At 44.9% G+C, this 58200-nt stretch overlaps 2 protein-coding genes and 2 non-coding genes across 5 annotated transcripts; 3 read left to right on the top strand and 1 right to left on the bottom strand.

Moving 5' to 3' along the window:
* Nucleotides 1-6870: 6870 nt before the first annotated feature.
* LOC121450236 lies at nucleotides 6871-7084 on the bottom strand. Its single transcript, XR_005974568.1, has one exon. It is a non-coding gene; the product is annotated as a small nucleolar RNA U3 (small nucleolar RNA).
* Nucleotides 7085-7878: 794 nt separating this feature from the next.
* Gtf3c6 (general transcription factor IIIC subunit 6) lies at nucleotides 7879-17324 on the top strand. 2 transcript variants are annotated; one of them, XM_041654387.1, is made up of 6 exons: nucleotides 7922-8078; nucleotides 8422-8502; nucleotides 11404-11467; nucleotides 11560-11604; nucleotides 13614-13727; nucleotides 15546-17324. In XM_041654387.1, the coding sequence occupies exons 1-6, from the start codon at nucleotides 7986-7988 to the stop codon at nucleotides 15833-15835; spliced, it is 687 nt and encodes a 228-aa protein (XP_041510321.1). In that variant the 5' UTR covers nucleotides 7922-7985; the 3' UTR covers nucleotides 15836-17324. The 2 variants fall into 2 exon arrangements, with proteins under 2 accessions (XP_041510322.1, XP_041510321.1); XM_041654388.1 differs by lacking the exon at nucleotides 13614-13727 and having other exon boundaries at nucleotides 7879-8078.
* A 2728-nt stretch (nucleotides 17325-20052) lies between these two features.
* On the top strand, nucleotides 20053-41882 carry Rpf2 (ribosome production factor 2 homolog). The gene is made up of 10 exons (XM_041653953.1): nucleotides 20053-20134; nucleotides 22848-22980; nucleotides 23920-23957; nucleotides 26996-27035; nucleotides 29748-29829; nucleotides 31345-31421; nucleotides 33172-33271; nucleotides 37655-37757; nucleotides 40451-40595; nucleotides 41447-41882. Exons 1-10 carry the CDS (start codon nucleotides 20112-20114, stop codon nucleotides 41627-41629), a joined length of 924 nt encoding a protein of 307 aa, XP_041509887.1. The 5' UTR covers nucleotides 20053-20111; the 3' UTR covers nucleotides 41630-41882.
* LOC121450252 lies at nucleotides 21442-21571 on the top strand. Its single transcript, XR_005974578.1, has one exon. It is a non-coding gene; the product is annotated as a small nucleolar RNA SNORA3/SNORA45 family (small nucleolar RNA).
* Nucleotides 41883-58200: the final 16318 nt, after the last annotated feature.

Raw genomic sequence — 58200 nt, 5'->3', positions numbered from 1 at the left:
AATAAAAAAATAAAAAAAAGCTAGGCGCCGGGCGGTGGTGGCACACACCTTTAATCCCAGCACTTGGGAGGCAGAAGCAGGCAGATCTCTGTGTGTTTGGGGCCAGTCTGGTCTACAAGAGCTAGTTCCAGGACAGGCTCCAAAGCCACGGAGAAACCCTGTCTCGAAAAACAAAAACAAAAACAACAAAAAAGCTAGGCACGACAGATCTCTGAGTTCCAGGCCAGTCAGGTGATAGCCCCCTTCTTCCCACACACAGAAAAAAAGAAAGAATAAAAGTTGGGCATGAGCCAGATGGGAGCACAAACCCTTGGTCCCAGAACTCTGGAGGCAGAGAAGGTGGATTTCTGTCAGGCTACAGAGAATGTTCCAGGCCAGCCTAGAGAGACCCTATTTCAAAGATAAAAACAAACCAACAAAGCAAAAAGCCGCACATAGGAGTGTGTTCTTGTAACCTCAGGCGGGGAGGCAGACGCAGAATTCCTGGGGCTCAGTGGCAAAGCACTTTACTGTAATTGATGAGCCCCGGGTACTAGTGAGAGATTCTGTCTCAAAACCACAAAGTGTGCCGAGCTAGCAAGATGCCCCAGTGGGGAGAGGCACCCGCTGCCAAGCTGCCAGCCTGAGTTTGATTTCTGTGTGGCACGGCCCCCAAACGGAGTGCTGACTCCCGCAAGCTGACCTCTGACCTCCACACCTATGCTGTGGTATCCGCCCCCTGCCCAAAGAAATAATAAAATGTAATGAAAATTGAGAAAACAGGCTTCCTGAGAAACACTTAGGGCTGACTGTTGGCCTTTGCATGGAGTGTAGACACAAGCGCACACGCAGCTGGGGGTGTGGCTCAGCTGGATGGCAGAATGCTTGCCTAGTAAACAGGAGCCCTAAATTCAGTCCCCAGCACTGCGTAAACCTGGAGCGCTGGCACACAGCGGCAACCCCAGAACTCTTGGAAAGAGGAGGATCAGAAGTTCAAGGTCAACCTCAACGACACAGCTATGTGAAACCGTTTCAAAAGAATAAATAAATGGTAAAATAAAACAAAAATGTTATACTTAAAAATTAGTCATCCCTTTAATTTACACTTCTGCTTAGTTGGCTTCGGCACTATATCATCTTTTTATATTTTAAGAACGTGGATTCAGGGGCTGGAGAGAGAGCAGTAGTTAAGAGAGTGTTCTCTCGGAGAGGACCCAAACTCAGTTCCCAGCACCCATGCCAGGCCCTTCATGGTTCCTATAACCCTAGTTCCGGGGGCTGTGACGCCCCCTGCTGGCCTCCTCAGGCACCAGCCCCCTCCACTGTACATACACATGTAGTTCAAATTCTGGAACTACGTAGATGAACTTAGGCTACCTCCAATAACGGAAAGTGTGTTTTCAGGCTACACACAGGTAAGATTATCAGAGGAAAAGAACGGCAGCAATATGGCTTGGCTGGGAATGAATGAAAATGAGCAAGTCCCATGCACTTTTACACACTGGGGTTCTGGTTTCTCTTGACGGCCACAGGCATGCAATCCTCCCCACCGCGAGGGCGTGTGCTGCCATCCCTCGCGGTTGCTATGGCGACGGGCCAACCGCCCCATTTACTCATACCTCTGCTTACTCATGCCTTCAGCTTACTCAGAACCTCCCTTTCGCCAAGGTTTAGCTCTCATCCCCACAGTCAGCCGACTGACTCTTATATGACCAGGTCCAAATTCCTGTCAGAGGAAAAAAAAATGAATCCGACTAGGCCTGACTCGGTTTTCAAATTGAACTGGGCATCAAAATGTCCTGGAGATTTCAAGCCACCAACTCGGGCCCTCCCAGGATTTGTTATTTTAGCATTCTTGGGTAGGGCCTGAAAATTTGCATTTTTGACATAATCCCAGCTAATGTTGAATACAATGCCCTGGGAACCACCCTTGAAAACCACTGGCCTGCTTAATCATCTTTTTATCTGTTTAGACAGACAACTGGGGCAAGCTACCTCATGTTCCCAGCGCCATCCGGCTGCACAGACTCTCGGGCTGTAGCTGGAGATTTGCAATTCCTTCTTCCCCTTTAAAATCTGTTCTGCATGTTTATCGCTAAACACCAAGACAAGATCGCCTTTATTACAGATTTCTTGGGAACTAGAAAATCCAAAGATCTACTCCAGTCATCATCTTCTAACCAGACAACCCCAGATTCTATTTACATTTTTTCAAGTTATTGCATGCAATCTCAGACTTGAGGCTTCTAAAGCTCACAGAACGAACCCTTGAGGCTCACCCTTGCGTCTTTGAGTCAAACAATGCTCTAATGAAGTCATTCGCAGGCATTCAAACTTCGCACATTCCATGTAGACAAGTTTGGATGTGTTCCCCCAGCATCGTAAAAAACGAGAGCACTTTTGTGGAAGACTAGCCAGTTTGGATGTTCACCTTCCTAGATATGGACGGAGGGGGGAGGACCTAGGACTTACCACAGGGCAGGGAACCTGGACTGCTCTGTGGACTGGAGAGGGAGGGGGAGAGGAGTGGGGGGAGGGGTAGAAGGGTGGGAGGAGGGGGAGGGAAATGGGAGGCTGGGAGGAGGTGGAAACTTGTTTTTTGTTTATGTTTTTTTTCTTCTTTTCTTAATTAAAAAAAATTATTAAAAAAAAAACAAACAAAAAAAAAAAACGAGAGCACTGTGCCATCCTGGACTCCTGCGGAGGTTGTTCACAATGACTGCAGGACAGCTGACTCTCAGGGGTAGCTCTCACGTCTGCTGGATGGCATTATCGGCAGTCAGAACAGTGTACAATTTAGGTCGAAATCGACTGTCCTATTTCTCCCCTGTTCTCGCGAGCTCAGAAGGATGCCCATGATACAGGCAGAAATGGCCCATTGTTTCCCTCACAGGCATTTCCACTAAGACTTCTTGGTTTCTTTCCTCAGTGTGCACACATCTTGGCATCTTTACTAAGGACTGTTCTGCTCTAACAGTGATGTCTGGACCCTCGTCTTGGCGAAGGCGTGTTGAACCTCCCTCAAGATTTTTTTTCACTTCTGTTCTCAACCTTCTGCTGCCAGCCCTGTGGCGACATCCTGGTTGAGTCCAAACTCCAACTGACAGAGGTAAAATGAGTCCTTCCTTTTTTTTATTGGCCTCATCATTTGGCAGTCCCCAAGCCTTACTCTGAGCAGGAGAAGGTTGTAGGTGAGAGGTGATGACAGGTCTGCCACAAGCTGGGTTTGTGCCCAAGTATGGTCAAAAGCTGACCACTTCAGGCGGGAACTTGGGCAGCTGGCACCTTCAGTGGAGGAGCTGGAGAAGTCGCTAAGAACTCGGAACGGAACTTTTTGGCACCTTTGTTCGGAGACTCCGAGTGGGCGGGGTTTGGTGAGAGAGGCGGGAATGGGGTTTTCCAGGTTATCCAGGGTGAGCTGGAGGCTCCAACCCAACAGTCAGTTTCAACCGTCATCTTAAGACAATCTAGAATCACCTAGACAGAGGGATTGTGGAGACTGGTTGCCCGGTGGACATGCCCGTGGAGGATTGTCCTGAATATTTGATTGATGTGGAAACCCATTCTTGGCAGCATGATTCCCTAGGCAGTGGAGTTGAGCACACCTGCCTGCATTCATCATGAAGGGAGCAGGCAAAAGCACCTTGGCCTAAGTACTGCCATTTTGATTTCAGACTCCATCTTACCTGTAGGGTGAAACAAAGTTCAGGTTCTCAAGCCGGAGGGGAGCTGAGAACTCTCCAATGGCTGACCAACCTCCTCTGATAGAAATAGTTTGTTATGAATCTTAAGTTCTCTAAGACATTATGGCTGTCCTAACAACATAAAAAAGCAAATGAATCTCATTGGTTGGACTGAAAGGCTTACATTCTGTGTCCCTAGTCTTTGATTCCCGATTGGTGAAGATTGTAACTGTATCTTGGCAACCAAAGTTTATGGTTTTTGTGCTTATAATCCCTGCTTCTGCCGCTGCTCGCGACTGACAGGGGAAACAAGGCTCCAGAGTCCTTGTCCTGCGGCTCTTATTGAGAGTGAGTGACCCGATTATGTGGTGATTATTAAAGTCTTTGGAACAGTGTTGTCTGTCTCCTTCTTTGTAGCACGCAGTGGGCCTCCACCTCCTTCCTGAGTACTAGGTGCCATATCGGTCACTTTATAAAATGCTGAAAACCAAACTCAGGATTTTGTGCAAGCAAACCACTCTCCCAAAAGAACTGCCTTCCCGGCCCCCGTAAGCAGCCTGAAGTCTTTGTCTTCACATATCGAAGAATATTTTTTTAAAGGGAGGGTCTTAAGTAGCCCATTCTACACAGTCAAAGATGATCCTCTTGGGGGGCTGAAGAGATGGCTCAGCGGTTAAGAGCATTGCCTACTCTTTCAAAGGTCCTGAGTTCATTTCCCAGCAACCACATGGTGGCTCACAACCATCTGTAATGAGGTCTGGTGCCCTCTTCTGGCCTGCAAGCATACACACAGAAAGAATATTGTATACATAATAAATAATAAATAAATATTTAAAAAAAAAGATGATCCTCTTGAAACAGGGTTTCTCCGCGTAGCCTTGGTTGTTCAGGAACTCTCTCTGTAGACCAAACTGGCCTTGAACTCACAGAGATCTGTCTGTCTACGCCTCCAAGTGCTGGGATTAAAGGCGCGTGCCACCACCACCTGGTTCATAGATGACCTTGAGCTCCTGCAGAGATCACAGGCAGGCAGCACCACGCCCTATTTAGGTACCACTAGGGATAAACCCAGGGTGTCCTGCATGTTAGGCAAGCACTCTGCTAACTGAGCCACATCCCTTGACTGGAGTCCGAGAAATTTCGTGACTATTACTCTGGCATCTTAAACAGTGTCACAAATTTTATGAACTTCTCCACCACCACCAGCCCTTCTTTCTTTGGAACAGAATCTCACTGTGAAGCCTTGACTGGTCTGGAATTCATCCTGTAAACCAGTGTGGCCTCAGATGCACAGAGACCCATTCACCTGCCCCTTCGTCACAAATTAAAGGCCGATGCCACCATATCCAGCTATTTTTGTTTTAATGTGTGTTTGACAGACACATATACACATAAAAATAGTAAGGCGAAAATAAATTAAAAAATTAGATTTTAAACTGGGCGGTGGTGGTGCACACCTTTAATCCCAGCATTTGGGAGGCAGAAACGGGCAGGTCTCTGTGAGCTTGAGGCCACAGAGTAAGTTCCTCCCGCCCCAAAACTTACTTTCACAACTATTAATGCTCTCTAGTAAGCTGGAACACTTAACATGGTCTCAGTATTTAGTCGTACATGGCTGCTGACAAAGGACTCTTTGCTACTGTGATCTGGTAGAGAAGTATTCCAACTTGGTTTCTGAGGCCAGAGCATCAGTACCGCGGAATTTACTGGGGTGAAAATGGTCACTTGCTATCTGGAGAAGCCTCCACTCACTGTGATGCTGTTGATTTATTTATTTATTTATTTTGTGGTTTTTTTCGAGACAGGGTTTCTCTGTGGTTTTGGAGCCTGTCCTGGAACTAGCTCTTGTAGACCAGGCTGGTCTCGAACTCACAGAGATCCGCCTGCCTCTGCCTCCCGAGTGCTGGGATTAAAGGCGTGCGCCACCACCGCCCGGCTGTGATGCTGTTGAAATTTGAAGAAGTTTTACTTACCCAACACTTAGTAACTGCCCCGCCCCATAGGCGGTTGGACCAAGGGTTTCAAAGGTGCCAGGCGAATGCTCTACCATTGAGCTCCATTCTCAGCCTTGCACACTTTTAAAACAAACAAAAACGTACAACTGAAAATAATACTGAAACAGGGCTTTAACCCTAAAGGCACTTTTTACTAGAATTCCGCTAAGAAATGTGCTTTTCCTTCAGGCTTTTAAGAGCAAGCAGGGGCAGGCTGTTAGTTAAGTCACTTGTCGCCCCCGCGTGGCAGATTCTGAATATCGCGCCCAATATCGTTTTTTTAATATTTATTTATTTATTTATTATGTATACAGTATTCTTTCTGCATGTATGCCTGAAGGCCAGAAGAGGGCACCAGATCTCATTTCAGATGGTTGTGAGCCACCATGTGGTTGCTGGGAATTGAACTCAGGACCTTTGGAAGAGCAGGCAATGCTCTTAACCACTGAGCCATCTCTCCAGCCCCCCCAATATCATTTAAAAACACAGAAAGGCACTCTGTGCTCCTCTCCTAATTGCCCCTATTTACCCCTCGCAGAATGTTTTTCTCCAAGTAACTTCAATTACGGTTTCAAAAGACCTAGTTTGGCACATGACTCTTTAATAGAAGATTCTCTAAAAATTCTCTTTTTTAAAGATTCTTCGAGAGCCGGGCGGTGGTGGCACACGCCTTTAATCCCAGCACTTGGGAGGCAGAGACAGGCGGATCTCTGAGTTCGAGGCCAGCCTGGTCTACAGGAGCTAGTTCCAGTACAGGCTCCAAAACCACAGAGAAACCCTGTCTCGAAGAACCAAAAAAAAAAAAAAAAAAAAAAAAAATTCTTTGAAGGGCATTGCTCTCATTAAAAACAACAAAAACAAAACAAAAAGCCAGGCGGTGGTGGCGCAAGCCTTTAAACCCTTCCCAGCACTCAAGCCTTTAAACCCTTCCCAGCACTCAAGCCTTTAAACCCTTCCCAGCACTCGGGAGGCAAAGGCGAAGGGATCTCTACGAGTTCGAGGACAGACTGGTCTCAGAGTACCAGGAGGGATCCAAAGCTCCAGAGAGAGCCTCGAAACACACCCTCAACCCCAAAAAATAAAAAGGAGGAAAATAGTTATCTTACCAACACCCAGGCCACAAATACCTATACGTGAAATTCTCTTAAGCACTAGAGTCAGCATAAACTGCAAAGGAAAGCATAAATCTAACTTTAAACTAGTAATAAAAAGAAACCACTCAGACTGCATTCTCCCCCTCCACTCTCCCAAAGAGAGAGCAGAACGATCATCAATGGCAAATAGCAGTTGCAGGAAGCAACACTAAGAGCCGGCTTCACGCTCAGGGGAGAATGCTCCGTCTCCTCCTCGTGGTTTCGGGTGCTCTACACAGTCAGAGAAACTTCTCTAGTAACGAACTATAGAAATGATCCCTGAAAGTATAGTCTTAAAGTTGTGCTCTCAACCGCTGCCGAGTCACACCTGGCAGTACATTTTTCACTAATGGTGACATTGGATCGTCCATTTCCCCCGCTCCGTCGCCACCGTGGGTGATATTCTCTCCGAAGAAATAGCACACACATGTATTTTCAAACTGATATACGTACTTTCCTTTGAAAAAATAAATTATTCTAAATATTATGAATTGTACAGTAACTCAGATTTAAAGTTCTAATTAGCATATTACAGACAACAGCCAATCACGCTAGTGTATTCAGGCAAACAAAACCGCTTCCGGTCCAGTTTAAAGATAAAGGGTGTGTGCGGGTTCTCAGATTACATTCTGTTGAGACTGGTTTTGCTTTGTAACCTTTGCTGTTCGATTTCCATCCCGCCCCAGTCTTCCCAGTGCAACATTCGGTAGCATTCGTGCTGGACGTGCAAGCCTATACTTGGTGCTAGCCAGCCTGGCCTTGAGTTTGCATTAGTAATCCTGCTTTAGCCCCTTTAGCAGCCGCTGGGGTGACAGCGTAGGCAAGCACTTCAGTTGACTCGAATTGGTTCTCCAGGTTTCAGTGCGACACACGAAGTACGTGAGGTTTAGTTTCTAAGATTCAGAGCTTAATCCAGCAGGGAGGTAGAGGCAGATGCTTGCGTGCATGCTCAGCTACTCAGAGTTCTGGGCAGCCTGAGCTCTACGAACCATGTTGTTCCAAGGGGCTAAAAAATCGAAATTCCCCAAGCTCGAAAGCTCGTAGTGTGCAGAGCCTTCACGTGGTTCTCTTGCGGACTCCTGGCGTGGCCATCTTGCTTTCTGGCGAGGCGTTCGTGCGTCGTGAGCGGCAGTAGCCGGATACGGGGCGCCGCTACCCGTATCCAAGATGGCGGCCCACGGTGGGCGTGGCCAGTGATGGCGTCTCCGAGCGTGCGAGCTGTGGCGGCTGCGATGGATCCGAGTTGGGAGGACGAAGATGAGGAGGAGGAAGAGGACATAGAGGAGGCTGTAAGCGTGGGTCGAAGGCCTTCAGCATTGGCGGTCATAGCTGTGCCAAGCCCGTTGGGGAAGAGAGTTCCGGATGCGGACGGCGGGAGGGAGGCCCGGAGACTGCTCGCTCTCTTTCAGACCCTGGGACACGAGAAGCGGGGAGCTCTAACCCCAGTACTAGTCTACCCATTCTAGAAAGAATAGAGATGGTCTTGGGGGTTCCGCGGGTAATCTGCTTCCACCAGAGACTACATCCAGTTTTCACAAAGGTGGCATCGTTAAATTGGGATTTGGGGCATTTCTGTTTATTGTCCCTTGCTCGCTGGCCGTGTACCATACTAACTTTTCTTTCTTCCGCCAGGAGCAATTTGTTCTGGTAGAGTTGTCAGGAATTATTGATTCAGACTTTCTCTCCAAATGTGAAAATAAATGCAAGATTTTGGTGAGTCTTAGAATTTGGGGAATATTGTAGATTTTTATTCTTTCGAGTTCACCAAAAGTTGTAGATTTTCTTTTTCTTTCTCCACTCCCACCCCCCCACACCCCCGTCTGTCTCTGTCTCTCTCTCTCTCTGTCTCGTTTTTCGAGACAGAGTTTCTCTGTGTAACCCCAAGGCTGGTATGGAACTCTGAAATCTGCTACTGCCTCCTGAGTGCTGGGATTGAAGGAATGTGCCACCACCACCTGGCATTTTTTTCTCAAAGTTAAAACAGGAATGAAGCGGATACACTTGTCCACGAAGATAAATATGCTCATTCCACCTTACAAAGCTTAAGGGACTGTTCCAGAGGAACGGGGTAAGGGGTGATTCTATGGAGTAAGGAAATGCCTGCTGCCTGAATGTATGGCCGGAGAGAATGTGAAGAACAAAAGATAACATTTTGTTTGCAACTTTGGACAAAAGCCTCATCCAGTGCTGTACCTAATCAGAGCCTGTCTTTCTAGTAGGCCTAGAAAGTTCCATCCTCCAGTGGTACCAGTCAAGAGTACTAGTCTGGTCCCAGACTCTGGTCTCAGTGTGGACATGTATACTGCGTGGCCAGGCCAGTTGCTCAGCGTCCACATTACCTGCTCCTCTCAAGTGTCTGCACATGACAACAGGCAGAGTCTTTGGTGTATCTCCGTGGCTCACACCCGAGCCTCAGCCATCAGACTATAAGAAACAGCATGAAAGTAGGCCGTCCTGGTACACCCTGTAATGTCAGCATTGGAGAGTCTAAGGCAGGCATCCTTAATGACAAAGTAAATTCTAGGCCAGCTTGAGCTACAGGGAGCCTTGTCTTTAAAAATCCTAAAGAAGCTAGGTAGTGGTGACACACACCTTTAATTTCAGCACTTGAGAGGCAGAGGCAGGTGGATCTCTATGGGTTTGAGGCTGCCTACTCTACAAATTGGGTTCCTGGAGAGCCAGGACTGTTATACACAGAAGGAAACCCTGTCTTAAAAAAAACAACAAGCCAGCCAGGCGGTGGTGGCTCATGTATTTAATCCCAGCACTTGGGAGGCAGAGGCAGGCGGATCTTTGGGAATTCGAGACCAGCCTGGTCTACAAGAGCTAGTTCCAGTATAGGCTCCAAAACCACAGAGAAACCCTGTCTTTAAAAAACAAACAAACAAACAAACAAACAAACAAAAAAACCAACAAGCCAGGCGGTGGTGGTGAACGCCTTTAATCCCAGCCCTAGGGAGGCAGAAGCAGGCTGATCTCTGTGAGTTCAGCCTCCTATACAGAATGAGAGCCAGGACTCCAGAGAAGCCTTGTAAAAACAGGGGCTGGGGAGATGGCTCAGAGGTTAAGGACACTGCCTGTTCCTCCAGAGGATCTGGGTTCAATTTCTAGCACCCACATGCAGTTTACAACTGTCTGTAACTCGAGTTCCAGAGGATTTGACAACTTCACACCAATTCACATGAAATAAAGTTTAAAAAAATTAAAAAAACAAAAACCAGATTTGACACATGTCTTTAGTACCAGCACTTTAGAGGCAGAGGCAGGTGGACAAAGAAACCCTGTCTCAAAAAACAAAACAAAAAAATAAGCAAGTTATAAAGTCTGTGATAATTGTCTGTACATAACAGGTTTCATCCTAATAATCTTATACATGCACATAATATACTTGATTATAGTCACCTGTCTCCCCTCAGCCTTCCTTCTCCCCAGTAGTTCCCGGCAAGGGCTGATGGAATAGAGGATGGCCGTGAACTTAGTTTGTAGCTAAGGCTGTTTTTGAGCTTGATTCTCTCTACTTCTACCTCTTGAGTGCTAGGATTGCCGGTATGTGCCACCATACCTGGCATTGCTTTTCTTTCTTTTCTTTTTTCTTTTTTTTGTGATTACATTTATTTATTTTTGTGTGTGGCTGTATGCGTACCACGGTATTCCTGTGGAGGAGGTCAGAGGACAGCTTGTAGGAGTCCTCTGACTCCGCCACAGGAATGTAGGTTCTGGGGACTGAACTCAGGGCATCAGGTTTGACAGCAAGCACCTACCTGCTGAGTGATCTTGGTGGCCCTTGAGATTTGTTTTGTCATGGTTTTTGCTTTTTTTGTTTTGTTTTGTTTTTTTGGTTTTTCGAGACAGGGTTTCTCTGTGGCTTTGGAGCCTGTCCTGGAACTAGCGCTGTAGACCAGGCTGGTCTCGAACTCACAGAGATCCGCCTGCCTCTGCCTCCCAAGTGCTGGGATTAAAGGCGTGCGCCACCACCGCCCGGCCTGCTTTTTTTGAAGACATGGTCGCATATGTGGCCTGAGCTGACCCACGATCTTGCCATCCTGGAACTCACTCTATAGACTAGACTGGTGTCAAGCTCAGATGGCCTGTCTCTTTGCTTTCCAAGTGCTGGGATTAAAGGCATGCCCCACCACACCTGATCCAAAGAGCCCTGGCTATCCTGGAACTTGCTTTGTAGATCAGGCTAGCCTCTGCCTCATGAGTGCTTCAACACACCCAGCTCCGAGGGCATTTTTTTGGTGGTGGGGGACGTTTTTAAGATGGTTTCTCTGAGAAACAGTCCTGGCTTGTCCTCACTTTGTAGACCAGGCTAGTCAGCGTGTCCACCTCTGCCTCTTGACTGCTGGGATTAAAGGTGTGCACCACTACTACCTTGCTTCAAGGGAAGTTTCTTTTTAAAGGTTTATTTATTTAATATATAGTGTTCTGTCTGCTCGTATGCCTGCAGGCCAGAAGAGGGCGCCAGATGGTTGTGAGCCACCATGTGGTTGCTGGGAATTGAACTCAGGACTTCTGGAAGAACAGCCAGTGCTCTTAACATCTGAGCCATTTCTCCAGCCCTCAAGGGAAATTTTCTAATGATGGTATTTTATGCCCTTTAATCTGTTGTAGGGAATTGACACTGAGAGGCCCATCCTGCAAGTAGACAGCTATGTGTTTGCTGGAGAGTACGAAGGTAGGAGAGTGCCGGATGTTCAAGCTCCTTTGTCATGTGGCTTTCAGAGTATTTCTGCCATCTTTCCTAATTTACCTTATATTTTCCTGCAGATACTCTTGGGACCTGTGTTATATTTGAAGAAGGTGTTGAACGTGGTAAGTCATTGCTATGCTAGACTAACTTTCTACAGATTATTTCAAATTTACTGTGTGTTTTGCTTTTTGTTTTTTATTTTATTTTATTGTTGCTTAATATCAGGTCAGCTGTAGCTCAGGCTGGCTTTGAACTCACAATCCTCCTGCGTCCTTAGTGCTGGGATTATAGCCTCGATACATTGTGCACGAATTCTAATGGTTCTTAATAAAAACCCTGAGCCAGATATTAGGGAGTGAAAGCTGAGAGATTAGAGAAGCAGTGCAGCCAACCACTAGAGAGATCTTCTACTTCTACAGAATCCTCAGACCAAAAGGACAGTCCTGTCTTCTAACTGTGTCCTCAGACTGCTGCCTCAGACGGATTGCTTCAGACTGCACTGAGCTGCTTCCGCCTTTTTTTTTACATTTTATTTTTTTTTATTTTGTTGATATTTATTGAGCTCAACATTTTTCTCTGCTCCCCTCCTTGTCTCTCCCCTCCCTGCTAATAGCTACTCTTTGTCATCTTCTCTATGTTAGTTCTAAAAGATTTGTATCTTATTTATATGTTCATTTGATCATTTGATCTTTACCACAGTTCAGTGAACAAGATATTTTCTGTATGTTTGGAAGCAGCCTCAGTACAGGGTGGCTTGGAAGTCTCTGTGTTTCCCAGGCTGGACTTAAGTTCTGCTATTTCCTGAGCCTCCCAAGTGCCAGCGTCGGTGCCATCTTCATGCTCCTTCATAGCTGGAGAAAGCATGGGTGTCAGCAACAGTCTCAGATTCTCACAGGAGTGAGTGGCAGGGCCAGGGTTTGAATGTTTCAAGGCTCACTTTCATTTTTTCTTAATGATGTTGGAGACTGAACTATAGATTTGCATATCCTCTCTCTGGCTGACTTCAGACTTGTGATCCTCCTGTCTCAGCCTTCTGAGTGCTTCGCTGTACAGCCATGCATTTCTTAATGTTCTTAACCATACTGAATACCTCACTGTGAACGTATGCTGCCATACATTCTTATGTGTGTCTTTGTGTGTACAGGTAAACAACTTTCTCCAAACCTTATATCTAGAGCTAGATTGAGCAAAGGCTGGGGTTGTAGCTCTCCTCTAGAACATTTGCTTAGCACGTGGGAGGCCTTAGCCACAATTACCCAGCACCAAAAAATGAATGTAAAAAGAGGGGTGGAGGAGAATAAAAATGGAATGTATGCTATCTTCAACTAAATGAGCAGCTGGAACTACATGAAATTCTAAGTTTGAATATTAGCAATAGCCGGGCAGTGGTGGCACACGCCTTTAATCCCAGCACTCAGGAGGCAGAGGCAGGCTGATCTCTGAATATGAGGCCAGCCTGGTCTACAGAGTGAGTTCCAGGACATCCAGGGCTACACAGAGAAACCCTGTCTTGAAAAACCAAAAAAAGAAAGAAAAGAAGAAAAGAATATTAGCAATAGCTGGAGTTCATATGGTTCAGATGTCTAGACGCCATTATGTTCTCTCCTGACGTGTAGCAGGAGCTCACTCTTGGCAGAGCAGTATGTGGAAGCCTCTGGTGTCTCCTGTCTTTGGTCCAGTGTCTCATTCTCTCACCTGTCTAGGTTTACAGTCTTTAAAAGTTGTAGTTCTAGGCAGCAATATCACAGCAGTTTCCCCCAGGCTTTTCTAACTGGGAACATCCCCACTCAATCCTCTTGCTTCAAGTAGGGCATTTGGTTCTGGTCCTTCATTTGGGTTATGGGATTGTTGACAAACTGTCCTGCAGGCCAACTCCTGACCTTTATTTCCCATGTTAGAGCTTGAGTCTATCCTGCCTGTTCCCTTCATCTCTGTTTTCATGTTTCTGGCCTCATGGCTGTTTGGGTCTGAGTCTGTTGTGCCTTTGAGTGGCAGTGTTTTCTGTCGTTTCTTTGCCTGTGGGACAGGAGTGGTGAATCACAGCGTGACTTCCCGTGCTGTCTCCGTAGGAAGTAGTTGAGTACTTGATGTGATGCGTGAAGCAGCATAATAAGATCATTTTATGTCCTAGTGGAGCCGGAAGGGACTGACAAAACAGTGCTCAAGTACAAATGCCACACAATGAAGAAGCTCAGCATGACGAGGACGCTGCTGACAGAAAAGAAGGAAGGAGAAGAAAACATAGGTTCGTTGACTTCATTCTTTGAAGATGGGTGTCCTTGGGCTGGGAACATAGCTAAGTGGTCAAGAACCCTTGCCCAGCGTTTGTGAGGCCCTTGGATCAATGCCTAGTACTAGCCGGATGTGGTGGCATATGCTTGTAATCCCAGTGCTTTTCAGGGTGGGGGAAGGCAGCTGAAGATCAGGGGTTCAAGGCCAGACTCAGCTACTCGGCAAGTGGAAGGAAGATGTGAGCTCAAACCCTGAGTCCCATACATTAATAGACAAAAGCAAGTGTGGGCTTTGGCAGTTGGTGATATGTTGCTGTCAGGATATTCCTTGGACTTACAGAGATAGCTATATTAATAAACTATATTAAAATTTAGCACTGCATTGGGTGTGTGGCTGTTAGGTACAATCCCAGTACTTGGGAGGCCAGGCCAGGCTCAGAGTTCTTCCTTTTGCTTTCGTACCACAGACTCCCATTGCCTTCCGATGTCCTCCTGCCCTTGCTCATGCCTCCCCGCCATCCCCTTTCTACTTTCATGTCCTAGAAAGTTTCCCTAGGAGGAAAGCATGCAATGTGTGTCTTTCTTATCAAGCTTATTTTGTTTAATAATGAGTTTTAGAGTTCTAGTTGTATCTATTTTCCTACATATGTCAACTTAATTCTTATTTATAGCGAAATAAATAAACTTACATTCTGTATTGTGTATGTACCACTTTTTAGCCAGGAACTCTTGCAGCCCAGGTTAGGTAACTTCTGCTCCTCCTCCTGTCACCACCTCCCTAGCACTGGGATTATGGATGCGCTTCCTCTCCCTTTCTGAGTGCTGGGCAATGCAGGCAAAGCTCAGTCCTCAGCAGCCTTGCAGGGGACTGGGGAGGCGGACACAGGAGGACAGGCTCACTGGTCAGTCGGTCTACCTGGATCAGTGAGTTCCAGGTTCAGGGAGAGACCTCTTCTCCAAAGTCAGGTGCAGACATTAAGGAAGATGTCCCATGTCTACTTTTGGCCTTTATACACACATGCACATGTATATTTGCACACATGCACATATACCACACACAAAGACATTAAAGTTTAGGATGTTATAAATTGTTATTGGCAGCAGTGGCTTGTACAGATATGGACATCAGAGGACAGCTCTGGGTCCGTTCTGTCATCCCCCTATAGGATCTGTGGATCAGACTTATATAAATCTCTCATGGCAAGTGCTTTTACCTGCTGAACTGTCTTCAAAACCCCATAAATATTAAATAAATAAGTAGACAAATAAATAAATAAACAAACAAGCCAGGCATAGTGGCTTTCCTTTAATCCCAATACTTGGGAGATAGAGGCAGACAGATCTTTATGAGTTCAGGGCCAGTCTGATCTACACAACTAGGGCTCCATAGTGAGATTCTGTCTCAGGAAAAGATGATGACATAAAATAAAATCATTTTAGAGGTGCTTGACCTGAAGTGAAGAGACTTGGGAATGAACTTGAGGCATGCAGGGCTGTATCCTCCCTATATGTGTTTATCCCAATGATGGATCTTTAGTATGGTTCTGTATCTTGGCTGTTGTGAATACTGCAGCCATAAACATAGATGTGCAAGTATCTCTGTGCTGGACCAGCTCAGCATCCTCCCACTGTGTATCTAGGAGTGATACTACTAGACCGTTTACTGGTCCTCTTTTTTATAAGGCATTGTCATATTGATTTCTGTAGTGGTTGTACAAATTTACATCCCCAGCAGCCCCAGTAACAGCTCTTCATCTGTGCCACATTTGTTTTGATTAACTGAAATTTTCTGCTTCGTTCTTATTTGCCCTGCTTATCTCCTGCCCTATTAGATGGCGTAGAGTGGCTGCAGATGAAGGATAACGATTTCTCCTATAGACCCAACATGATCTGCAGCTTTCTGCATGAAAATGAAGATGAGGCTGTAGTGCCGGCCCCTGACAAACCTGTGGAGTTGGAAGACGAAGAGATTCAGATGGAAAGCAACGCAGAGCAGACCCAGGAGCAGGAGACAGGGCAGCACTCGGAAGCAGAGGACCCTGGCTCTCCTGGAGACACCCCTGCCGAGACGGAAAGCTCTGTCTTCATGGGAATTCAAGATGGAAATGTTTCTCAGTCATGAACTTTTTAAAAAGAGGTCTTATATACAATAATTGCCGTGTAGCTTGCAAATGGCTTACCATTTTGTTGTTACTGTTGACAGTATATATATTTCTAGTTACAGTACATTTTAATATACTAGAATCATGCAGGACCAGACAGGAATTCTGTTTTTAAAAATATAACTTATGGGGCTAGAGAGATGGCTCCATAAGTTAAGGGCACTGGCTGCTGCTCATCCCAAGGACCTGGCTTTGATTCCCACAAGGCAACTTAAAACCATCTGTGGCTTCAGTTCCAGGAGATCTGATGCCTGCCCTGGCTTCGGTCGGCATCAGGTTCTCTCTTACCTGTCTGTGGGTTCTGGAAATCAAAGCCAGGTCATCAGGCTAGCGCAGCAGATGCTTTTCCTGTGGACCATGCCACAGCCATCTGTCTACATACAACCCCTTTAAAATATTGATGTGTATGTGTGAGTGTGTTTGTGTGTTCACCACAATCTTTCTGACCTGGTGCCCGAAGACTCCAGAAGAGCAATTTGGGTTTCTTGGAACTGGAGTCGGAGATGGTCATGAGCCATGCGGGTGCTGGGAACTGAAGCCCACTGCTCTCCAGGAGCAGTAAGTCCTCTTAACTGTGGAACCATCACTTGTCATTCTCCCTTATCACCACCCTCCTTTTGGTTTCCTGAGACAAAGTTTTGCTATGTAACCCGGGCTAGACCTAAATTTTCCAGCTTTTGTTTTTTTTTTCTTTTTTTTGAGACAGTTTCTCTGTAGTGTTTGGAGCCTGTCCTGGAACTAGCTCTTGTAGACCAGGCTGGTCTCGAACTCAGAGATCCACCTATCTCTGCCTCCCAAGTGCTGGGATTAAAGGCCTGCGCCACCATTACCCGGCCCAGCTTTTTGACGATAGCGAGTGTCCTTGTGTTTTAAAGTCATCTTGCACATAGACACTATGAAGGGCAGAAGCAACAAGACAGTAGGTTGGATTTGGAAAGCCGATGCTGCCCTAGACCACTATGAGTTAGAGGGTCAACAAAACCTCTTCCTGGAAAAAAGACCTTGAGGTGGTTTTGGGTTTCGTTTGAGTTTGGGTCTCACGATGTAATCCTGACGGACCAACAGGGAGTTGCCTGCTTCTGTCTCCTGAGTGCTGGAATTCAAGAATTCCCACCATGCCCTGCTGATCTTGAGTTTCCCTTTCAATACTTGAAGATGATAATGGAATGTCAAGTATGATACTATCAATATTATGATTAAAAAATGGCCCCTGGACTGGAGGTATAGCTCAGTGGTAGAGTTATTACCTAACATGCGTGACTCTTTGGGTTTGACGCTCAACACCACCCAAACCAAAAAATATCTGAACAAGGAAATAGACTGTTTGTTCCTATTAAGATGAGGAAGGCCTAGGCCATCTGCTTCAGGGCTTGTCGAGCATCTGCCTAGCTTCTCCAGCTTCTCCTCCACTGCATCTGTGCAAACATTAAAAAAATGCATATTAAACAACACAGTCTGGCTGGTGCGTGTGAACCACCCGATGTCAGTGCCAGGAACCAAACTCAGGTTCTGTGGGAGAGCAACAAGCACTCTTAACTGCTGACCTCAGATTGCTAGGATTGGCAAAAAGCACCTATACCCACTGAGCCGTCTCTCCAACCCAACCATGGTTATTTTTAAATTTTGTGTTAACACTCATTTCTAGTTTATTATATATATCATATAATAGGCAGCCAATAAATATGAAGGGATAAGAAAACCTTCTTGAGCCTTCTTGGTCAGTGATGGTGCATGCCTTTAATCCCAGGACTTGGAAGGCAGAGGCAGGCGGATCTCTCCAGGCCATTCTGGTCTGAGATTGAGTTCCAGAACAGCACCAGACAGAGAAACCCTGTCTCCAAAAAACAACAAGAAAGCAAAACCACCAAATGCTTTGAAGGTTGAAGTCAGCTTAGACTGAAGAGAGCTAAAAGGCCTTGTGATGTCTATTAATTAGAATGGAAGTAGAGACACAGATAAAGCAGGGCCAGAGTGAGCAGAACAACACCAACCCCTGCTTGGCTCCCGCGCTTTATCCTGGCAGTTGGGAGGCTGCAAGCTTGAGGCCAAGCCAGATTATAGTGTGAGATCCTGTCCCCTAAAAAGAGGGACAAAAAAACAAAACAAACAAACAAAAACAAAAAAACACCAAAAAAAAACAACACTTATTATTTCTTCAAAGACTAGAAGCTGTGAAATACTACAGACTCTCTTTTCGTTTTGCCTTTTGAAAAAGCCAATTATGCGCCTGGAGGACAGCTGAACTGATTCTCCCGGTCTTCCTGTCCTCAGCACTTCATTTTTACATCAGATATACGGAGTTTCTACCACAGACCGGTGCCCTGGAGGATGCCTACTCAATAGCCTCCAAGTTAGTCCAGTTCTGATACTGCCCAGGTCTCACAGGTTAAGGGCTCAGTTCCATAGGCTTGCCCATCTCTACATGTTAATCTCAAGTAGTGAGTTCCCCAAATTACCCACAATTTATGACTTGGTCACAAGCGGGATGTTCCCACAATCCTTTTCTTACTTTCAACTGCTTGCTAAAACAGCTCCTAGAATTTAGGGAAAGGACCTGGGAAAGTTCTGTTTTGTCTTGTGTGTGTGTGTTTCTGATTTTTCAAGATAGGATTTTTCTGTGTAACAGTCCTGGTTGTCCTGGAACTCGCTTTGTAGACCAGGCTGGCCTCCAACTCACAGAGATCTGTGCTGCTGCGATTAAAGGCATGCGCTACCACTGCCTCTTCCAGGAAAGTTTGTTTACTAGAATTTCTTGCTTATTTATTTTGAGATAGTATCCAGTCTCACCTTGAACTTGTTGTGTACTGAGACTGACTTAACTGATCCTCTTTGGAAACATCCAGATGGAGAAGCCACATTCACTCTAAGAGCCAAAGTCACCCTCCCAGAACTCCACATACCCAAGACAGAAACCACCTAAAGCAGGCAGAAAGTCCTGTCCTCGGGAGCTTTTATGGAGGCATCATTATTAAGCATGGTTGGTTAAGTCATTGGCCACATTATAACTCCAGTCCCTTTACACATGATGGTAAATCAAAGTGAGGTTGAACACGCCAATATTTTTTTCTACATTTAATCCCGATTGTCTTTGGTGACAGGCAGCATCACAAGTTCCACATCAGCACGGGCAACAGCTCTGTGCCAGCTATGGCTGCATTTCAAGATCTTCCCCACAAAACAACACACAAACGCACAGACAGACCTTAATACAGTAAACTAGGTGCCTGGCAGTGGTGGTGCATGCCTTTAATCCCAGCAGATTAAACTGTATTGAGGTCTTTTTTTTTTTTTTAATATATACAATGTTCTGCTTGCATGTGTCCCTGCAGGCCAGAAGTTGGCACCAGATTTTATTACAGGTGGTTGTGGGCCACCATGTGGTTGCTGGGAATTGAACTCAGGACCTTTGGAAGAACAATCAGTGCTCTTAACCGCTGAGCCATCTCTCCAGCCCCCTGTATTGAGGTCTTGAGGTATACAGGTCTCCTGTAGCCCAGGCTGGCATCCCGAGCTCTACATAGCCCGATCCTTTTGCCTTCATTTCCAAAGTACTGAAATGCCAGGCCTGCACCCCAATGCTGACCTCTTTGGTGTGTGTGTGTGTGTCCGCTTGAGACAGCATCTCACTGTGGAGCCTAGACTGGATTTCAACTTTCAGTCCTGCCTTGCTCTTCCTGAATTCCAGAATTAGTTTTACAAGGCTGTGCGGGTTCACTCGCTTTGTGAATGCACCCTAAACCACTAAACTGTACACATCACATTAAAGGGTGTATTTTATATAACTGTATGCAAATTATGACTAAAATTTGAGGGGAAATCACAATCAGCAGTATTCTCCGTATATCTTTTTCGTAGAAAGCGACCGGGTAATTAACCGGCCTCAACTGATCTCGCAGTTAAGCCAATGATGCCATTTCCATGCCAGTACTTTTTGTAATTATCTGAGTCCCATGCCTCCAACCTTTTAGAATTCTGGTTATTTCTCTGAAGGCGAACACTTGGTTCCCCCAAACACGGCTCCACACCAAGTCACTTAAAGCGTTTGCTTTTCAGAAAACAGCCAAAACATTCCGTAACCAAGGGAACAGAACGCTATGCCCTCCCACCATGGCCGCCACCGAGGACGGCGGAGCTAAGGAAGTCGTGTTTCGTGTTTCCGGTACCGCCTCTTCCGGCGCTAGCGGCGGCTTCGCGGAAGTGCGCGGTACACGTGTGTTTGCTCGGGTTCCGGTAGCGATGGACGCTTTGGATAAAGTCCTGTAAGTGTGTGTGGTGCGCCATGGCGTGGGGAGGAGCGGTGGGGTATCTCCCGCGGCTGGGCTGTTGGCTCTGCCGTGGTCTCTCCCCGTTATTGCGCTTTCCTGACCGGAGGGAAGGAGCTGGCTGATCCTCCCGCCCGGGTCTGCTGGAGAAGCCCTGCAGGCTGACTGCGAGCTGTGGGGTGGAGCTAGGACCACAGCCGTGGCCGGAGCCCAGGGCTCACGGCGCCGCCACGGATGGATTGTGAAGTGTGGACCGAGTTAAGAGTACAGGCCCGGAATCTGACAGAACCAGGCGGCAAGCCGGCCTCAAAGTTCTGTAACTGAACCTTTAAAACTCTTGAATTCAGCGCACCCTGTAAAATAGCTGCCGTGGTAGTCTTGGCAGTGTTTGCCATAACAAGTACAGAGCTTTTATTTTATTTTTTTCCGTCTAAATTTGTATGCTTCTGCTTGTCACTGAGGAATAACCGGTTACGTTTGCTCAAAACTAATTATTGTTACAGCACTGGACGTTGGAGTTTTCCGCCGCCCCCCTCCCCGGTTTTCAATAAAGGGTTTCTCTGTAGTCCTGGTTATCCTGGCATTCGCTTTGTAGATCACGCCGGCCTCTTCCTCCTGAGTGCTGGGATAAGTAAAAGTCGTGCGCTGCCTCCGCCCGGCTCAGTTTTCTGCTTTGTGAGTAAATGTGCCGTGTACACGACAGTTTCTGTTTGGTCAGTAGAATTTTTTTTGCACCCGCTATGCCTCGCTAATAGAGTAAGGTGCAGTTTACTGGTTGATTACTGGTTAGCGAGATTGAAAAAAAATCAAAACAAAACATGAGCCGTTATTGCTGTATAAACACAGTGTGTTTGATTCAATAAAAATCCATTTTGAGCGACCAGTAAATGACTGACTACTTGGTTTAACCCGTGGCGTTTCATTGAAGGAGAATTTCTTAGTTCTTTGTGGGAAACTAAAGTATGTATATTGTTTTTCTTTCTGGTTTTTTTTGAGACAGGGTTTCTATGTAGCTTTGGAGCCTGTCCAGGAACTAGCTCTTGTAGACCAGGCTGGCCTCGAACTCACAGAGATCTGCCTGCCTCTGCCTCCTGAGTGCTGGGATTAAAGGTGTGCGCCACTACCGCCCGGCTATATATTGTTTTTCTTTTCCCTCTGTCCCTGTCCCAAGACTGGAAGATGAGGGTTATATTTAAGAGAGGAGACATTTTGTTAGCAGATGACAGAAAACTGTTTGAAAAGTACCATGTTTACCATAGAGGAGGCAAAGTTGAGTGCTTTCTTCTAAACAGAAATGTATAATCTCCGAGGCTAGAGTCACGCTCAGGTATTGATCCTTGCCTTAGTGTGCTAGAGTCCTCGAAGAATAACTGCTGACCTTATTCACTGGCTGTGGACTTTCTGGCACGGTCAGTCACCAGGTTAGTGACATGCATAAGAAGAGAACCTCAAAGATGTGCTTACGGGGAGGGAGGCTCTGAAGGTGCTTGCCTCTCCTTCCCAGTCATCCTGGTCACTTAAAGAGGAACCAGAGCTTCTGCCCAACTGTCACCCTGGATAAACTGGACGAGCAGATCCGGGTCAACGCTGCCAAGAACAAGACTGGAGTTGCTCCCAATATTGATGTCCTGCGATCAGGCTACTGCAAAGTTCTGGGGAAGGGAAAGCCAAATCTTTCAGCAGAAGCGGTGCCTATGTTCTGGTGGCTTGAAGCCACTCAGGGAGGCCAATTAAATGCTAACATTTCAAAAAAGAAAGAAATAAAGAAATGTATAATAACAACTTATTACTGCCCCGCCATAAAAATGCAATAACAAATTAGGGTTTTTTTTTTTTTTTCTTTTGAGACAGGGTTTCTCTGTGTAACAGTCCTGTTTTTCACAACTTGCTTTGTAGACCAGGCTGGCCTGAACTCACTGAGATCCACCTGCCTCTGTCTCTCAAGTGCTGGGATTAAAGGCATGGGCCACCACTGCCTGGCTAGGTTTTTTGTTTTTGTTTTTTTTTTCTGGTAATGGGGGTTGTAGATGGGTTCTTAATATTTAGTTCATTTTAACATTGGCCCGCACACACACACCGGACCTTGGGCATGTTGCTTTTCTAGTCCTAGCTGCCTGATTAGTTAAGAGCTGTAATGACAGGCATAAGCCACCATGAAGAAACATAGTAAGTTAAAAATAACTGTTCACTTGAGACATTTTAGCTTTTAAAATTTATTTTTATGTATGCATATGTAAGTGTTAGCTTTATGTGTGCCATGTGCACAGAAGCCAGAAGAGAACATCAGCTCCTCTGGAATAGGCGTTGCAGTCAGTTGTGAGCCTCCATGCTGGTGCTGAGAACCAAGCCTGATCCTCAATAGGAGTAGCAGGTGCTCTTAACTTAATCTCTCAGCCCCAGAAGCCTTCGGTGTTTAGTAATAAGAGGTTTAGAAAAAAAGCAGTACTAAAACAATGTGGAAATATCAGTAAGTTTTCGTAAGGAACCAAAAACTAACACAACGCCTGTATTTATCAGTAATGGTAACGTACCTTTGCTAATAGCTCCCTGGAAAGGTGAGAGTTTTTCTGCTGTTATTTAATGATGGAACCCTACTTAATAGACGTGAGTATGATGCCTGTCGATTCTTTCTTTAGGGTATCAGTCAAGTTGTAGCTGTGTCATATGAGGGAAATGTATACATTGTGATGAATTTTGCTTTTTTGAACAGAAAACCTAAAACCAAAAGGGCTAAGAGATTTCTTGAGAAGAGAGAACCAAAGCTCAATGAAAACATTAAGAATGCCATGCTGATTAAAGGGGGAAATGCAAACGCAACTGTGACGCAAGTTCTCAGAGACGTGGTAGGTAGAAGCTTAGCCTCTCCAGTGTGAGTATCTGTGTGGGTGCCCACGGAGGCCGGAGGCCTTGGAGCGCCTGTAGCTGGGGCGACGATGGCTGTGAGCCTCCTGATATGCTGGGAACTCTCTGGAAGAGGAATCCTCTTTCTAGCCCTGTTATCTTGCTTTTTAAAAAAAGAAGCTCTGCTCGGTGGCACACATCTTTAATCCCAGCTGTGTTTGCAGTGTGAGTTCCAGGATAGCCAGGGATACACAGAGAAACTCTGTCTCCAAAAACCCAAAACCCAAACAACAAAACACAAGGTCTCACTATGTAGTGCAGCCTGGCTTTAAATATTCTTTTAAAGTAAGGTTGGACTTTTTAGAAACTTTTGAGCATCCTGAGTTGGGCCAAATGTGGTAGAATTGTGATGTCTTAAGATCCAGCCTTAAAGAAGAGCTGAGTTGGGAGGGGTAAATAGCGACGCTGAAATTGGAAACTTTATCTTGTGAGTGTACTTGAAAGGGTACTTAAAGACTAGTCTCTGAGCGGATTTTTATTTATTTGAGCCTTGCCACTTCCCAGTGACCCTGCACAATGAATAAGGTCTAAGAACAGTGCTATATTACAGAGTATTACCTGATGGTCATTCTTGGTTGTCAGAAAAAGGTGACGATGTTCATTACACTGGGACAGGGAAACACTTGGCTGAGGATCATCAAATGTTTTATTAAACATGGCGGCACATGCCTGTAAACCCAGAACTCGGGAGGCAGAGGCAGATTGGCAGTCAGGGCAGCCGAGGCTACATGGTGAAGTCCTGCCCTCACCACTGAATCGGAAACAGCTGATGCAATGGCCCCCGAGTATAATTCCAATGTTTGAGTGACTGAAGCAGGAAGATCGCCATGACTCTGCTTTTTGAATGTTTTTTTGAGAGAGTTTAAAATTATGTTTTACAGTATGCACTGAAGAAACCATACGGAGTTCTCTATAAAAAGTAAGTTGGTTTATTATTATTACCCACTTTTTAGCTGTAAAAGTAAGAATTGTTTACACGAGATTTAGAAGAAAAAAATGTTAGTATTTGTACTGAATGCTTCTTCTTCTTGTTCTTGTTCTTCTTCCTGTTCTTGTTCTTCTTCTTCTTCTTCTTCTTCTTGTTCTTGTGTTTTTCGAGACAGGGTTTCCCTGTGTAACAGCCTGGCCTGGAACTCAACCAGGCTGGCCTCCAGAGTTCTCCTGCCCCTGCCTCCCAAGTGCTGGAATTAAAAGCGTGCACCACCATGCCTGGCTCAGCATATTCTTGCATAACTGTAATATGTACACACCTTATTTTGAAATAATTACATATGCATAGGAAAGTTGTAAGCATTACTAGAATTCTTGTATGTCCTTTATCTAGGTCCTCCAGTGTTACATCTTGAATTATTATAGTGCAGTTATTCTAAGTGGGGAACTGACATTACTGTGTTAATATGAAGTGCAGTATTCTAAGTGGGGAACTGACATTACTGTGTTAATATGAAGTGCAGTATTCTAAGTGGGGAACTGACATTACTGTGTTAATATGAAGTGCAGTATTCTAAGTGGGGAACTGACATTACTGTGTTAATATGAAGTGCAGTATTGATTTATTTACTTGACTCAGTTTTTAGCTTCCACGTTGCTTTTAGTTGTTTTCCTAGTCTTGATTTTCTTTTTCCTCCTTGGCAATATTAGGGATTGAACCCATGCTAGGCAAGTGCTCTGCCACTCAGGGCTAAATATCCTCGGTCCCCAGTCATCTTCTGTTGTGTGTATGATGCGTGTGTGCGGGTCTACGTCCCATGGTGCAGGTGCAGAGGACTACCTGTGGACTTGGCTCTCCTTCCGCCTTTCTGTAGGCTCTGAAGATTGAACTCAGGCTCCTGGGCTCTCCAGGCAGATGCTTACCCATTGAGCCATCTCGCTGGCCCCACCCTTTGTCTTTAATTTGTGAAAGTCTTTGGTGCTTTGTCTCCAGTGTCTTCATAAAGTTACTATTTTTCCCTTTGTAGCTAGTAAATGTTTACTTTGAAACTATGCAAATATAGTCATTCCTTGTAATTTCTTGGGAAGTGGATCTGTGACTTCCCCGGAATATGCAATCCGTGGATATTCCAGTCCTGGGTGTGAAATGGCACGGTTTTCTGTACACCCTCAGTTGTCTCTATATTACTGTGTGAATACTGGATGCACAGCTGGCTATAATGTTTAGGGATAAATCTAAGAAACAGAAGTCCTCCTATGTCCAGTGCAGATGCAGCCCATAGCCACCCCAACATTTCCTATGTGCAATCATATGAGTCTGTGGATGCTAAACTCACAGATTCTGAGGACTCTGGCTCCTCTCTTTCTGGAAATTTAGCTGTTACCCATCCTTCCATAGTATCTGTGTGTATAGTCAGGATGGTTGTGGTGCTCTAATGTCCTGTCTGTGTGTACAGTCAGGATGGTTGTGGTGCTCTATGGTCTCTTTCTGCTTGGAATTCTGAAGAAAAAGCTTGTCTATCCCTTTATTTTTAAGTTACTTAACTCAGTGTGGGTTCAGTACACTCTTGAAGGTTATAATATAGTATTGTTATTGTATCCCGGGTAAAGTCTGGTCTCATAGCACACAATGACCCTTTAATAAGAAAAATTTTAAAGAAAAGTTAAACAGGAGAGATGACTCAGCAGATCACTGTTTTCCACTATTCTTTCTGTATCTAGTCTGCCTTCTTTGACTGATGATATTTGTTTGGTTTTGGTTTTAGGATTGTTGTGGTTTTTGAGACAAGGTTGCATATAGCCTGGCTGCCCTCTAACTCCTGATCCTTCTGCTTCCCAAGCGCTGCCCAGTTGTAGTCATACGGATTTCACACCATTGTCCACTTAGCTCACTCAGTTTCAGCGGTGCTTTTTTAAGCTTCTGTGTGTTTCAGAATCTTTGCCTTCTGTGGGGGAGTACTAGAGATGAGATCCAAGGCCCTGTGTGTGCTAGACAGGCCCTCTCTGAGTTATCCCTTTGTACATTCTGCTCCCTCTTTTTTCATACTTTTTATGTAATTTATTTAACTTTATTTTCTGTGCATTGGTGTGCAAGGTGTCACATCCCCTGGAACTGGAGTTACAGATGTTTGTGAGCTGCATGTAGGTGCTGGGAATTGAACTTGGGTCTTCTGGAAGAGTAGCAAGTGCTCCTAACCTCTGGGACATCTCTCCAGCCCCTATTCTGCTCCCTCTTAAAATAAGTGTGTGTGTGTGTGTGTGTGTGTGTGTGTGTGTGCACGCGCGTGCCTGCAAGTATGTTTGCCCATGTGCATATGAAGGCCTGCCCAGGCCAAAAAGCATCAGATCCCACAGAGCTGAGGTGAGCTGCCTGATGGGGTTTCTGGGACTGAACTTGGATACTCTATAAAAACCGTAAGCACCCTTAACTGCTGAGCTGTTATTCCAGCCCAATACTTAGGATAATCTTTTTGTTTTGTTTTGTTTTTTGTTTTTGTGATGGGATTTCTCTATGTAGCGCTTGCTGTCCTGGAACTTGCTCTGTAGACCAGATTGACCTCAAATTCAGAGATCTGCCTGCCCCTGTCTCCTGGGTGCTGGGATTAAAAGTGATTGTTTGCATTTTTGTCCTTTTGTTTTAATTTATGTTTGGGGGTTTTGTCTGTGTGCAGCCTGCACCATGTGTGTGCCAATTGCCATTGGAGGTCCTGGGCAATTGTACCCACTTGGGTTCTCTGAAACAGTACCCAGTGTTCTTAACTACTGAGCCATCTCTCCAGGCTTTCTCACCCTACTTTTGGGTGGTGTGTTTTGGGATTAGGTCTCACTATGCAACCCTGGCTTGTCTGGAACTCATAGATATCTACCTACTTGTACTTTCCAAATAGTGGAATTAAAGATTCGTCCCACTGTGTCGTACTCTCTTAATCATTTGAGTATATAATTACTTTTTATTCATTATATCATTTAACTGAATGTACTTATTAACATTATTAAAACTGGAATCATTCTTTTTAATATTCTTAGGAAAAATATTACAAGACCATTTGAGGATCAGACATCACTAGTAAGTACAGGAATTTTCTTTAATAAAGGAGAGCTCATATGGGTAGGACTGGGTGTATGGCTGGGGAGTAAGTGGTAATGGTACTGGCTCATCCTTGCCTAGCATGCCTGAGGCCCTGGGTGCCATTCCCAGCATCAGAAGTAACAGGACAGAACTGTGTAAAACTGACTTCAGACTAACCCATGCTGTACTCCTAATGTTATCTTTTCCTTTTTAAATTAGAAGTCCTATGTATAACAGTTTTGGTATCCAGACTATAAGATTGTTCTTTTTTTTTTCTTTTTTTAAAGATTTATTTATTTCTTATGTATACATTCTGCCTCCATGTGTGCCCGCACACCAGAAGAGGGTGCCAGATCTCATTACAGATGGTTGTGAGCCACCATGTGGTTGCTGGGAATTGAACTCAGAACCTCTGCAAGAGCAGCCAGTCCTCTTAACCACTGAGCCATCTCTCCAGGCCCCCCCCTTTTTTAAAAAAAGATTTATTTATTATGTATACAGTGTTCTGCCTACATGTAGTCCTGCTGATCAGAAGAGGGTATCAGATCTCATTACAGATGGTTGTGAGCCACCATATGGTTGTTGGGAATTGAACTCAGTACCTTTGGAAGAGCAGCCAGTGCTCTTAACCACTGAGTCATCTCTCCAGCCCCCAACAGAGAAGAATTTTATGGGAATTATAATGACTTTGATATAAAAAGAAAAAAAATACAGAGGGTATTTTTAATAAGAGTACTGCCCTTAAAGACATGCCATATCACTCCTTTTGGAGACTTTTTACAGAACACTTTTTTTTTTTTCCTCTGAGACAGTGTTTTTCTATGTAGCTGTAGAGCTTGTCCTGGCACTTGCTCTGTAGACCAGGCTGGCCTCAAACTCACTCTGCCTCCCCAGTGCTGGGATTAAAGGTGGGTGCCACCATTGCATGGCCCAGTTATTTCTTTATTTAGTATTCTGCCTGAAGGCCAGAAGAGGGCACCAGATCTCATTATAGGTGGTTGTGAGCCACCACGTGGTTGCTGGGAATTGAACTCACGACCACTGGAAGAGCAGTCAGTGCTCTTCACTACTGAGCCATCTCTCCAGCCCCCAAACAGTTTTTATATGGGAACATCATAGCTCTGTCAGCCAGTCCCAGCCAGAAGTGAAGCGGAACTAATTAAACTGTGGGGTCATGGAGATCCTAGAGCTACTTCCCTAGCTCGTTGCAGTTTGCTGTGAAAAGTAGCAAAGCTCATTAAAAAATGGTGAGCCCAGTTTCAAACATCCAAAGCCAGTGTGCTGATAATTTCTGTGACTCCCCTGTGCATGCAGAGATGTGCTGTTGATAATAGCAGTGATGTTAAGTGAGTTCAAGGATTCCGTGAATCCTTGACACCTGGTTTTCTACTCAGAATGACTGCATAGTTGAAACTATGACTGCATAGTATTAACTTCATACTTCATAACTTCATTAACTTATGTATTTAGTCTTGAAATGTGAGTTTTAACTAAGGAATCCAAATCAGAAAAACTTGAATTGTGTGTGTATGAATGTATATATTCGTGTATGAATATGTATATTTTAAGATGAAAATTTTTTTATGTCTGAGTGGTTTGCCTGCCTGCATGTGTGTCTAGTACCCTTAGAGGTTAGAGGAAGGTGAAGATGAAGGGTGATTGTGAGCTGCCATGTGGTGCCAGGAACTGAACCCTGGTCCTCTACAAAAGTAACAAGTGCTCTTAACCTCTGAGCCATCTTTCCAGCCCCCTTCTGTATATTCTTACTAGTTTATTACATCTTCATTAGTTTCTGTTGGAAGAGGGGAGGGAAAACCCCTGGTATCTTATAAGCTTTATAAGATTGGTTTGTTTGAAGACAGGCTTGTTGAATTTTCTTTTACACTAGTCCCATGTTGTTTGTTTTTCCTTCTTTTCTCTTGGCTTTTTGGGGGGCCTGCCACTCAGCTCCCAAATAAATCACACACACACACACACACAGAGAGAGAGAGAGAGAGAGAGAGAGAGAGAGAGAGAGAGAGAGACTGACTTAGTTATGAATGCCCAGCCTTAGTTTGGCTTGTTCCTTGCCAGCTTTTCTTTCTTTCTTTCTTTCTTTCTTTCTTTCTTTCTTTCTTTCTTTGTTTTTCGAGACAAGGTTTCTTTGTAGCTTTGGAGACCAGGCTGGCCTCGAACTCACAGAGATCCACCTGCGCCAGCTTTTCTTAAATTATCTCTTCTGTCTTTTGCTTCTGGGCTTTTATCTGTCTCTATTCTGTATACCTTTCTTTCCTTCTTACTCTGTGACTTGCTGGGTGGCTGGCCCCCATGTCCTTCTTTCTTTGTTCTATCTTGTTCCTTCCTCTCCTCCCAGATTTTTCTTTCTCTTTCTTCCTGCCAGCCCCACCTATCCTTTTCCTGCCTCACTATTGCTGTTCAGCTCTTTATTAGATCATAGGTGGTTTAGATAGGCAAAGTAACACAACTTTACAGAGTTAAACAAATGTAACAAAAAGAGTACAACACATCTTTGCATCATTAAAACAAATGTTCCACACCATAAACAATGTAACACTTCTTCAAATAATATTCTACAACAGAGCCTCTTGCTATGTACCTCTGACTGGCTGGAATTTACAGCAGTGCTTCTGCCTCAGCCTTCCAAATTTATGAACCACCACAGCAGGCCAGGCTAAGATCTTTGAATGGTTTTCTTTTTTCTCTTACTAGGAATTCTTTTCGAAGAAGTCAGATTGTTCTTTATTCATGTTTGGCTCCCATAATAAGAAGAGGCCGAATAATCTAGTAATAGGTGAGTATCATAGTCTGTTTTGTTTTTGAGACATGGTCTTACTATATACTTCTGACCGACCAAGAATTTAGAGAGATCCTCCTGCCTCTGAGCTCTGGAATTAGTGTCTTGTGACACCCACTACTCTAATGTTTTCACTCAGAGTAAGCTCCATGACTCAGTTGACTCATGTTTTCAGGATTTACAGTCAGCTCAAGAGTAGTTCCTGCTGGGCGGTGGTGATGCACGCTTTTAATCCCAGTACCCGGGAGGCAGAGGCCGGTGGATCTCTGTGAGTTCAAAGCCCCTGGTCTATAAGAGCTAGTTCTAGGACAGGCTCCAAAGCTACAGAGAAACCTTGTCTCGAAAAGCCAAAACCAAAAAAGAAAGAAAGAAAGAAAGAAGGAAGGAAGGATAGTTTCTGTTGCTGCTGTACCTTGTGACACTGGATACGTTTCTTTGGACTAGAGTCTACCTCAGTGGTGGAGTCCTTACCCAGCCTTTTGAAGGCTAGGTTTGGGAACTTCTGTCCACCAGTGACATCAGTATGGCCTTTTAGCCCAGGGAAGCAAGAAAGAATTATGAGAAGTAGTTCTTGGTGAGTAGTCTTAGAACCCCATTGCAAACATCTTTGCAAAGCAGCTCTGGCTTTTAAGCAGGGAGTGTGGGTTTCTGGTGCACTGTTTATCTATTTATTTATTCGGTGTGTGTTTTTGTGTATAGGTAAACTGCATGGAGTTACAGATAGTCGTGACATGGGTGCTGGGAACCACACTCAAATCCTCGGGAAGAGCAGGGAGTGGTATTACCCACTGAGCCATCTCTCCAGCCCTGATCATAGAAACTATATGTTTCTATCAAACATGTTCAGTCAAAGACAACCCTTTTTCATATCTCTTGTTTTTTGAGTGGATGTTATTGTTAAAGTTTCATCCCATGCCTGATGCATGCTGAACTATACCTGTTTTTATTTTATGTAATTATGGTTTTTTTTTCAAACTTTTTTTAAATATTTATTTATTTATTATACAATGTTCTGTCTGTATACTTGAAGGCCAGAAGAGGGCGCCAAACCTCATTACAGATGGTTGTGAGCCACCATGTAGTTGCTGGGAATTGAACTCAGGACCTTTGGAAGAGCAGGCAATGCTCTTAACCACTGAGCCATCTCTCCAGCCCCCTGTAATTATGTTTTAATAGAGTCTTTCTCTTTTTCCCCAGGCCAGCCTGTGACTTGCTGTAGTCCAGGTTGGTCTTGAGCTCCATTGTCTTGCCTCCCCGGGGCTGGGGTTATAGGTGCTTACTGCCACACCCAGCTCCCCATTTAGTCCCTAAAGTAAGGGAGCAGGGCTTAACATGAGAGTGGAGAGTTTTCCATGACTAATACCCTAACCATACAACTAAGTACATGGCGAGATTTAAGAAGGGAGTGTGTGAGTTTGGAGATAGAGAGAAGACACAGATTATTTGGTGCATATAGGTGACATAAGGTGGCAGCTTGTGGAATCTATGTGCTTAAACTGCATTTCCTTCTAGGTCGAATGTATGACTACCATGTGCTGGATATGATTGAACTGGGTATTGAGAAATTTGTCTCTCTAAAGGATATTAAGGTAAGATACCAATCTTAAAACTAAATAGCATTTTGGCCTGGCGCTGGTGGCATATGCCTTTAATCCCAGCACTCGGGAGGCAGAGACAGGCAAATCTTTGGGTTCGAGGCCAACCTGATCTACAAGAGCTAGTTCCAGGACAGGCTCCAAAGCTACACAGAGAAACCCTGTCTCAAAAAACCAAAACCAAACCAAACCAAAAAAAAAAAACCCAAAACAAACTAAATAGCATTTTAATAATGCTCTTGGCCAATACTGGTATTGATAGAGTTTTATAGAAAAAGCGCCTCATGCAGAAATACAGTTTTACTTTTATTTTAAAAAGGAGTAAAGAAGTGTAGGCTGGTTGGTGGTGGTGCACACCTTTAGTCCCAGCACTCAGGTAGCAGAGGCAGACAGATCTCTGTGTTTTAAAGACCAAGCCTGGTCTGCAGAATGAGACCAGCAAAAGAGGAATATATTTATAACAAATAGTACGTGTGGATTTTATAGCGGTTAAACTTCAGAGAGTGGTGCCCAGTTCTGGTTAGGCCTGTGGTGTAAATGCCGTCTTTCCCAAGTGATAAAAACATTTACAGACAATCCGAAGTTTTCCAGTTGGCACTGTTCTACAACCAAAAAGCTCTGGCTGCCCCTGTATTATTCTGTCTCTTAGCTATGGAATTATTGACATAACTCCTCTTCGGGAATCTGCAGTTGCTACTTTGTTTGAATTGGATTTTGAAACAGAGTAGGAAAGTGTGGCCAGAACATCCTGAGACAGGCAGGAGTGTCTCACTTCATATTGACCCATCCGCTGCATTGTCCCACTTGGATCTTAGAGGTCTGAGTTAAGGCGGTTCCTGCTTACTGGTGGGGTCTTTGTTTGTGTTTGAGACAGGGCTCACTGTGTGCTTTGGCTGACCCACAACTCCCTATGTAGACCGGGTTGGTCTTGAACTCAAGAGATTGGCCTGCCCCTGCTACTCCAGTGCTGGGATTAAATGCGTTTTCCAGCCTTAGTTTTCCATTTAGATTTGGTGATTGAAACCCAAAGGGGTTTAATTGTTTAACCGTACAGTCGTGCATATTTTAGATAAAAGCCAAGATTAGAGTTTAGGAGCTTAGAGAGAAGGAATATTGTTTATAATGAAGGTTGTATAATTTAGTGGGTTTTGTGTATTTAATATAGAATTTTAAATAACCCAGGCTGGCCTCAGACTTGCTGTGTAACAAGGCTGAGCTTGAGTTTCTGATCTTCCTGCTTTCATGCTGCAGAAGCACTGGGATTAGAGGCATGCTCCACTCTGGCCAACTGAGCTAGTGGGACTTGAGGCTTGTCGTATGGTTAAATTATGGTAAATGGACATATTTCTCGCTTCTTCAGCTCTCTAAAAAAGTGACAGACCTTGAAGGTTCAGTAGAGTAAACTAAATATTCTTCTCCTGTGGCTTTGAAAAAAGTTTTTTGCAAGCTCCCTTGTAGTGAATAACTCCAGCCTCCTTAGGTTCAGAGTAGAACAGTGACCTCAGATTGGACCTGTGGGTTCAAGGCATGTCTTGCCATTTAAGTGACAGTTGTGATTTATCATATAAGTGATTTTTCTGGATCCTCAATTGTGGTTGTAGCAACAATAAGTCAGAATGTGTGTGTAAAAATGTTGAAATTATTTTAACAGGTATTGACTATCTCAAAAATTGTTATATAAATTCTTTAGATTTTGGAAATGATTTAATTATGGGGCTTTTTTTATTTTGTTTAAATCTCATAGACTAGTAAGTGCCCTGAGGGAACAAAACCCCTGTTGATATTCGCTGGTGATGATTTTGATGTAACAGAAGACTATAGAAGATTAAAAAATCTTCTTATTGGTAAGAATTAATGGAACTTGTCTCATTGACCTTACAGCTGCCTTTGAAACCTACCTCTTGTGTAAGATTAAGCTTGTTCACATTGTTCCCTTCTCTGAACTGTACAACTCTCCTATCTTCATGCTCCAGTCTTCTTGTCTCACTGAGCTTAATAAGAGCTGCTTTCCTCAGCAGAGGTTGTGGTGCTGGAGGTTTCCAGGGACACAGGCAAGTCATCCCGAAAGAAATCTCTTTTCCCCAGCAACGGTTCACTGCCTATAGTTCTGTATTATTTATGTGCATTGGTGTTTTGCCATGGGTGTCGGATCCCCTGGAACTGGAATTACAGACAGTTGTGAGCTGTCATGTGGGTGCTGGGAATTGAACCTGGGTCCTCTGCAAGAGCAGTCAATGCTCTTACTACTGAGCCATCTCTCCAGCCCCCTCCGTCTGCTTTTTTATACAACCCCAAACCACCTGCCCAGGGATGGCACCTTTGCAGGAACCACAGCTGATAACTGTTCAGAGATCAGCAGTCATGTCATGCCATGTGAGTTCCACAGCACTCCTCCCCTCCTCCCCTTCCAGCGTCTTCAGTCTGTCTGTCCACCTCTTCACTTCCCTGAGCCTCAGATATCCCATTTAAAGCTGAGCATCCAACAGTTGTTTACTTTGATTTCTTTGACCAGTTATGAGTCTGCAGTAATTGCTCTCCTCTACAAAAAGATGCTCCTCTGACAAACTGAGAGCAGCACTAATCTGAGGGCATACACATAAATATTTAGAAGGCAGTATGACAGTGATACCATGTCCAGTAGCTAAACTTCAGCAGTTGAATCTCCACTAGGGCGTGTGACCGCCCCAGCCACAGGCTTTTGACCAGGTTTACAGCACCAGATGTGAATTTTCTCCTGCAGAGGGCACCTCAAATCTAATATTAAAGACACAAGTTGGTTATACTCGCGACAGTCTTGCCACTGTTGCATCAGTGAGTGCATCTTGCTTGGTAAATCAGTAGTGTAACGTGTGAGGACCACACTGAGTTATGACTATGGACGTCAGTTCTACACAGCATCATGCATAGCAAGCCAGTCGGGAGAAAGCTTCCGTATCTTGATTTCTTTGTGTGGTGTCTTCAGCAGTGATGTTTTATCCAGTTCTGGTGGGCAACTGTCAGCAGTGACAATAACCTGTATTATTTGGGGTGAGGGAATTTGTTTTTGCTTTGGCTTTTGTTTTTCAAGATAGGATTTCTTTCAAGATAGAGTCCTAGCTGTTCTGGAACTAGCTCTTGTAGACCAGGCTGGCCTCAAACTCACAGAGATCTACCTACTTCTACCTCCCAAGTGCTGGGATTAAAGTTGTACACCACCACATTTTAAAAACTTTGTGGTTTTTTTGTCCTAGGTCACTTGAAAAGTTGGTGGCATCTAAATTGTATACTTGACTTTAAAAATCTAAGGTCAGCAAAGGATATTTATGATAGACATGTTGAGAACAAAAAGCTTTCATATTTCCTAGTGATTGTACTCGTTTTACTGGGATCGTAATTTTTAGAACTTCTCAGTTAATAATGACTGTTGCTATTATTTTTTATTGTTGTGCTGAATATTGAATCCCAGAGCCTTATGACTTCTAAGCAAATGTGCCACCCCACACTAACCCCAGACTTTTAAGATTTTTTTGTTTTTGTGTGTGTGTGCCTCTGATATAGGAAGTCCTTCTGTATATGTGTTTTTATTGGTTAATGAATAAAGAATCTGCATTGGCCTGTGATAGGGCAGAGTAGAGCTGGGGGTAGTGACTAAACTGAATGCTGGGAGAAAGAAGGCGGAGTCAAGGAGTTTGCCATGTATCTGCCAGAGGGGAAAGACACAAGCTGTCAGTTGGAACCTTGCCGGTAGGCTACAATCCCTATGGTAAAATTTAAAATAATGGAAATGGGTTAATTTCAGATGTAAGAGCTAGCTAGCAATACACTTAAGCTATTGGCCAAACAGTATTACAAATAATCTAGTTTCTAAGTGATTGAGTCAGGGCGGTGGGGAAACGAACAAGAGGCCTCCCACAACATGTCTCTGCACATGGGGAGGTCAGAGGACAACTTTGTGGTTTGGACTCTCTTTCCATCATTACTAGGTCCTAGAGATGGAACCCACGTCTCCAGGCTTGTGCAGCAAGTACCCTTCCCACGGAGTGAGCCATCCATCACATTAGCACGCTGGTTATTTGAGACACAATCTCACTCTGTACCTCAAAGTAGCCTGAGTCTCAGTATGAAAGCCAGGCTGGCCTTGCCCTTTCAGCAGTACTTGTGTCTCCGCCTTCCAGATGCTGAGATGCAGGTACAGTCACACCAGCTCAGGAGTAGTTTTGAGAAGAGTCTTGCTGTGTCTCTCAAGCTGGCTTCAAACTAGCCTGTCCTCTTCTGCTCAGTCTTTTGAGTTTTGGGACTATAGCCCTGTTCTGTCATGTGTGGCTTTGTGTCTTTTCTTTCTTTTCTCTTTCCTTCCCTTCTCTCCCGCTCCCCGCCCCTCCCTTCCCTTCCTTCCTTTTGAGACAGGTTTTCTCTGTAACCATCCTGACTGTCCTGGAACTCGCTTTGTAGACTAGGAACTAGGAGATCAGCCTGCCTCTGCCTCCTGAGTGCAGGGATTAAAGGTGTGCACCACCACTGGGCTCCTTTTCTTGTGTGCATGTATCTGGGTCTCTTTTGAAATGGGCTTTGTATTGTAAGCTGGTACCAGTGCAGCAGTTCTTTTATTACACAGAATTATAAACGTGTGCCACCACACGAGGGCTCACTAGACTTCCTAAACCCTGTCTCATATCTTGTACTTCCACTAGATGGCATGAAAGACTACACAATGCAGTGATCGGGAAGGGAGTAGCACTGAAAAGAAATTCCGGACAGAAGTAGAAAGGTGGAAGAGGAATGTTGTTGACGGGGGAAGTCAGGCCACTGCTTGGCTTTCTGTGTCCAAATGAAATACAGTAACAGCAGCCCTCTACTTGGGAGAGTGTCATCCCCGACCTCCTCCGTGTGTGAACACCACATTTACTCTGTAAAATGGCTGTGGCACCACTAGGTGATGTAACCTTAGGGTGTGTGCTTAACGTACCTTGTGGCAGGAAAGGCTAATAGAGGACTGTCTGCTGCAGAGTTCTTTTCTGGTCTCTCAAACAGCACAGTGAACCTACTGGGATGAACCCAGGACTTTATATATGCCAGGCGAGCCTTCTGTCATCAGATTATATTCCAACCTAGAAAATTGCTTTTTTTGAAAAACAAATTTTTCTTTTCATTTTTGGTTTTTATTTGTTTTTGCTTTTGTTTTTTTGAGACAGGGTTTCTCTGTAGACCAGGCTGGCCTCAAAGAGAGATTTGCCTGCCTCAACTTCCTCAGTGCTGGGATTAAAAGTGTGAGCCACCATCACCTGACGAAAAACAAAATTTATTATTGTGTATATGATGTGTAGTGGGTGTGCATGTGTGTGGAGGTAAAGGAAAACGTTGTGGAGTTGACTGCTCCTTCCACAATTACCTGGGTTCTGGGAATTGAACTTGGGTCTCCAGGCTTGCATAGCAAGTGTACCTACTCACTGTGCCATCTTACCTACCTGGGACTGCTTTTCTTCATGGGAAACACAGGAAACAGTACCAGTGTTTAGGTTCTGTCTGTCCTAATTTTTATGGCTGTTTTTTTTTTTTTATGTGACTGTTTCTAGTATATGAAGATGATAGTAAACAAAGAATAAGTGTATTTTTCTTTCTGCACGGGGGAGGTAGAGTCAGGGGTTCAGAGAGTTCAGAGTCATCCTCTTAGTGAGGAGTTTGAGGTCAGACTGACATTTCTATTTGTCAACATGTCTCAAAACGAACTAAAGTAAGCTGGAGAAATAGTGCAAGGGCCAGTTACATGCTTGAGTTTGGTCATAGTCCCAGTGCTGGGGAAGTAGAGACAGACACCCTCTGGGGCTTGCTGGCTGGCCAACCTAGCCTAGTTACCAAAGTCTACTCCAGGGAAATTGTTCTGGGGAGCAACCCTGGAGATTGTTCTCTGGCCTCAGTGAACATTTGTCTGTGTACCCACAGATCCCTGCAAACACACACACACACACACACACACACACACACACACACACAGTTGCTAAAAAGATAGCATTTTGTAACTGAATGTTTTTTAATGATTTATTTTTATTTTATGTGCATTGGTGTTTGCCTACATGTTTGTCTGTGTGAGGGTGTCAAGTCCCCTGGAACTGGAGTTTCAGACAGTTGTGAGCTGCCATAGGGTCCTCTGGAAGAGTAGCCAGTGCTCTTACCACTGAGCCATCTCTCCAGCCCCTGTAACTGAATTTTGAAATAGTTCTCTTTCTTAACAACTGAATATGTGCTTTCAGATTTCTTCAGAGGCCCCACAGTGTCAAACGTCCGACTGGCCGGATTAGAGTATGTTCTGCACTTCACGGCACTGAACGGGAAGGTTTACTTTCGAAGCTATAAGTAAGTGCATTTCCCGTGGTCTTCAAAACCCTCAGGGATCACATTGTATTCTAGCTCAGAGTTGGTTCCTGCCCAGTGTGTCTGCAAGATTTGCAGAAGGTAGCGGCAGGAGCTGTGCCCTGACCTCCCATCCGACTGCTCTGGGAAACTCACTTTCTAGGGTCCCTGATCATCTGTTATGCACCTGGCTTATTTAGTAATCGCCCTTCCTAGATTTTTGTGCTGTCTCATTGTCCTTGACTGGATTTAGAGCTCCAGGCCACAGTCAAGCCAGACACCCTAGATTTGAAAGCTCCAGCATCAAGTGTGTAGGAAGTACCATTGCTACGTTAATTTCCTCTCTCGTGTAACTGCCATAACCCCAGTGTAATATTAATGTGAGTGTAGATCCCAGCAAGCAGATTGTTTTGTTGTTTGGTTTAAGTTTTTGAAATAATATCTCTTGATGTAGCGTTAGACTGGCCTTGAACTCATTGTGTAGCCCAGGTAGGCCTCAGATTTGGAGTTCTCCTGCCTTGACTTTTTAGGTGCTGGCATTACAGGCCAGAACCACTACTCCCAGCCAGATTGTCTTGAATTTTTTTTTGAAAAAAAATTTTTTTTTGTAACGGTTTCTCTGTGTAGCTTTGGAGCCTGTCGTGGCCAGATTCTTGTTTTACTGATGAGATACTGCCATGCTAAAATTATTCAGAATTAGGGTTAGCATCCCTTTTTTACTCCTTAAAAAAAATAGAATGTCCAGATGAAACTTAAGTATTTACCTCTTCTTGCCTATCAGTCTTTTTGTGCCCGGCAATATAAAGGTTTCTGGAGGGACAAGCTAGATGGGATCAGTCCCCTTAGCAGCTGCTTTCCTCTCAGCCTCAGTCCCTCTGCTCTTCTCTCTTCCACTGTGGATGACACCTCTGGCCTCCTCCACATGTGCGTGTGTGTACCCGTGCGTACACGCACACACACCAGACTTCAGAGCAAGGGTGAACTGTACGTCGTGGCAGCACCCCTCTAATCCAGCCTTAGGAAGGCAGAGGCAGGTGGATGGCTGAAGTCACTTTTAGGGTTAGCCTGCCAGTCATCACAGTACAGTGTTTTAATTTCAAAATCAGGACCCAGTATAAACTTTCATTTCCTCAGCTGGGATGGCAGACACATGTCAGCATGCCTAGCATTCATTTTCCTCTTTTCGGGGAGGGTGAGACAAGGTTTCTCTGTGTTGCTCTGGCTGTCTTGGAACTCTGTAGCCAGACTGCCCTTGAGCACAGATCTGCCTGCCTCTACTTCCTGTCCTGGGATTAGAGGTGTGAGCCCCATACCTGACTCATTCTGTCCCTCTGTTTCTATAGCGCTTTGTTGTTGACCCCTCTGGTCTTTCTGCGTCACCGACTGTTTTGTCTCATTTAATTGAGTGTGGGTGATTGCTTGATGTCTGTGTGATTCTTGCTGTGAGCAGCAGTTGTGCCTCCCTTGCACGCTCTCTTGGCTGTCTCCAGGTGGACTTAGGACCCAGAGTTCTGCTAGTAGGCATCAGCACACACATGCCAGCTTCCTCTGTTTGCTCTCTTGAGCCTTCCGTAATTGTTCTCTTCCTTCTCATTACCCATGTCGTCTGTTGACTCTGCAGTGCTAATCAGTTCATATCTCCCTTCCGTCCCTTTTCCCTCATGCCTCTTTATCTGTGGGAACATAACTGCTCTAAAATGTGGTTGCTAAATATAATGTTCAGATTTTTTTTTTATTGTTTTTTTTTTTTTTTTTTGAGACAGGGCTTCACATAGCCCAGACAGTCCTGAAATCACTGCTTATCAGAATGCCTCTAACTGATACTCAGGCTTCCATTCCAAGTGCTAGGGTTATACTTCAGGTCTTTCAGCTCTTCTTAGGCCGTCACTCATAAAACAGCCGGGGGTGAGGCCAGTTGTGGACCTAAGAATTTATTTACTGGGAGTTTTAGATTTACTACAAGTCATTAATGAACTGCAGGGAAAAGTCAATTTTGAATGGGTTGATTTAACTTAATAATGCTATAGATGGGAATTTGTTCATCTTTTCAACATACTGTTTCTTTTTTCTTCTTTTTCTCCTGAAATAGGGTCTCACTATGTAGCTATGACTGTCCTGGAATTTACTGTGTAGATCAGGCTGGGCTCAAACTCACAGGGATCCACCTGCTTCTGCCTCCAAGTACTGGGATTAAAGGTGTACACCACCACGTCCACTAAACATACTGTTTCAAAAGTCTAGTTACAACTTAGAACATTCATGTGTTTTATCACTGAATTATTTGAATTTTTCTTTTCTTTTCTTTTTTTTTTTTTAGTTTTTCAAGATAGGGTTTCTCTGTAGCTTTGGAGCCTGTTCTGGAACTAGCTCTTGTAGACCAGGCTGGCCTTGAACTCACAGCAATTCACCTGCCTCTGCCTCCTGAGTGCTAGGATTAGAGGCATGCGCCACCACCGCCTGGCTTTGAAAATAATTTTCATACTTGTTGTTTCTCAGCAATATTGCGTCCTTTCATTTCTGATTTTTAAAAACTAGCCAAAAAATCTACTTGGTATGAATGCCAAAAGTATCTAAGAAGAGGCTTAGCCTCTTACCCCATTCCTGTCACTATTTGAAACTACACGCCCCATTCAGCAGAGGTTTTTCAGAGAGGACTTTAAAACATAAGCAAAGCAGCATCTCTCCTATTCCTAAAGGCTGCTGTTGAAGAAATCTGGCTGCAGAACCCCACGAATTGAGCTGGAGGAGATGGGACCGTCGCTGGACCTCGTTCTGAGGAGGACACACTTAGCGTCAGATGACCTTTATAAATTGTCTATGAAAATGCCCAAAGCTCTCAAGGTAAGCCACCTGTTTATTCCTGTATTCCTCTCCTGCCAGGAAGGATCTGTGGCCATTCTTTTAAAGAGATGGAAAAATGAATAAAGGAGATAAAAAGTTAGGCTCCGAGCTAGAAAGGAGAAAAACCCTGTCCAGATATGAAGGTAGAAGAGCTGCAGAAGCCAGGGGTCTGATGTGGCTGGCAGTTTTCTTGTAGCCAGGACCTCCATTTTCCACAGAGGCAGAGCAGTGTAGACATTGTGAAGACAGGTTGAGAGCTGTCTTTCTAGAGCAGTATACTTGTTAAACGTGTATTGACTTGATGTCTAGTCTGGCCTTGAACTCGGGATTCTTCCGTCTCAGACCTTCAGTGCTGGATTACAAGCATGGATTGGGACTGCCAAGCCCAACTTCGTTTCCATTTATTTCCCAAACAACTAGCGTGGCTAGAAGGATGGCTCCATCATACGCTCACCCTGTGACTTCCTCTCGTGGCCTCCGTGGGCTCCTGCACACACACACAAATAGCAGTAAAATAAACGGCACACACCAGATGGACAGCCTAACTGGGGAACACTAGTACAGTCTTCTGGTACATGACAGATGACCTGACATTTTACCCAGATAGCAGTGACTGGCTCTGAGTGAGAACTTGCATTTTAAAGAAGTCCCATGGTCCCTAGAGAGGACGTTTGTGTAAAGCTGTGTCCTTTGCGTCATCTGGAGTCTTCACAATGGGAATTGTTGTGTACTAGATTTTTACAAGTTATGTAGTAAATAAAAGGTCACTGAAAAATTACATATATACGTATATATGTGTGTGTGTGTGTGTATGTATATATATATATATATATATTTCTCTTATTTTATAGCCAAAGAAGAGAAAGAATATCTCTCAGGATACTTTTGGTACAACTTTTGGAAGGATTCATATGCAGAAGCAAGACCTAAGCAAACTACAGACCAGGAAAATGAAGGGGTTGAAGAAGCGACCTGCAGAGATGGGGACAGACGACGAGGGGAAAAAATCAAAGAGAATTAAGAAAAATGATTGAAACCAACTGACAGTGACCACTTATTGTGGTTGTTTACTAAAGAGAACTGTTCGATTTGAGTCTGTTCAGTTTTTTCATAGGAATTTGTTGTTTCTTTGTAGGTTTTTAGAGGCATAGTGGTATGATGAGATCTCATATTGTAGCCCAGGCTAGCCTGAGTCTCCTAAGAGCAGCAATTACAGGCATGTACCACCATACCTAGCATATTGTATATTTCTGTAACATAACTTATTACTTAAATTTTTAAAAAATTTGAAGTTGTATGTGTTTGGATCATATTCATCCCAACATTTCTATTTTTTATTTTTTAATGAATGTGTGTGTGCGTGCATGTATGTCACAGTGTGGGTATGGTGAGAAGACAGTGGATGTGTGTGCCCATGCGTGTATGTCATAGTGTGGTTATGGTGAGAAGACAGTGGATGTGTGTGCCCGTGTATGTATGTCACTGTGGGTATGGTGAGAAGACAGGGAATGTGTGTGCACACATGTATGTCACAGTGTGGGTATGGTGAGAAGACAGTGGATGTGTGTGCCCGTGCATGTATGTCACTGTGGGTATGGTGAGAAGACAGGGAATGTGTGTGCACACATGTATGTCACAGTGTGGGTATGGTGAGAAGACAGTGGATGTGTGTGCCCGTGCATGTATGTCAGTGTGGGTATGGTGAGAAGACAGTGGATGTGTGTGCCCGTGCATGTATATCACAGTGTGGGTATGGTGAGAAGACAACTGTGGAGTCGGTTAGCCCGTGGGGACTGAACTCAGTTTGTCAGGCTCTATATTAGGTAAGTGCCCTTACCCACTGGGCCACCCTGCTTGCCCAGTCTGTTACACACTACAGTTTAGAGCGGGTTTTCACCTGTGCCATTGGGCCGCAGTGTACTATCTGTGCCTACTGTGACAGTCTGTCCTTCCCCAAATTCTTTGCTTTGGTTGTTTGAGAATGAGGGGCCACCAGCCCTGTGGACGGTAACTTGGGTGACAGAAGAAGTGAGGTGAAGTCAGAGTGAGTACGTGGACAGAGCTTTAAGGGGAGGAGACTTTCCTGAGAGGGTTTACACACTGATGAGTGATGAGACTTCTCCCAAACAGAGGAGGAGGCTGGGTGTTAGGGGCTGGAAATCTCTGCTGGTGTAGTGTGGTATATTCTTAGGAAGCCACTGCTTTGTGTAAGATGCCAGTCTGTGGCCAGTTTGTCTTCGGAGACATCATGGTTCTGGGAAACTACCTTCTTAGAAGGCCAGGCATGCAGTAGGGAATGGCACCAGACATTGCTGAGAGAGACAAGGGTTGGGAAAGACAGGTGCGCTTTCTAGTAACAGCTTACGGATTGAGAGCCAAGCGCTTACCTGTGTCTCACATGCTGGGCAGAAGCTCTGGAAAGCAGAAGTGACCGCTGTTCGCATACCACTTCAGTCTGGATCCCGGGAGTGTGCACCGTACCCCAGCACGCGACTACAACTTGATCTCTATTTTTACTCTTGCTGCCTTGCTAGAAATCTTACTACTTAGATTTGCCTGACCTGGATGTTACGCGCAGCTTTGACTTCACTGCTAGGGAGGCAGATGCCTTGAATTCGAGACCAGCTAGGGCTACAGTGAGACCCCATCTCAAAAGAAGCTAGCTTTGTAGTTTAAAATAGGTTGTTTGAAAGTGATGATGTGATGATCACTGGTGCAGTCCTGCCCCGTGCTATTACAGTTTTTACCCGGGGCTTCGGATGCTGTGCTGGGCTTTCCTGTTGAGCTCCATTCCCAGCCCGCAAAGAAATTTAACCGAGTGGATCTGGGAAGGGTAGAGCTCAGAACTGGCGAGGTAAGGTGCAAGGCACTTGAGGATCGGGGTAGCCCTTGGAAGCTATAGGTGCCTGGAGAACCTGGGTATTTGTAGATAGAAGAGTAATCAGCCCCCTGGAGACCAGCCCCACCCTTCCTCCTAATACTGTGTACCAAAGAACAGCAAACTTAGGTTCCTCAAGTTAGTCCTTAGCCGAGGGGGTGTAATGTCCACAATGCCACTGCCTTTAAAAGGATTTACCTATTTTGAGGTTCGCTTGCCGCTGGCTCCAGAGTACTGTCATCAGTGCCGCCACACCTGGGTTGTTTTGTTTTTCAAGATTTATTATGTATATAGTCTTCGCTTGCATGTCACCTGCACACCAGAAGAGGGCATCAGATCCTATTATAAGTGGTTGTGAGCCACCATGTGGTTGCTAGGAATTGAAGTCAGGACTTATGGAAGAGCAGCCGGTGCTCTTAACCACTGAAACATCTCCAACCCCTGGATTTTTTTTTAATTAATTTTTTTTTTATTGCTTGTGTGTTTGTGAGTATGTACACATGAGTATGGGTGTCTGTGGAAGCCAGAAGAGAATGTGTCAGCTCCCCTGGAGTTGTGTTTGTGGGCTGCTAGGTATAGATGGGTACTAGTGCTAAACTCGGCTGGATACGGGTGGGTACTAGTGCTAAACTCGGCTGGATACGGGTGGGTACTAGTGCTAAACTCGGCTGGATACGGGTGGGTACTAGTGCTAAACTCGGCTGGATACGGGTGGGTACTAGTGCTAAACTCGGCTGGATACGGGTGGGTACTAGTGCTAAACTCGGCTGGATACGGGTGGGTACTAGTGCTAAACTCGGCTGGATACGGGTGGGTACTAGTGCTAAACTCGGCTGGATACGGGTGGGTACTAGTGCTAAACTCGGCTGGATACGGGTGGGTACTAGTGCTAAACTCGGCTGGATACGGGTGGGTAGTAGTGCTAAACTCGGCTGGATACGGGTGGGTACTAGTGCTAAACTCGGCTGGATACGGGTGGGTACTAGTGCTAAACTCGGCTGGATACGGGTGGGTAGTAGTGCTAAACTCGGCTGGATACGGGTGGGTACTAGTGCTAAACTCGGCTGGATATGGGTGGGTACTAGTGCTAAACTCGGCTGGATATGGGTGGGTTCTAGTGCTAAACTCGGCTGGTGTAGTAATAAGAGTGGCGGGGCTGCGTCCCCAGCACCCCGGCTGCCCACAAGGCTAGCTTATGCTCGGAAATAATTACACGGACACTGTATTCTTTTAATCACTGCTTGGCCCATTTCTATCTAGCCTCTTCTAGGCTAACTCTCGCACCTGGACTAGCCCATTTCTAATATTCTATGTAGCACAGCTAGGTGTGCTTACCGGGAAGATTCTAGCCTACGACCATCCTGGGTCGGAGCTTCATGGCATGTGTCTGCCCAGGAGCCGGGAGCATGGCGCCTCTCTGAGGCGTCTGCCCCCGAGAGGAGAGCTGTCGAGTCTGAGCTCACTTCCTCTTCCTCCCAGCATTCTGTTCTGTTTACTCCTCCCACCTATCTTCTAACCAATGAGGGCCAAGCAGTTTCTTTTTATTTAACCATGACTTTCCTCCATCAGGCTGGATATGAGTGGGTACTGTAGTGCGCCATGCCCACCTGCGATCTATGCACTATCATACAGTTTGTGAATTGTGCAAGGGACTGGAGATTGAAACACACAAAGAGGCAGAGACACGGGTCATCCTTGAAACAGGAATGCCCCCCCTTATCGTGTACCAGAGCCGCTTATATAGAGATCCTAGAGATCCTTAACTGATAGCCATGCCCCAGCCAAATCCACCAGAAACCACTCCCCTGCCATCAGGAACTCCTGAGTCTCGTGCTCAGAGCAGCTGCAGGCTGTCTCAGAACAGAGGAAAACAAGTTGTTTACAAGAAATTCAGTATCTGGGGGTTCACAGCTCCCAGTAAGATACTAGTAATGAGCTCAGGTCCTCTGGAAGAGCCGGTTTTGCTCTGACCATTGGGTCACCTCTCCAGCCCATGAAGCAATCCTCAGCACCACGAAAGAAACCGATTGAGCATGTTAGGTTTCAGCAGTGAGCCCAGCATCGGGGAAGCAGTGTGTGTGTGCACATGCGTATGTACATGTGACACAGAGCGTGTTTTCAGCCTCACATCTAGCAGTGCTCCAGCCCCATGCCTGCCTGTGCATGCGTCTGTGCATACTCAGCCGCAGGTCAGCAGTTCTGGTAAAGGAAATAAATACTGGAGTCTGTGTTGCCTTCTATGTACTTTCTCCTGTGAACCAGAGTTGGGGCCACGCCAAGGCTGAGATGTGTGCTTGACCTTGGGAGTCCCGTTGCATACCAAATACTAAAGGTAAACACGGAACAGGCTCCTGTGTAACTGCTGCAATCAAAGTCGTCACACACACCAGCTTGTGTTTATTTTCCCGATCCCTTATCTCGGGGTTTCTATTACATGACCATGGCAACTCTTATGAAGGAAAGCATTTAATGGGCTGGCTTACGGTTTCAGAGGTCCATTATCAACATGGTGGGACATGGTGGCATACAGGCAGCCATGATGCTGGAGAAGGAGGTAAGATTCCTGCTTTGATTGAAGGTAACAGGAAGTAAACTGTGACACTGTCACAGTTTGAGCATAGGAGACTTTAAAGCCATGCCTAATAGTGCTGCTCCCTCTTTTCTTTCAAACCACGACATCCTATATTCCCAACTTCCCCATCGTCAGTTACTTGACAACAATGGTGGAAGACAGAGGAGGGACATCTCTGGAGGTGCCAGCGGGCACCATCACTTCCACTGGCCTTCTAGAGGTGGCCTTAGCTTCTTGCATTTAGATGAGAGCAGAATTGTTTGCAGTTCCTATCAGACTTCATTTCTACCCATTTCTCATGTACCTCCACTGAAGGAGTGTTGAGTGTGTCCTCAATACTTCTCCTTTGGGGACACACTGAGTTAAACAGTCTTGAAGGCAGGAATGCTCTGGTGAGATAAAAGCTCCTCAAAGACAGAGGCCCAGTGTGGCCCAGGGAATAAGTGGGTGTGGGGAGCAGTGGGCTGTACAGCGCAGGGAAAGGAGTGCAGGCAAGAGAGAAAACACTCTCATTCAATGAGAGCGAAGTTAAGACAAACCAACCATGGGCAACACCAGCCATGGGCAATAATACCAGCTGACATGGTGTTGAAGCATTACAGTTAGTAGCCTTTCCAAGAAGGCTTATGCTTTTAACCCCAGTATGTCTGGGAGGCCGAGCTATGAGGATTGTCATGAGTTCAAGGCCAGCCTGAGCTACAGAACTGAGACCTTGTCTCAAAAACAGAGGAGGGATTTGGGGCCATGACACAGTCTGGAAAGTATCTAGTAAGCATAAGGACCTGGCTTCAGTATTCAAGACCCTCCAGAAAAACTAGTCATGGTGATGTACATATGTAATCCTAGTCATGACAGTGCACGTATGTAATCCTAGTCATGACGGTGCATGTATGTAATCCTAGTTATGACAGTGCATGTATGTAATCCTAGGCATGACAGTGGACATATGTAATCCTAGGCATGACAGTGGACATATGTAATCCTAGTCACAGTGGTGCATGTATGTAATCCTAGTCATGACAGTGCACGTATGTAATCCTAGTCATGGTGGTGCACGTATGTAATCCTAGTCATGACAGTGCACGTATGTAATCCTAGTCATGACAGTACACGTATGTAATCCTAGTCATGACAGTACATGTATGTAATCCTAGTCACGGCGGTGCACGTATGTAATCCTAGTCATGGCGGTGCACGTATGTAATCCTAGTCACGGCGGTGCACGTATGTAATCCTAGTCATGGTGGTGCACGTATGTAATCCTAGTCATGGTGGTGCATGTATGTAATCCTAGTCACGGTGGTGCATGTATGTAATCCTAGTCATGACAGTGCATGTATGTAATCCTAGTCACGGCGGTGCACGTATGTAGTCATAGTCACAGTGGTGCACGTATGTAATCCTAGTCACAGTGGTGCACGTATGTAATCCTAGTCATGGTGGTGCACGTGTGTAATCCCAGTCACGGCGGTGCACATGTGTAATCCTAGTCATGGCAGTGCACGTATGTAATTCTAGTCATGATAGTGCACATATGTAACCTAGTCACGGTGGTGCACGTATGGAGTCGTAGTCACGGTGGTGCACGTATGTAATCCGAGTCACGGAGGTACACGTATGTAATCCTAGTCATGGTGGTGCACATATGTAATCCTAGTCATGGCAGTGCATGTATGCAATCCTAGTCATGATAGTGCACACATGTAACCTAGTCACGGTGGTCATGTATGTAGTCGTAGTCATGGTGGTGCACGTATGTAATCCTAGTCATGACAGTGCACGTATGTAATCCTAGTCATGATGGTGCACGTATGTAATCATAATCACGGTGGTGCACATATGTAATCCTAGTCATGGCAGTGCATGTATATAATTCTAGTCATGATAGTGCACATATGTAACCTAGTCACGGTGGTGCACTTATGTAATCTGAGTCACGGAGGTGCACATTTTGGTCCAGGTCACGGTGTTAACGTTTGTGGTCCTAGGGTAGGTCCTTGGAGCTCACCTACTTGCCAGCCTAGACTACACAGTGAGCCCCAGCCCCAATAGGAGATTCCATCTCGAAACTGAGGTGGAAACCAGGTGCGGTGCATACGACTATGCTCCTAGCACTTGGCAAACGAAAGCAGTCTGATCTCTTGAGTTTGAGGCCGACCTGGTCTGTATGGAAAGTTCCAGAATGACATAGTGAGACCCAGACTCAAAACAAAAACTAAGGTGAGGTGAGGCACTCCTGAGGAACAATACCTGGTGGACCTCTAACCACACAAGCTCACATATATGCACATGAACATATACCCTAAACCCAGCGGCAACAACAAAACCGCACAGTGGACAGAAACGGAAGCTTTGTTTGGTGGTATATTGTCCAACAATGGGACACATCACAACAGTGTTCCCCAAGATGACATCATCTAGCCTTCAACTGAGCCCTTTGTTATGTATGTATGCTATGATATTTGCCCAAAAAATGCTTAACAAGTTTCAGAATGTGTTCCATTGTTAAGTAGCAGAGGACTGAAGGAGTAATATGGCAGACGTTTTGTTGTTTTGTCTAATCCCTTTGCTCAGGTGTGTGGATCTCTGAGTTAGAGGCCAGCCTGATCTACACAGAGAGTTCCAAGACAGCCAGGATACACGTAGAAACAATCACACACACACACACACACACACACACACACGCACGCACACAATGTATTTTAGCCTAGTATTCAGGAGCCTGTGGGAGGATAGTCACTATCACTGTGAGTCCTGAGCCAACATGAGCTCCTCACCAGCTGGAGCCACAAATAGGCCTTTTTCTATGATAAACTGTAACATCTGTAGAGAAAGGAAAACTGGGAGAGGGGGGTTATGGGAAAGTTTGCTTAATGGCTATTGCATGCCAGTTAGGAGCCAGTAGATTTGGTGTATTAGCCCCACAGTGTGTGATCTAGATAATATACTGGGAGGAGGGATTGTCAATGTCTTCATTATAAACAAATGGTAAATATTTGAGGAGATAATTGTATTTAGGCAGGTTTAAATATTAATATGTGTATGTATGTATAGCACGGGCTGAAGATGGCTTTCAGGGGTTAAGAGCACTGACTTCTTTTCTAGAGGACCCAGGTTCTATTCTCAGCACCCACATGGCAGCTCACAGCCATCTGTAATGAGATCTGGTGCCCTCTTCTGGCCTGTAGGCATACATGCAGACAGAATACTGAGAATACTGTATATTCTGTATACATAATAGATAAATAAATCTTTAAAAAAAGAAGACTAAATTATAACTGATTTTATAATCATCTATAATTATTAGGGCTGTAGCCCAGTTGGGTAGAGGATTTGTCTAGTGTTCATGAGTCCCTGGGTTCCATCCTAAACACTACAGAAACCAGCATGGTAACAAACACAGGTAGTAGAGGCAGGAGGATCAAAGAAGTTCAAAGGCATCTTCTGTTATATAGGGAGTTCAAGGCGTGCCTGGTGTACACAAGACCCTGTGTCCAAAATAAATAAATAAATAAGGATTTGAAAAGAGAACAAAAAGAGTAAGGAAGGTGAAAGGTCGCGCTGCCATGAGATACCTGTGGCCTCATTCTCCCATGATTCCCTCGGTGCTTGCCTGAATGCTTCAGGAGCTGTCATGTCAAAATACTGACAAAGTTGTCATGCTGTGGGATGTCAAGGCTTCTAAGTTCAAGTGTACCTTTATTGGTTTCTTTTTCTTTTATTATTTTATTCTTATTTTACGTGCCTTGGTGTTTTGCTGGCATGTATTTCTGTGTGAATGCATCAGATCCCCTGGAACTAGAGTTACAGACTGTTGGGAGCTGCCATGTGGGTGCTGGAAACTGAACCTGGGCCCTCTGGAAGGGCAACTAGTACTCTTACCCGCTGAGCCATCTCTCCAGCCCTTGATTTTTTTTCTTATTTTTTGATTTCTTTTAATGTAAAATGTAGGCTCTTTAGGATTCTCAGCAAGATTCTTCGAAAGACGGCTGGGGATAGGACTTTCTTTGGGATAAAAATACTCTAAACAAATAGAGCTGAGAGCTGCCGAGCTGTGAGCGTACAGAAACCACTCACGTGGTTGTTAGAAAGAGCCAGTCCTGTTGGGGTGGGGGCGAGTTAGAGCTGCAGAGCAAAAGAGCTGACTTACCGGAAGCAGCTGTTGCTGCTGCTGGTGAGTATGGGCCGCCTGCTCTAACTGGCTGCTGTCTTCCTGGGCGTTGTGTTTCCATTGGCACATTTGCTTGAATTGAGGAACGCTCTAAGAAGGTCTCTGGTGAAGTTATTGTTTCATTTTCTGAAGGATGGCGGCGGGACGTCTTCGCTCTTCAGGAACGTTGGCAGTGGGAGGATCTCTTTGGTTTCAGTATCAGAGGCAATCACAATATTTTTGTATAATATTTGGTTTTTTAAAAAGTGTTAAAGTTAGTCTCAGAAACACCTTTATTAAGCTTTAACTCTCATAGCACACGGTTCATCCATTAAAAGTATATAATTTGGTGATATGTAGTATATTTACAGAATTGCATAACTTTTACCCTAATCAATTTTTTAAAAAGCTATTAACTTCTTTTTAAATAATAAACATTATTTATTCTACGTGTATGGGCGTTTTGATTGGAGGAGCGTCTGTGCACCACACTTGTGCAGTGGATTTGGAGGCCGGAAGAGGGCAAGGGATTCCCTTGAGCTGGTGTTAGAGATGGTTGTTAGAGTGGATGCTGAGACTCGAACCTGGGCCCTTGGGAAGAGCAGCAGTGCTCATGACTGCGGAGCCAACTCTCCAGCCTCCACAGTCAGTTCTATAACATTGTTATATCCATTACTCTCTTCTATGTTACAGTTTGAATGTCTCCCGAAAGCTTATGTTTGGAGACTTGGTCCCAAGCCTGTGAGAGGCTGAGTCTCTGTCGAAGTTAAATCATGGAGAGCATGTTGTTGAAGGTCTATTGAGACCCTCATCTTCCTTCTTTTTCTCTCCTGCGTTTCCTGGGCACCATGAAGTGAACAGGTCCCCTTTATCAGATGCTCCCACCATAACAAGCTGGTCCACCCAGGACCTCGAACGGAAACCTCGCAATAAATTCTTCCTTTTCAGCGATTTATCATCGGTGTTTCGTTGCAGCAACAGAAAGTTGACTGAGCTTATCTCTCATCTTCCGGTTTCTCTGAACTAGCCGCTCACTAATCTACCTTCTGTTTCTCAGGATTTCCCCTAATCTGAATATTTCATATTCATAGACTATGTGGTAAAATGTCTGGTCAGCTGCCACTAGCTTCTTTGACTTAGTGTGTGTCCTGGTCAGTTTTTTGACAACCTGACACAAGACGCAGTTGTCTGGGAAGAGGATCTCAGCTGAGAAACTGCCTTCACCTGATTGTCTGTAGGCAGGTCCATGGGGCGTTTTATTAATTCATGACTGATGTGGGAGGGCCCGGCTACTGTGGGCGGTGCCACCCCTGGGGAGGTGGCTCTGGGCCGTAGAAGAAAGGTAGCTAAACCCAGCACCCAGCGGGCAGCGTTCCCCCGTCGCCCCTCCTCCACGTCCTGCCTCCGGGTTCCTTCCCTGACGCCCTCAGTGATGGAGGGCGACCTGAGGGTCGTAAGATGAAACGCGTCCTTTCCTACCCAAGCTGCTTTTGGTGGTGGTGTTTATCCCAGCAACAGAAACCGAACGAAAATAGTGATTTCAAGACGCTTCCGTTTTGAACCACGTCCTTGTTTTCAGGGCTAACTAGGATCCCACAGCGTGGATTAGCTTCGTTCTGTTGCCGGCTTCGGGGTTGTTTGCATCGTTTCCCACTGCATAGGGTGCGCTTTGGTCATTCATATGCATGCCTTGTGTGAGTAGTTTTAATTCTCCCGGGTGTATACAAGGGAGTGGATGTCTGGGTCATAGGCAAGTCTGTTTTTTACTTTTGCGCCCCAGTGGAACAGTCTTCTACAGTGACAGCATTGGGTGAGATTCTCACAGCCATGGCTGAGGTTCTAACTTCTCTCCTTGCTATTAACCCTTTCTAGCAGGTGGAAGCGGCTCAGTGTGGTTTAGGTTTTCATTTCTCTGATGACTAATGAGGTTAATTTCTATTTTGTGTTCTTGTTAACCATTTGTTTATCTTTCATGGAGAATGTTTCTTAACATACTTTCTTTTAAAAGGCAAAGTCTCGTGTAGTTTAGACTGGTCTTGAGCCGCCTATGTAGCCCAGGATGAACTTGGATTCTGCTTTTGTCTCCTGAGTGCGGGATACAGGTGTACGTCACCCCTAACCCCCCTCCCCCCACACACACTTGGCCGGCTCTGCTTTTGTTTCCTGAGCGCTGAGATCCAGGTGCCCACCATCTCCCCAGTTCACATCTAGTGGACTCTTGTTGCAAGGAGAGGCAGTCCCTTGTTTTACCCGGCTGCCTGGCTAGCTTACACAGAAACTGTATTCATTAAAACACTGCTTGGCCCATTAGCTCTAGTTTCTTATTAGCTAATTCTTACATCTTAATTTAACCCATTTCTATTAATCTGTGTATCGCCATGTGACTGTGGCTTACAGGCAAGATTCTAACCAGCATCCGTCTCAGGCGGAGGATCCATGGCGTCTCTCACTCTGCTTTCTTCCTCCCAGAATCCAGTTCTGTTTTTCCTGCCTACCTAAGTTCTGCCCTATCAAAAGGCCAAGGCAGTTTCTTTATTCATTAACCAATGAAAGCAACACATAAACAGAATCTCCTGAGCGCTGAGATGCAGGTGTCCACCATCTCCCCAGTTCACACTCAGTAGACTCTGCTTTTGTCTCCTGGGTGCGGGATACAGGTGTCCATCACCTCCACCTCCCTGATTCACACTTGGCGGGCTCTGCTTTTGTCTCCTGAGCACTGAGATACAGGTGCCCACCATCTCCCCAGTTCACACTTGGCGGGTTCTGCTTTTGTCTCCTGAGCACTGAGATACAGGTGCCCACCTCTCCAGTTCACACTTGGTGGACTCTGCCTTTGTTTCCTTTGTGCTGGGGGTGCAGGCATTCACCACCTTCTGAGTTCACACTTGGTGAACTCTGCTTTTGTCTCCTGAGTGTGGGGATACAGGTGTTCACCACCACCCAGCCAGTTTACTTTGGAATTGTGTCTTTTTTTTCTTTTTACTTTTCTTTTACTTTTGAGGTTTGAGCCTTGGGCCAGGTCTTTGGCTGCAAAGGGGCACACACATGGATCTAGATAGAGCTTTGGTAACTGGTGTTTATTGGGATCTGGGCTTAACTTCTTTGGGCTTTCAAGAGTTTGACAGCCTCAGCTGGTTTCAAGGCTTTGACATTATTTGGAGCATTTGTGGGTTTTTGTTGTTGATGACAACTTTCTGGGGTTTTTTTTTTTTTTTGGTTTGTTTGTTCTTTTTAGATTTATTTATTCATTATGTATACAGTGTTCTGCCTGCATGTATGCCTTCACACCAGAAGAGGGTATCAGATCTCATTACAGATGGGTTGTGAGCTACCATGTGGTTGCTGGGAATTGAACTCAGGACCCCTGGAAGGGCAATCAGGGCTCTCAATCTCTGAGCCATCTCTCCAGCCCTTGTTTGGTTTTTTTGAGACAGGGTCTCATTTAGCTCAGACTGGCTTCAAACTCAACATATAGCTGAATAGCTGAGGCTGACTATGATCTCCTGATTCTCTGTTTCTCCTCCTTAAGTACTGGCAGGTTCACTATGTTGAACCAGATTCTCTTATTTTTAAAAGAAAATGTATTAACTCCTCAATTCTCCTTTTCCAAAGCTTGGTAACACTTCCATCTTTATGTACCAGACTTGAGCCGCTCATTGGCTCTTCTTTTAAGATACAGTATTTGTGTGACTGGTTTATTTCACCTTAGTACAACATCCTCCAGGATCATCTGTGTTATACTATGTGTCAGAATTTCCTTCCTTTTTAGGGTCAAGTTCCATTGTATGTATGTAGTGATATTTTGTTTGTGTTTTAACAAATAAAGCTTGTCTGAAGATCAGAGTGCAGAGTTAAGCCACTAGAAGCCAGGCAGTAGTGGCACACTGATGTGGAATTCCCCTCTGTATGCTGTGAATACCATTGGCTGGCAAAGAAACTGTCTTGAGCCTATAGCAGAGCAGGGCAGAACAGAGCTAGGTGGGGAAAACTAAACTGAATGCTGGGAGAAGGAAGGGGGAGTTAGGGGAGAAGCCATGGAGCTGCCACGGGAGGCAGATAAGCTGGAACCTTGCTGGTGAACCACGAGCCTCGTGGTAAAATATAAAATAATGGGAATGGGCTAAATTAAGATGTAAAAGCTAGCCAACAAGAAGTTAGAACTAATAGGCCAAGTAGTGATTTAATTAATACAGTTTCTGTGTGGTTATTTCAGGAGTCTGGGTGGGTGGGGAACAAACAAGTGGCCTCCTACAACAGCACATAACATTAATCCCAGCACTAGGGAGGTGGAAACAGAAGGGATATGGCTGGGCAGAGAGAGGAGTGTAAGGTGGGAGGAGACAGGAGCTCAGTTGCAGTCGGAGGTGCAGTCCGAGGACAGTATCGCCCTTCAGTCTGAGCATTTTCTTCCACATCAGGGAACCCACACTGAGGAAAACCTTTCCAGTGTCTTCAGTGCTGCCCGGGCTTCAGCTTCAGTTCTGACTGAGCTATTACACCACTCTCTCCGCACTTGGGCGAAACCCTATGTGCGTAATGTCATTATGTAGGGAAGCTTCCAGATTTGGCTTCTATCTCAGCATCCAAGTGTCCCTAGTGAATTCAAATCCTGGTAGAGATGAAGACTAAGTTAGCAGAGAATGGATTTGTACGGCAGTTATTCCCTGGAAGAAAACCTTGAGCAGGAAATAAAAACAGTAGCCTCTATTTGTAAACAAGCTCTTTCTGTTTCAGTCAATTTTTAGCTAAGAATATAGCTAAAAAGCTATGTCTAATAATAAAGAACTTTTATGTCAGTAAGAAATCAGAAACTATAATGAAAGGAAACAACCTATTCACAGCAGCATCAAGACAAGTTCTAAGAATAAAAGACGTTCTAGGAATAAGTGTTTTATGGGACACATACTGAGAAATTATAATTAGCCACCAATTAAGAAAAGTTAAGTAAAATAGGGCAAGAGAGGTAAATTTATTTATGTGTAAGTTATGGCAAGAAGCATTCATTACTTTTGTAAGGAGGAAGCATAATAAAGATTTCTTTTAAAAAGGAAAATCAGAAACAAACAAAAAACCAATTGGTGAGATGGCTTAGCCCATGAAGGCGCTTGTTGTGAAGACTGATAACCTGAGCTAGATCCCAGTGGTGGAAGGAGAGAACTGATTCCCAAACATTGTACACACACACACACACACACACACACACACTCACACACACTCACATTAATTGTAACTTTAGTAAATTTAATAAATATTAATGAAGTTAAAAACAAAAACAAGCTGGATATGGTGGCACACACCTTTAATCCCAGCACTCGGGTGGCAGAGGCAGGCGGATCTCTGTGAGTTTGTGGCCAGCCTGGTCTACAGAGTGAGTTCCAGGACAAGCTCCAAAGTAACACAGAAAAACCCTATCTTGTAAAGAGTGGGAACTGGGATTGGTATATAAAATGAGAAAAACAATAGTTTTTCAAATAAATAAATAAATAAAAATAAAATGGTGGGTTTTTTTTTTTTGTTTGTTTTGTTTTTCGAGACAGGGTTTCTCTGTGGTTTTGGAGCCTGTCCTGGAACTAGCTCTTGTAGACCAGGCTGGTCTCGAACTCACAGAGATCCGCCTGCCTCTGCCTCCTGAGTGCTGGGATTAAAGGCGTGCGCCACCACCGCCCGGCTTTTTTTTTTTTAAATGCCCCACGTGGTTGCCACATGGGTGTGATTTATTGTCAGACAGTTCTTACAGTCCTGTGTGGTAATTCAGTAGTACTTGTCTGGTGTAAAAATGGGAGTTTTGGAAAGAGGAGAGGCACAGGAGTAGACCTTATATTTTTCTGGTAGAGTGAGGACAGGCAAAAAGGCATGGCAAACACCAGACTTGCTGTCTGGCATTTGGGAACTGATGAGGGAGCAGTTATGGGAGACAGAGACAGAAGACAAGGCAGGCCAGGTGGCCCACGCCCAGACTCCTGCATTTGAGAGGCAGGATGAGGATTCCTTGAGTCAAGGAATTTAAGGTTGTCCCAGGTAAGACCTTGTAAAAAATGAATAAAATGATGGTGGGGGTTTACAAAGGAGAGGCTCACAGTTGGTGACGTCACCCTTCCCACGTTGTACCCACCTTGTTACTCTTTAATTAGCACCAAGTTCAGTCATTGCTGCCGTCCCCCCCATCTGAATTCCTCTCTCTGTGTTATCTCACGCTGTCTCTGCCCTGTCAGCTGCTTAGTACGCTGAGTGAGGAACTTTGAGAAGAGAAGGGCAGCGAGTCTGTTGAAGACCCTCTCAAGTCTGACTTTTACAAAGATAGAAGAAGAAATGAAATATTTAGACTAAACACATAACTGTGAATTGCTTTGTTCTTTTTTTTTTTGAGGTAGGCTCTCGAGCAGGCTGATCTAGAACTCAAGGCTGGCCTCAGGTTAGCTTCATTCCTCCCGAGTGCTGAAATGGCAGGTGTAAGACGTCACAATCGGGTGCATTCGTGAATATTGGAGACAAAATTCAGTGTAAAGATCCCCCATAGGGTTAGCATCTTTAGATGTTAAATAATTTCTTTCCAAACAACCTTCCAGTAAAAAAAAATGAAATTTTAATTTTTTAATATGTGTAAGTATTTTGCTTGCATGTATGTCTGTGTGTATGTGCATGCCTGGTTCCTGCATAGGCCAGAAGAGGGCATCAGATCCTCTGAAACTGGAGTTACAGATGGCTATGGGCTACCATGCAGATGCTGGAAATCGAACCTGGGTCCTGGAAGAGGAGCTGGTGGTCTTAACCACTGAGCCATCTCTCCAGCCCCTACAGTAGTCTTTTGACATAAGGTATACCTCTGGTTACACTTGAGAAAATAAAGTTATTATTTGGAAAGTCTTACTCTAACTAAATTAACTAGCCAATGCAGCCCACTGTCAGAAATGTGCACACATAGCATTCTTGCTTTATTTATTTATATACTAATGTAAGCCCTGGGAAGGCAGTAAGTTTTTTTGTTTGTTTGTTTTTATGTTCAGTGATGACCTCCAGAACCCTGTCCCTGCTTGACCTCACACTCAGAGCATTAAGACAGAACCCAGTGAGTGTTAATGTTTTAGCTTATTGACTGCTCAGAAGGACTTGCTAAGAGTGTTCATTTAACCTCACCCCAAGGCTGGAGCCCAAACCACTAACCCACAGCCTTAATGGTCCTTGAAAGTTGGAAGGGGTAGCTGGACATAATGGTCCATCCCTTGAATGCTAGCACTAGTGAAGCAGAGGCAGGTGGGTCTCTGAGTTCGAGGCCAGCTTGGCCTACATTGTGAATTCTTAGGCTAGTCAGGGATATATAATGAGATCATGTCTGAAAAAAAAAATGAGTTGGAGGGGAAACCAATAAGGATATTTTACTTCTTTTGGCCACTTTTTACAGGGGACTTCAGTTTTCACAAGATTTTTTTCTTTAGATTAATAAAAACTTATGAAAGTGACAGTTCATATTTATGTATAGTGTCTTCTATGACTTTTTGTTGTTGTTATTGTTTTTCACTGTTGTGTAGCTCCAGCTGTGCTGGAACTCTCTCTGTAGACCAGGCTGGCCTCGGACTCACGGAGTTCCACCTACCTCTTTCACCTGAGTGCTGGGATTAAAGGTGCGCACCTCTATGCCCAAATACTTATATCACTTTTTACGGGCCTAGTCATGTGGCAGCCAAAGGAGGCTGACCAAACTGGCAGTTGAGAATTTTGTTAACCAGGCAGATAGAGTTTCCCCAAAATAGAGAAGGCTGTTCTTGTCCCTGCTCTAGGCCTTGTCTTCTCTTGTCCTGAGTATATGTGTGTCCTCACTGCCTGTTAGAGAGGTTCCACTGTGTGCCCAACCAGAATGGGCAGGGTCAGTAGCTGTCAAGACACTAGCATCATTGGGTGGTCCTCACATAGTGCACTGGTCTCCTCTGTCTCCATGACAACTGCCTTCCAAGAATTACCAACAAAACCTTCGGTGCTCACACATCCACGGAATGGAGTTCTGAGC

This window comes from Microtus oregoni, unplaced genomic scaffold, assembly GCF_018167655.1.
Source record: "Microtus oregoni isolate MIOR12 unplaced genomic scaffold, Mior012 000006F_ref0000085, whole genome shotgun sequence".
Classification (NCBI taxonomy): Eukaryota; Metazoa; Chordata; class Mammalia; order Rodentia; family Cricetidae; genus Microtus; species Microtus oregoni.
The sequence above is the reverse complement of the archived record's forward strand: the minus strand, read 5'-3'. Positions and strand labels throughout refer to the sequence as shown.

Excerpts from the sequence above, each read along its gene's own strand:
- Gtf3c6 (XM_041654387.1), top strand. The coding sequence starts at position 7,986 with ATGGCGTCTCCGAGCGTGCGAGCTGTGGCGGCTGCGATGGATCCGAGT. Across the intron at positions 8,503-11,403 it reads AAAATAAATGCAAGATTTTG|GGAATTGACACTGAGAGGCC; the intron begins GTGAGTCTTAGA and ends AATCTGTTGTAG. Across the intron at positions 11,468-11,559 it reads GTTTGCTGGAGAGTACGAAG|ATACTCTTGGGACCTGTGTT; the intron begins GTAGGAGAGTGC and ends ATTTTCCTGCAG.
- Rpf2 (XM_041653953.1), top strand. The coding sequence starts at position 20,112 with ATGGACGCTTTGGATAAAGTCCT. Across the intron at positions 20,135-22,847 it reads GACGCTTTGGATAAAGTCCT|AAAACCTAAAACCAAAAGGG; the intron begins GTAAGTGTGTGT and ends TTTTTTGAACAG. Across the intron at positions 29,830-31,344 it reads GCCGAATAATCTAGTAATAG|GTCGAATGTATGACTACCAT; the intron begins GTGAGTATCATA and ends ATTTCCTTCTAG.